This window comes from Pholis gunnellus, assembly GCF_910591455.1.
Source record: "Pholis gunnellus genome assembly, chromosome: 12".
NCBI lineage: Eukaryota > Metazoa > Chordata > Actinopteri > Perciformes > Pholidae > Pholis > Pholis gunnellus.
In genome coordinates, this window is record NC_136539.1 from 17608366 (window position 1) to 17669313 (window position 60948).

At 41.9% G+C, this 60948-nt stretch overlaps 5 protein-coding genes across 5 annotated transcripts; 1 reads left to right on the plus strand and 4 right to left on the minus strand.

Annotated features, from left to right (window-relative positions):
- Positions 1-5102: 5102 nt before the first annotated feature.
- Positions 5103-13298, minus strand: gmppaa (GDP-mannose pyrophosphorylase Aa). The gene is made up of 12 exons (XM_079169986.1): positions 13176-13298; positions 12515-12612; positions 12242-12345; positions 11773-11965; positions 11564-11623; positions 11337-11467; positions 8881-9015; positions 8551-8648; positions 8421-8467; positions 8229-8321; positions 6956-7124; positions 5103-6583 (listed from the first exon to the last, which is right to left on the minus strand). The coding sequence occupies exons 1-12, from the start codon at positions 13213-13215 to the stop codon at positions 6483-6485; spliced, it is 1269 nt and encodes a 422-aa protein (XP_079026112.1). The 5' UTR covers positions 13216-13298; the 3' UTR covers positions 5103-6482.
- Positions 13299-15226: 1928 nt separating this feature from the next.
- pnkd (PNKD metallo-beta-lactamase domain containing) lies at positions 15227-23119 on the minus strand (the record flags this gene model as incomplete). Its single annotated transcript, XM_079170347.1, has 9 exons — positions 15227-17114; positions 18836-18951; positions 19087-19173; positions 20610-20773; positions 20953-21045; positions 21202-21260; positions 22249-22361; positions 22551-22666; positions 22962-23119. 9 exons carry the CDS (start codon positions 23117-23119, stop codon positions 16941-16943), a joined length of 1080 nt encoding a protein of 359 aa, XP_079026473.1. The 3' UTR covers positions 15227-16940.
- A 1184-nt stretch (positions 23120-24303) lies between these two features.
- On the plus strand, positions 24304-27064 carry LOC306704386 (protein lifeguard 3-like; the record flags this gene model as incomplete). The annotated part of the gene is made up of 11 exons (XM_079170706.1): positions 24304-24577; positions 24674-24741; positions 24887-24951; positions 25060-25113; positions 25270-25320; positions 25460-25499; positions 25698-25735; positions 25863-25950; positions 26299-26394; positions 26530-26583; positions 26915-27064. The coding sequence occupies 11 exons, from the start codon at positions 24304-24306 to the stop codon at positions 27062-27064; spliced, it is 978 nt and encodes a 325-aa protein (XP_079026832.1).
- Positions 27065-27560: 496 nt separating this feature from the next.
- On the minus strand, positions 27561-53503 carry dars1 (aspartyl-tRNA synthetase 1). The gene is made up of 18 exons (XM_079170605.1): positions 53364-53503; positions 50339-50444; positions 47783-47812; positions 47377-47434; positions 45634-45726; positions 44322-44424; positions 40149-40251; positions 39561-39641; positions 37134-37193; positions 34156-34267; positions 32461-32595; positions 30878-31025; positions 30014-30160; positions 29678-29720; positions 29067-29147; positions 28499-28610; positions 28253-28324; positions 27561-28129 (listed from the first exon to the last, which is right to left on the minus strand). Exons 1-18 carry the CDS (start codon positions 53384-53386, stop codon positions 28038-28040), a joined length of 1599 nt encoding a protein of 532 aa, XP_079026731.1. The 5' UTR covers positions 53387-53503; the 3' UTR covers positions 27561-28037.
- Positions 53504-56722: 3219 nt separating this feature from the next.
- On the minus strand, positions 56723-58755 carry cxcr4b (chemokine (C-X-C motif), receptor 4b). The gene is made up of 2 exons (XM_079169738.1): positions 58690-58755; positions 56723-58386 (listed from the first exon to the last, which is right to left on the minus strand). Exons 1-2 carry the CDS (start codon positions 58693-58695, stop codon positions 57244-57246), a joined length of 1149 nt encoding a protein of 382 aa, XP_079025864.1. The 5' UTR covers positions 58696-58755; the 3' UTR covers positions 56723-57243.
- Positions 58756-60948: the final 2193 nt, after the last annotated feature.

A 60948-nucleotide genomic window follows, 5' to 3' on the forward strand; every position in this document is an offset into this window, starting at 1 on the left:
GCTGCCGTTTTAAAACATACATATTTCTGTAAATATACACGTTTGTCTGCTCTTTCCTGCAGCATCTGATCAGTAACTAACTGAAATACTTGTGTGGTGATTCTAGTCAAACCAGTCTTCTGAGGCCTCATCAACACATTCATCAAATTCAGAAGCCAGAGTCTGTGGAGGTGAGTGCTCTTTCCTTTTCACTTTGCCCCTTGCTGATTGCTTTGTTGTGGTGTTCTTCTCCTTTGCTGTTGTTGTTGGGCTCTCTACGTTGTTGAGGTGAGAGGTCAAAGGGAAATCAACATGCTCAGTTTTTCATTATGAATGCATGTACATCTCAGCTAGCATGACATTACCAATGGCTTGATTATGTTGACTAGTTTCACATGACAACATGCATTATCATACATCTTTAGCTTTAAGACTGAGCCCGCTAAAGCCGCTTTAAGACAGAACGTCAGCTCCTTTTCAGGTTCCAGAGTTAGGAAATGGTTGATCCTGTGGATGGCATAGAGGTAGCAGAAAGTTGTGTATAAAATATGTTAAATGGTGTTGTAAGGTATTTGTATAAGTAAAAGAAAAAAGAAAAAACATTGTTTTTGTCAGTCACAAAGACAGATACATAATGTTTGCCCAAACTTAAAGCCTAAAAAACACATTACTAGAAGTTGTGAAAGTTTTCTCATATTCTATGAAAATAATGGTATTCTTCAGGGCATTGTGGGAAACAGCCTGACAGAGAAGTGTTGTTTGCAAAGGATCTGATGCCATCCAGTTGAAAACCCTTGAGCTGGAGAATATCTTGCCGGAATCTCACCATAGATGTGTCCTTGAACAGCCAAGATGCCAAATCAGGCCCAACCCCCTACATCCATCGCCCCTTGCTTAAACCACTATTTTGGTTAAACCAGTAACGATGTGACACAGTAACACAGTGGCCACCTGTGAACAATCTTGCTGCTATCTGCAAGAAATGGCAAATTGTCAGTGCACTGTTTTTTTGTGCAGGATATATGCCTTTTATATTCTTTTTTCAAACTCAACGATCTCTCCAACGTAGGAGGTTGATGTCAAGCCTAAGTTGGGTTTTGACTTAAACATCATTTAAATGTCTAACTACAATTCAACGTCTGTCCAACACTGGAGGTTCATTTGTCATGTGAATCTGAATCTTCACTGTTAGATTATACTTTGCTTTATATTATTTAGTTTACTGTAAATTCTTTTGGTGGAAGGGAGTATCAAACCCTAGATATGTCTGTTTATGAGTCCCTGCATGAGATTTCTAGGAGCCCTCAACAGCAGTTTCAAAAGGAGCAGAGTTGACAAACAACAGCGTATTGTGCATTACACTACACGTTTATCACAGTCTTTTTTGCAATTAAAATGTTTTAAAAGTTCACACAATTTCACGTTTGTGCAGTCGTACTGCTCCACATTTAATGATTTCTCTCATTGTTTGTGTTAAATCCTGTGCTGAGACGCATTTGACTAGCGAGAGAGCAGTTGAGTTTATGAAAGTTCATTCTGCTGAGAAGTGGAACTAAGACTGTTTTCAATGTGGGGATTCCAACTTGGCTTAGCTCCTCGGTATTAAACTTACCAAAGCATATAGTGAAAAGGCACAAAGACACAAATGGATGTACAAAACATGAAAACTGGGTTTTAATCAAACTGCATGGCAACTTCATGTCTTTGTGTTTCAATAGCTGTAACTAATGCTCCATTCAAAGTCAGAGCGAGATTCAGTGTAATCACTACAATACCACACCGACTTAAAAAAGCTGGCATTTAGTGCTATGATTGACAGCGGGTTTAGTCAGACTATCAATATTTGGGCAACAATTTGCTGTCTTCATCTTGCTAAACCTCGATACCGAACATCCTGCAGTGAAATGAGCAGATGGGGCTAATATACATAATCTTGTAAACAAAGAATATGATACTATTCTTTGACAAATTCAGACTTATTTAAGTTATTTGTGTTGCTCTTTGTTATAATAACACAATGTGTTTAGCTATACACTTCACTAGCTTCCTCTTACCTCTTACTCATCAAACACTTTCAGACAGAACATAGAACTGACACCTCGATGATGAAGAATAGACACAGACGCACAAATAGTGAAGGCTACCTTGTATTTTATGGATTATTTAAGTTCAAATACATATTTCTGCACAGTGTTGACAGAATGCGCTGTCATAAATGCAACTTCAAATCTTCTGTGTTGAGACAAGTTTGGCATTTCGTTGGTTTTCTGTTTCAGGGGGCATTACACCGCATTTATCAAAGTCAGAAGTCGAAAAGTCTGACTTAACATTTCTGGAACACAGCACATCTGCTGAGTGAGGAACAAAAAACGACAGCTTTACACCTCTTAGAGAAACAGGGGAACTGGCACTCTTTGATGTTTCAGAGCACAGTTTAGCACAACATTAGTATTCCCTGGTGATGCATGACAGCCAAACGCTATTTTCCTTTACCGTATGAATTTGTGCAGCGTGAGATGTCAGTTTCTATTTGACAGGTCATTTGTCAGTCCTTCTGCTAGACATCATCCTCTCAGTGCGCAGACATGCAAACCCTCCACCTGTCCGCTCACGTGGAAACATCCCTGGACCGTTGCCCGTAGTCAGCCTGGCCAACACACACACACACACACACACACATACACTGCAGCTGGGAGGAAAACAATGACCTGTTTTTATTTTGTTCATTTTGTAAACATGTGCAGACATTGGTTTGTCCACAGAGGTTTTTAACCTTTCAATTGGTTCCTTTGCTTTTCATAAACCAAACTTATAATCTGTATGTTCACGGTCACATGTGTGCAAAATGCATCATTATAGCAAGCTACCGAGGCAGGACAAATATGTACACATGATGCCGTCTGTTTGTTGGAATTTAAGAGTACTCCACTGATTTAATATTGACCTCCTATAATATCGTCGGATAGTGATATCATCTTTTTTATTCCACGCATCATTCTTTCTCGGGAATGCAGTCCTATACCATTTTTGCCCCATATATATACTAGTAGATTTTTAGTGCTTTTGAAAGCTTGCAATTTAGTCGCAGCATTTGTTTTCCTATCTTGTAGGACAACTATAATGGTGTTTGATCTCATTCTCCTTGTCTCCTTTCCTTCATATGTGAGAAAAGACTTGACAGAGCAATTCAAGGGGCGCAGCGGAGGAACGAGGCGTGTATCGTTTATAGATAGATAGTTTATATACAGCAAAGTGGACTTTTGTTTTCTGTGGCCATGTCAAGGATTGCTTGAGAGAAACAAAAGGAGCCTCTCCTCACACTCTTAAGAAGTCTCACAAAAAGAATAATGATTTTGATAATGCAGTTTAAAAAAAAAGCTTTAAGGCTTTCTAAGATCACCTCCCTCTGGACAGTGGAGAACACATGGACTGGAGCTGTCTGACAACCCATATTAAACAAGCATCCAGAGCAATGACAGTTACTAATGTCTGCATGCATCTTCGCTGAGACTTTCTGAAGCCTTTGAGTTTAGCAGTAACCTCAATATTTTCAGTGGTTGGAGAATGCTGAAGCTCGAGAAAGGTTTATGTTGATATGATATGAAAGTCATACTGTACATCCAGTCCTTTTTTTGGAAACAATGTGTCACAAACTTCAAAGGAACTTCAGCCTCTAAGACTCAGCGACCAGCATCTTTCACCGGTAGCACAAGCTGGATCCACAAGACCCAAGAATTTGAGTTCCACAAATATCTTTTTACAGTTAGTCAAGTCAAATTACACTTACAGATACTACAGATGCACTGTTGTATATTCTACAACATGTGGGATGCTGTTTTTTTTAGATGAAAGGCCACACGGAGGAGTTTGCTCTTGTAACGCACGAGTACCTCCTCGACATGTTCATCTTCTATTTTCAATGAAAATAAAAAACCTCTTTGATATACAGTAGAATACATTCAGCAATTAGAATTGGAACGTTAATCTGAGTGCACATCTTTTTCAAATGTAATCTGGGATGATTATACCGATTTATTTTTTGTAATCTGATTAGTAAAAGATAACATGTTATTGGGATTATGTAAACAACCCTGATTATATATTCGGGCAAGACAATTTTGCCCATATGACAGGAAATTAGCATATGTGTAGTGAGGGAGCACCTGGTATGTGTGCATGCTTTGACTTATCCCACGTTGATGTGTATGTTTGACTACACCCCGACATCTCCCACAGCTCTAGTTTACTTAATTGGCACTAGTATTACAATTTACAAGCACCGTGGCTAGTTGTGTGCCCTCGTTACCCTTTCTAATTACAAGAACTCCTCATAACTCGAACAATGTGTCCTCACCAGAGATTCCCGTTAAAAACAGGATCTGGAGACGTTCCAGAGGCTAATAAAGACACTTTGGCTTCCCTCACGCTTCATTTACAAACGACCTGTTGTAATGTACTGACTGCCCCCGTGTTAAACACACTCCTGGCACAAGGACATGTCAGATTATGGTAGTTGTTAACACCATCAATATATATCAGTTGGATCCTGCTGACCTTTACCAAATGCTTTTCAACAGATTGTGTGTGTAATGTTGTAGTCCTGAGGACTCAAATAGACCTAACTGCTTCATCATGTGTTTGCCAGTCCTCCCTGATTTTCCTGGTTAAAGACACAAACTATTCATTTTGTACTATCAGTGAGCGAAGAAAACGTTCTCCAACACTTGGATATTGCCTTGATGTTGACTATTTCTGTCCAGTTTTACCCCCTAGAGTACAGTGTGCAAGTGACCCCAGTTTGTAAATCACAGGCAAGAGATGATTGAGTTGTAGAAGTATCCCTACAATTTGCATCTGTTTTTCAATTTTCTTTGAACTTCGTCTCAGAAGCATTTTACTGAGTTGATTGTGTGTCCTGTGCAGATGCTTAGCAACGCACAGGACGCACAGCCAGTTTACACAAAAATAAAGTGTGGTAGAAAAACAGAAATAAAGATAAATACAGCACAAATGGGGCTTTGAACTTGTATTGTGTGGTCTACTCTGGTTGTAAGCTATTCTTTGCCGTCCTGCACAAAAACTAAAAAGGAAGGTAGTTTTGAAAAGGAAAAATTCACCCAACATCATATTACACTGTTTATTGTAATAAACACTATATACTAGACAGGTATGACATTTTCCCTCAGCTGGTGACTATTGTAAATGTGTCTTTATACTCACTATAAGACAGGTGTCACATGTACTATTATTTTTAATGAGCAACATTTTACTTCTCCATCAGGTCTCTTTTATTGCAACTTGTCGAGGCACCACTGTGCATTATGTCACAGTGAAGAGACTAATAATCAAGAAATCAATGAAAACAGGAAAAACTAAAAGGAGCAGAGCAGTGGGAAGCCTATTTCATCTAATGCATTTTAAAATTGCCTTCCATGTAAAGAGCACGGGGGGGGGTTTTAGCCCAATGTATGATCATCCTACCAAGAGGATGAAAACAGTGTAATGAGGGACCCCAGTAAGGCATCTGACTCACCAACAGGAAGCACAGGCACCTACATATAAAACCTGAAATAAACAATATTTGAAAAAAAATATACATCAACTTGTTTTTCTTTACCCCATTCACTGGAGGCTATTTTTTTTTTTTTTTTTTTAAGAGACTTGATTATAATATATTATGCTGCGGTTCCTGTATCGCAATTTACATCGCTCCTTAATAGACACTCTCTTTGCAATAATTGGAACAAAAGTGCTGAAGTGATCATGAGTGCTCGAGGGCTTAATAAGTAAATGTTAATGCGCTGTATCCATAAATTGGAACAGTTCCTCCAGTGATTGCGGATGCACAATTTAAGTATCTGCGGTTGCCGTTTGTATGGCAGAGTCTCAAGCCCCCCTGCTAAGTTCACATCTTAGAAGGCAACAGTACTTGATTGCAATGTAAATCTCAAGCCCGCTGATTTATGTTAGTGGTAGTCAATTTTTGAGACTAACAATGAAGATGCTAAACATTTTTAATCAGAGCGCCACACAAATAATCACCTCTAAAAATTAACCACAGCCAGTAGATTTTCTAATAATTCCTCTTCTCACGCTGAAGTAACAAGTTTCTCAAGGATGCCCTTGAGAAAACAGAGCGGTTGTCTATAAACTTCTTCTTTTTTTTTTACATCATATTACATCCAACCAAATATATTACACTAGTGTCTGCAGTAATTTTACAGTTCGGTAAAGTTAATAAAAAAAAAACAATATAAACCTCCGGCTTGACAGCACTTTTCAAGGTGAATCAACATGCGTGATTAGCCTCTCGCTAATGTTGCTGACACCCAATGATGCATACAGGCTAGAGGACAAATATATAAAAAATCTATCTTTCAAAAATATTTAATGAATGCGCCGTGTCTTCATTTTTGACATCTTATATACAGTAACTCAGAGGCGGTGCCGGCGCGCGTCCTTCATCGGTGACAGTAAGTGGACGGCAGAGTGAGGAAGATTAACTAGAGAATGATTTGGTTTTTGAAGCTACGGTTGAGGTCTTTGTGCGGGAGGACGATGGAGTTGAGTATAATCACCTCTGAAGGGATGGTCACGTTACAACCTGGGGAGAAAAGGCAAGGCTGTACTTAAGTCTGTGCAGCACAGAGCACATAAGACATTGCATTTCGGTTGTAACCGTAGGATGTGATGCATGTTTGGAATGAAGAAAAAGATACCCCCAATAAGGTACCTAATAGTTTTAGCCACAGTGGAAATAGCTGTTTGGGCTAAGAAGAGCATCCTTTAATTAAATCTAATATTATCAGACAATATTAGACAAAGATCCTCTAGTATTGTATCTACTGTATACATGCTTTAAACAACTGATAGAAAAACCTTTAAAAAGTGCGATGAGAAAAGTACAATTATGATGAATATTTAAAAAATGCATCTGAGGGAATGCAAGTCTCGTTTAAGGTCAGAGCGCGCTTACCGAGAATAGTGATTGAGGGTGTGAGTTTTCCTTCTCTGAAGAGGGTCTCGCTGTCAATCTTTGCGAAGGGATCATTGGGGTTTGGGTCACTTGGGGTCCCTTCTACTCTTGCCCACTTTCCAATAGTGCTGTCCCATCCCACAATGCTGTTCAAAACACAGCAGTGATCCTACAGGAAAAACAACATGACGGATTAAGAGTGTTTCAAAGTCATTCATTCAACTGTAATTATGCATTTCAGGTATCCGTATGTGCAGTGTGGAACAGTCGCATCAGCTCATCAGCCTGCAGCACATCTCCCCGGGTTCTTCAACTATTCCTCACCAGGTTGTCGTTTCAAACTCAGCGGTAGCTGCACTTGAAGGCCGACTCAAAGATTTATATTCCCAGCCATTTTACTTCTTCGTGTTTCGCATCACTAACCCGTTTCTCCTATGTCTCAGTATCATCACCCGCCGGTCCGTCTGCCTCCCAGCCTGCCAGAGATCTGCTAGCTGTCAGGCTAACCCTGCTTGCCACACTTCTGCCTCATTCCCCGGTCACGCCGGTCCCAGTCTCCATCATTTCTATTCCTCCCCGCTGGCACCGGATTCCCATTCTCATTCATCAGCCTTTCATCCTGATCCTCCGTTACAATAAAACTCTCTTCTCACCACCACCTGCATTTAGATTCCACCTGTGTTCACAACAGTGCTAGATACTATTCCTACAAGTGAAAAAACTCCAAATCAAAGTACTTATAACTTCAGATTGAAAACAAGTAGTTTATTTTGAAGTACTGTATCTTTCAACTGACGAATTGTCCTTGTAGGCAGTATGCAATGAAAGCTAATAAGTCACCCACAGTCTACATTCACTTTTAGAGGCACCCAGTGATCACTGGAGACACGGGATTAAATTATGCCAGGCCCCAAATCGTTAAAAATGACATCTTTGTGAGCGGCACAGGCAGATCATATTTCTGGTGTGACAGAAGAGCTTAAAGATAAATTCTAGGCACTGTCACTGTTGAAGTGTGGATAATGTTTCTAATAAAATGTTAGGATGTCACCCGACAGTGAATGGGCAGACACATTTGCATTTCAGCTTCCTCAGTTCCAGTTCAGTTCCAAACTTGAAGGTTATTCTGTGAGAGAGACACACTTGATGTTTTCAGCAATGGCTGCTTGTATTTAACAAAACCTTCACCGCAACAGTTAGCGCACCTATTTATGAGGCAATAGGTTAAAAATAGGTTTTTTAAATCATTTCTGTGTTGCAACGGGGGGCTCACCTGTAGAGTTACACCATGAAGGATGACGGATTCTCGAACTCTGACCCCAGCACCAATAGTCACTCCAGTGCCAATGGAGACATTGGGACCCAACTGGAGCAATACAGGAAACAGAAAAGTAATATGCAGTAAACCTGTTCAATTCTATGGATTCATGGTGTAAAGCACAACACAATAGGGAGGGGTGCTTACCATAGCGGTGGGGTCAATGTTGGCTGTAGGATGAATGTAGACATTACCTAGGGAGAGGAGATACAAGATGAAAAGATTTGTCTCCAATATTAGAAAGGGAACAAAGCTACACAAGTTGAATAAATCTTACCACTTATTTTGGGGCCTCCCTCCTTGTTTGAGGCCAGTCTTTCAGGATGAGTTGTGTGATACTGGTTGAGGTACAACCGACTGGCATAAATTGCAGATCTAGGAAAAGATGACACATAAAAACTACGGTATCATTATCACACAGTCTTTTTTGGATCAGAGCAGTATTGTAAGGTTTTGGTGTTCCAAGCGTAATGTTTTAAATGGTAATGGCCTATATGTATGTCCCATGTCTCTCTCCTCCTCCAAACGTTGTACAGGCTACAAGGTGGACACAGAGACAAATGTGTGTCCCGTTCAAAGTGACAGTATTTACGACATGTGCCCTCACCCTGCAGATTTTATCTGGCTCCAGAAGCTCAGGGTTTTATACACGTAGAGTTTGCCCTGTCCGGCAAGGGCAGTGAAAATGTCCTGCTCCAGCCTGATGGCCTCTGCTCGGTGCCAGCCGTTGGTTGGCTCCTCTCTGCAGGAGACAGACCGTCAGTTTAATGGCACGGAGTGATAAACCGGGGCCTCGTTTATTTAAAAAACATGCAATCTTGTGCACAAAGTTAGAGGTTAGAATGAAAGCCAAGACAAAGTCGGGTTGTAAATATAAACTGAGAACATTCATTCTGTTCACTGCAACATCATACTAAACCCAGCCACTATCAGGGCAGGGCTGTGATTAAATCAATATTTTCTCACTACATATTTATGAAAAACAAATCAAGTTAAACATTATTTTCTAAAAAACATGCCCCCTGATTCCCCTAAAATTGATAACCTGAATACTAAGCAGACGATGAGCCACTGCAGGCAAGGCTTCCCAAACAACAACCCATTTCATGTCTTTTGTGACCAACTTCACCGTTCTCCCCGACTACCAAATGAACAATTTAAATAAACAGAAATGTGTTGTACCATCATTTCCTTGTACCAAACATTGTTTTTGCTCTCTCTTTACCCCACTTGTACTCAAATAGCCTTTGATATTTCTATCCGACCCACCCAGTGGCCCCATAAACTCTAAAGTTTTCTTTAAAGCCAAAGAAAAAAACATGAATTTATTGCCCTGCAATCCAGCCCCTAGAATTAAATCAGAGGAGTGAGTTAAAATGCATTAATGATGCTAACTTTGATGGTGTCAGTGCCGGGTTGAAACCAAAGCTGATTACCTAGTAGTGATCCAAAACATAAGTAGAGGAGTCTGTGTGTTCCATATTAATCAGGGTCTCTGGCATCGTGTATTGTGAGAGTCCCAAGATGAAACAGCGTGTTAAATATTGATGAAAAGAATATTTTAAAGGATTGCATCGAAGTTTTACCAAAAAGGAGGAGATGTGGTTAGAGGCAAAAGTGCTCCCCTCGAGACGTCGCAGTAGAACCCATCTCATTTCTATCAAGTATCTCTGATGTGTTCAATCATTTTGCTGAGTCAGGGCCCAGCTTGAGTTAAGGGCTGTTGATGTGAGCAGGTGGATTATGCACAGTGTGGTTTGACCTTTTCTAACGCATTTCAGGTGTCCTCGTGGTGCCCAATGGTAGGTCTACTACACCACAGTGAACATTTGAAAACAAAGTAAAGAAATAAAATTTAAAAAATGTGTCAAATCTTCCAAAATGTGATAAAATAAAAATCCATTTATTGATCCCATTTGTAACTATGTCTGTGAGTGACTCTGTCTACATGCATAACCAGGCTGTGATCACACAGGAAGCTCTGTCTAATGTTGGGAGTGTAGCAACTAACAAATAAAGCAAAGATTCACAACAAAACATGCAACTGTGTAACAGAAGGTTTCACCAAATGCAAGCTTGCTAATGAGTCTTTGCTAGCTACCCTACAGAGACAACAGAGACAACACCAACAATCAAACCTAATACCAGACAACGGGTGTTTTTCACCTAAAGATATGGTTCAAAATCCAAGTGAGTTCCGTCTGTACTCGAGGACTTCAGACATTTTGGGAAAATTGTATTCATTTTCTGACAGAGTTAGATTAGAAGACTGATAACTCACTCATCACTGTCCATTAAATATGAAGCTACAGTTAGTTTAACGTAGTACAAAGACTGGACACAGCTTGTCTGGCTCTGTCCAAAAGTAACAAAATCCCCCTACGAGCACCTCTAAAGTGGTTTGATCCAAACAAAAACTGTCGGCATTAAAGTCACCGTTCTTACACTTTGGTGTGGGGTCAATTAGTGTTCTATAAAAGGGTCCTGGTAGGTGGATTTTGTTACCTTTGCACAGAGGAAAGCTAGCTATTTCCCCATCCTCGTGCTAAGCTAACCACCGAGGCTTTATATTTACAAAACAGATATGAGAGAGACTTCAATTGTCTCATCCAACTCTGCAATACAAAGTCAAATCGCTGACAGGCAAAGACCGTGTAGTGCCTGTTGCAAGGACAAAATGTGCCAAAAGGCACAATTAATTAATTAATTAATCCATGAATTAAAACAAGCTGCTGGCACAACGGGAGGTTCATCACTTGGCAAAGACAGTGCACAGAAAAAAGGGCACAGGCAACATTCACAAAGCAGCCTGTGCGGTCTCAAACTTCTCACGGGTCGTCTTTCTACAGCTCACACACCAAGTGCTCTACAGCTACACCGTGCCGCCTAAATGCACCGACTTACCCGTCGTATGGATATCTGATGATTGTGTGAGCAAACAGAAATCATGGCAGGGAGGAGAAGGGAAGGAAAAAAGGACAAATGAAGAGAGACAAAGAAATGGAATAAATGGAATTCACATGCATCCCCACACACACACACACACACAGAGATTCGACTCACAACAACATGTCCTGCTGGTTCTTCTGAAAGACGGCGCCGATATGCTGGAAGATGTCTGGCTTAAAGAGGTATATGCCGCAGTTTATTATATCGCTCACAAACGTGCTTGGCTTTTCCACATAATGCATGACCTGAATAAAAAAAAAAAAAAGAGGAGTCGTTGTTATTTCAAGGGGAAATAGTGATTTGTGGCAATTCAGGGAAATGCAATAGGAAGTGTTAAATACCTCGTGTGTTTGCTCGTTTTCAACAATACAGCCGTAGTTCATGGACTGCTTTCTGTTTGCCTGATAAGAGAAGAACGGCAGTATAGATCAGAACTTCTCATTATATTCAGCATGCCAAAAAGCTAAATCCAATAAGTAACAGAAAGAAAAACTTTTTGGGGAGTTTTACTTTTTAAAGAAAGTCAGAACTGTCAATAATGAAATCTCACCGTCGTCCCGAGAATCACAAGGCTGTTGGGTTCTCCGTGTTCCTTCTGGAAGCTGAGCATCTCTGCGAGCGGAAACGCTGCGCAAACATCAGCATTCAGGACAAAGAACGCCTCTGGACTGCCGGAGACAATCTGATCCCTGAAGTGATAGATTCCCCCTCCGGTGCCCAGCGCTGCATACTCCTGCAAATACCTGCGGTGGAGAGTCAGGCAGAACAGCGAAACCTGCAGTCATTCAGCAGTGGCAGTGCAGGAAAGGTAGCACCACTTAAACAGTTACTTAAAAAGAAGAATACATATATGAATGTATACTTCTGTACAAGTGGTGTCTATTCTTTCCTGAACCACCCCCCCCCCCCCCCCCCCCCCCATAGAAGTATATATATATATATATATATATATATGCTATAAATGATCTGTATACACGTCCCTAGTAAGTCTGCACTTGTTACATGACTCTGATGTTTACCTGATGGAAATCTTGAACTCCTGCTGAGCATTAACCAGGAATCTGCTCAGTTCTTCATTTGGCTGATAGAAGCCGATGAGCAAAATCTCCTTCATATTCGGCACCTTGTAACACAAAACATGTGCATTATTGGACTCATTGCATTAAGGGCAACCGTCTGAATCACAAAGCAAGGGATGATGCACTAAACGTAAATGTCATTTATATTTGGTTTAATTCAAATGGAACACTGATAACTGACAACAATGACTTTAGCATTGCAGTGACTCTCACCTTGGCACATGCTTCAATGTGATGCTGCAGCATGGGCACACCGGCCACTGGGAACAAGGGTTTGGGCACTTCGAAGGACAGCGGCCTGAACCGTGTGCCTGCAAAGCAATGCTGGTGATTACTTGCAAATCAGATGTGTACTTCTAGTGAGCCAACAACAACAGCTGTAAAGAACCCCTAAGTACATTAGAAGTGATGTCATGTCCTCTCTTGTGAATAAAAAGAAAATTTCATATTTTAAATGTCCATCTTTATAGACAAGCAGATGTCCAACAAAGCTTTTTATTTATGAACTGTACGGAATACAATGTGTGTCCTAACACCACGATTAATCGTGTTACTTAACGTATTCCTACTGTAAATGCACAACAATCTTTAAACAGCTCCTTTTTTTAAACAGAAGAACGTTCACTTGATACGAGGGATAATGGGACTTTAGCTAAATGAGACAATGGTGTTAATAATAAGTGTTGCAGTCTTACAAATATACAGTTATAGTCTTAAATGTTCTTGTTTTATGTGTGCATATATCCCCTCATTATGCCACGTCAGTGATAAACAAGCTCAGCTGGGTGTCTTGTTAGCATTAGCCACCTAGCTTCGCTTTAACCAAAGTACTGCCGACTCTGAAAACAAGACAAGTGATTAGATGTATTCTCACCTTTCTGGGGGCCTCCGATAAGAATAACCGCCTTCAACATCTTGACAGAAACGCTGTGGTTTGTGAGAGACAAGTCCAGCCTGGAGACGACCTGCAGCTCGGTGTGTGTGTTGTATTTCCGGATCCACTTCCTGCTTTGTGACGTTTACGGTGTCCGAATAAAAACACGGAGCGGAGTCCGTTAATGAAACGGAGTGGAGGGGATTATAAAGACGAGGCTCTGGCGTGACATTTGGTTTATGGCGGACGATTAGAAAGCAGCAGATAATAACACTCATTAAAGCATAGTTAAGTGATATGCATATTATTAATGATTGGTCTAATAAGGAGACAGGATTATCATTAAAAATATCCAGGTGAATTTGTTAATTATTATAAAATAAAAAGCTGAATGAGATGCTGAATCTATAAGTTAAATTAATACTTGCTTTCCCTCTTTTTTGAGCAACAATCAGACAACAGTGTATACATAGTATAAATGGTTACTGTCTGTTGTGCACTTGACAAATTCTACAAAAATGCCAATGTTCAAAAATGTTTTGTTTACTAAAGACAATGGTCTTGTTTGTTTGCTATAGATCCTGAATGTACAAATCATTCAAAGTGCATTGTATGTGAAATAACCAGACAGATTAAGCAGTTGTATTCTATAATGCTTTTTTTAAATCTAAGATTACAACAAAACATAAAGCAATCCCTTGTGTTACTGGAATGACCACTTTGAGTTATCTTGTCACGTGATGTGTTTGTCCTTTCCATACAGTGTTAGCACATACAATAATTTAACTTGGTGATTGGTGTATAACAATAAACACTGTACAATAGTAACAATACATACTTTTAAATACACGTGAGAATTTACAATAAAACATAAAAATCAAACAAATGTATAAAGAATACAATGAAATATGTGTTATTAAAGTATAAAGCTGTGCAGGGATGTGTAAATTAATGTAAATTAATTCAAGGATGGACGTAAGCGTTGAGTCAGGGAGGGCTTTGTTGGTCATGATCAGGTTTGATTTACATTAAAATCCTCTGTAATCGGGTTTTTCATAGCAGACATTTTGATGTTGATGATAATTACTCCAAAACAAAGCAGCTCAGTGGGATTCAGCCTTCATTCATTTCATTATGTACACCTGTTCTTTTACTAATCAACATCAAAATGTCTTTGGTGAAAACTAAATAAAAGGTGGAATAGTAATAACATAAAGTGGGAATAGTAATACTGTTGACTTAGAACACATAGTAAATTGTACTTTGATTGCACATAGCTTCTTGATAGATTGAGTTTGTGTGAGTCAGGGCAGCGGTTTCTGGTTTTTAATGATGTATTTCTGAAAGTATTGAGAGATTGTGAGCCAATGCAAGTCAGCATCTGACTGCATTTAGTGCATCACAGGTTAAAGGGCATTATAATGTTGGTAAGAACAAACTCAAAGTATTATCATAGAAATAAATTGATTCTACTTTCATCTGTGTCCCTCGGATTTATACAGAAAACTTAAACTCTAGCACCTGAGATGGACCCAAGACCCATTGGCTTGTAATCCTACCGCTTGTTGCTCTGCTTTATCGACAGAAAGTTCAGTTCACCTTTTTATTTTCCAGAGTATCTTTTGCATAAAGTAGGTTATTCTCTCGTTTGAGTTTAGGGAAGTTACAGCAGTGGGGGAAAATAACCCAGCTGTCACTTTTGAACACTGATAAAGACAACAAATAACACACACGCAGCTCTAATGAAGGAGTTTACTTTCATTTGCCCTCATTAAAACGTAACCTGAAGTAAAACAGTCTCTCCCATGTGGTGGTATTCATAACTCAAACATATGCAAATAAGATGGGAATCTGCATCAAACAAACAGAATAACATTTTAGTCAACAATCACCAGGGGACGAGGTGCTTTTGATACGCGGCGCACTACTGCCGGAGCAACGGAGGAGTCAGAGTGTTCAGCTCCTTACAAGTTTAAAGGTTTATTCCTTTGCATTCTGGTCCATCTCCACCTAAACACAGTTTCCATTACAAAACAACAACATAAATCATAAAGTGTGTGGGAAGAAGATTGTTTATTATACTGAAATAATTTGCATCCATTGTATCGTCACAGTATAATAAATCCTTCAATATATTAAAAAAAGATATATATGTACAATTTTCCAAAGTTTTCAAATTGGCTATAAAGCATTCCTTCTGAGTACCACAGTCTTTGTCACATTGTATTCTCATATTAGAAAGACAATCAAAGATCTTTGCATCACCATCTTACTCTTAAATATTACACATTTGAAACAAAAGTGGAGAGTGATTTTCAAAACATAGTTTTTGCCGACAGATTGCTTGATTCAACATCACCCTGTACGTTTAATTATCTCTATTACGGGCTAACACAAGAAATTCAGTCTTATTCCATACATTACAATGCTCTACCTGTCACATCTTTCACACGTGGTTCATGTTCTAGCAGTGCTACTGAAACAGTGTAATTCTAAATAAGAAACGATTTGTTAAAAAGGCAGAATGAGTAGGATTTTACAAAAAACTAAAACAATGTACAGACTCCAAAACAATCCCTCTAGAAAATCACTTATGACCCCCTAGAGGTGTGAAGTAGTGTCTGTATCTGCAGAGACGTATTTTCTCATTTCTGAATTTTTCTGAGCGTCAACCTCTATAACAAAGTAGCGACCGGGAGCCACATCGTTGGCACGCATCCAAGAAGAAGCTACGAAAACGCAGAAAGAAGGGCAGATATTTAACTGGGTGAAACATCGAGCGGACAAAGCTTGTTCCAAACCGAGAGTAAATCTGGGATTGGCTTTGCACCCACTTGCAAAAAGCCTAAACCTAAACCCTGGCCAGGGGGCGCAGGCTTCTAGAGGAGGGGTCAACTTTGAATGTTGTGTTTACAGAACCCAACCTGCCGATCCTATTCATTCTGCCTGCAGAAAATAATGTGCTGAGAGGTACAATCAAGGGAATTTAAAATGATTAAGTTACAAAATGAAACTAGTAGCCCAATCAGAAGCACTGTAAAGAACTAATGTCAGCAACATCTCTTTACAAAAGGAAACTTGGATTCAGCAAAGGTTCACATGACAGGCTAGTGTACATTGTGCGAGTACCGACAGCAGTGAGTGTCTGTGATTGGTTAATTAACCGTACCATCATTGTTGAAAACAATACAAGACAATAAAATATTCACAATTAAATACTCAAGTCCAAAAATCACAACTTCCACAGAGAACTTAAATCACTCTTCAGCAACACTGTGAATGTGAAACCAGCTTATTGACGATTTCAGTAAACATACAGTACCTAACATGTTAAAGTCACCTGTGTAGTACGCAGACCTGCTGTCCTTCTGTCTCACTCACCAGAATCAGAAATCTGCTTTTAAAATGATAACAAAAAAAAATCTACTCATGCAAATAAATGTCTCTGTTAAAGAGGAATAATTCAGTTCTGTCTATAAACACAAAATCAACTCATTATACATGTGTAGAGGTAAAAGGCTTATTGATTAGTATCATGTAAAAATGTAGTGGTGACTTTGTTCCTAGTGGTCTCTGATACACGTTGATAAAGGTAAAAAATGACGTAATGCCCTTTTGAATTTACAAAACTGGTTTCCATGAACACACTTTCATTCAGCACCTCGTAGCTCCGCTCATTGTTACTTTACATCGTACCACTTTCCAGAACCGATGAGCCCCTTCCTCTGTTAGCCATTATTTAGCTGGCCATTTTTTATTCAAATACTATCTCCTGTTGAAGAGGTCTTTGCGTTTACGCAGCGCCTCCAGCACCCGAGCTCTGAACTGGGTCCAGTCTTCATCCTGGAACTGCTGGACGCCCAGGGCCAGGTGGAGCTCCGCAGAGTGGCTGCGCAGGAAAGGGTTGTACTGCCGCTCCTCTCCGATGGTGGAGGGACTCTGAAAATGAAGAGCACGTCAAAAACAAGCAGCCCTCCACAAAGTTTATGTGCACAGTCTCTCTATAGCAGCCACACTAATTCACACGACAATCGTTCATTTGAGGAACACAACCGCGGGAGACAAGTGATCGCTGCCGACTTAAACCAGCACGGCTTTGCATTTCTGCCCCCAATGCTGCCAGACGTCTCCTCGTGAACAATAAATCACCTTTTATCTTTCCATTTCATGCATTTAATCTAACTATAAAGCAAAGAATCTCCGTCTGTGGGTATGTCCTTTGCTTACATCAGCTGTTCATCAGCTTTACTCTCCACTAGGCCGATGTACTGCCGAGGACCCAAGGATGTGGTGGTCTGATGGTGGTGCTATAACAACTGTAATGTCTGAACCATTACTCTCAGAAATATATTACAGTAGACTTAATTAACGACATCCATATAATATTAGTGGTGTCTTGATAGCCATTTAGAATTGTGCCCTAATCTGTTGTTTCACTGCTTATCCTACACATTTGGAGCAACTGTCACCAGATTTGGCACAAAAACATCTCTGGACCAAGTCGTAAAACGTTTCCTTGTCAGATTCATGCAGTTCAGATGGCCTTCAGTGTTTGCTGCATTTCTGTGGGCGGGGCTTGTATTAAAAAGAAAATCTCACATTTTCTGATTTGGTGCCATTTGGCCACTAGGCGGCGCTGTAGCAGCATCATCTAACAGTAAAGCAAGGAATCTCTGTATGGCTGTACATGTGTGTGTGTGTGTGTGTGTGTGCGCTCAAGTGTGTTCTACAGTGTGTCACAAATCTCAGAAACAGTTCACCCGATCTATTTCATACTTGACGGGTGTTTGCTATGGACCCAAAGACGAGCAGTGTTGAAGGGGGGGGGGGGGAAGAGACACACACACACACACGCGTTCCAAACGTAGTACTAGTTGAGCATAATCCACAGAAATAGCCAATCCAGATGATGAAACCCTGGATCGCACAAGTTCAAAGCGGCTCAAACAAAGAGTTCAAGTGTTAATGAGAATCTCTGCGACCGTACTGTTTTAACGTGAAGCTCTCCTTCCCCGCCTCAAAACGAATAGCAGCTAATAGATATCCAGTAAAAGCAGCAGTGCCGAGGCTGAGGTAGCATCACGGCAAGCCAGACGCACCACTAGAGTTTCTAATTTGTTGTTGCATGTCACTGTGGGGGAAAGCACGAGGGCAACCACTAAAATTAATGACGGCTGACTTCCGCTAAGCTGCTTCAGTTTCGGGGTCCTGGTACTGTGCACGCTGGCTCGCTGCCTGTCAGGCTATCACAGCTTACTGGGACACTTGAAGCCATCGTTAATGTTATCAGCAACACCTGTGCTTTTCCTGCTGACAAGCAAAAGGTCTGTTGTAAAAAAAAAAAAAAGAAGAAAAAAAAGAAGGCCTATCATTACAAGCGTGTGAAACTGCCTCCAGCGCCATGCTGTATAGATGGCAGATAAAAAGTCATCTAAATTGTGGATAGCCACTTCACTCCACAGTAAACCTTTGCTCTGCTACAGACTGCATCACAGAGGAGGCTCCACTGAGAGCCTGGAGGAGGAGCGCTCCGGCGCTGACAACACATACATACACTGTAGGCGGGTGATAAACCCTTTCCTCCCAGGTGCAGGACTGCATGAATCCTCTCTGGGACGGCGTGGTGCAGAGGCATAACAATGGCAGTATATCATTCTCACCGTGCACAGCTTCTGGCCACGCCGCTGCAGCACCCACTGAGATTTGTTTTCTCTGGCAGCATTACGAGGCTCAACTTCAGCCGCAAACAGTAGGTTGTCCTCCGCATACTCATGACCTGAGAGAGTGGAAGTCAAAGTACGGAAATCAAGCCACAGCGACACATTCACAACACCACCGCCACCACATCTACATCACTCAAACACTGACACACACATGTTGGAGTCTGTGACAACTGAGAAGATGTTCCTACCGGGCCATAATAGAGTTTCATCACTTAGGGAGGCCACGGTGTCCAGAGATGACAGCATTGTTGTGGCACTGCCTTCAAACATCCTCCCTGAAAACAACAACAACACATTTGACTTAAGGAAACGGGGTATCTGCACATTTTAAATTACTTAAATTGGTCAACTGCTAAGAGTTACATCTCATTTCGGATTCATCACCGGTCATGGGGGTTATTAAACCGTACTCTAAATGGGGAGTAAAAGATAAGGCACATTTTAAAGGGACATTAGGCTGTGTTTATTAAAGCTAGTTGCATGCTACTGTACTACTAACTCTGCAGTACACCATAGAGCACAAATGTTATTGGTAATGTATAATGTAGAAAACAAGACCTCCAATGACTATATTCAAGACATATTTCATAACAATTTAAATAATTTTGTACTTTTAATGATGTCTTAAGAGACCTGTACGTTTGCTGTAATTAAATTCCTTATAGCCTCTAGGGAAGAAGTTAGTAAAAACGATAACAAAAGGAGTAGCAATGAGATTAAAATAACAAGCAAACATGGGAAGTATTCAACATTAGCCACGCTATAAGGACATTTACATTGCCTTGCAATGTTTTAGAACAAACACTACATTAGATTCTGATTGGCAAAGCAAACATAATATGCTTTCTTGTTGGAAATAGGTACAATTTGCACATTGTAGTGGTGTTCAGTTAAGATGACAGTGGCATGCATTACTGTTTAGTGGACATGCTGCTCTTGAGTGCATGTGGAGGGTCTAGGTGCTCTGTGTGTGCGTGTGCGTGTGTGTGTGTGTGTGTGTGTGTAAGCAGCAAACGTAAAGGAGAGCCTGAGAATGTGATTGTAAGCTGTGCGATAAACAAGTCGGGACTACAGATGGAAACACCACAAATCTCCGCTTCAAGCTTAAAACTCACGATCCAAAAGAACAAGTCTGCCACTGACTGCTACCACGGTGAGCAACCAACCCTCAGTCATTGGGGGCTTTTGGAAAACGGTCTTAAGACTGTGCAAGGGCAGTTTCTCCCAGTTATTTGATCTCAGCATGTTCTTGTGTAAAGTAGTGCTTACTGCCTATACAGTGTGGCCACGTTGTGGCCACTTGTGGGTACTGCAGCATACAGTATGTGTCTCCAGTCCATAAATACCCTTTTCTATGCGTGTCTTTCTCTTCAGCTTTGTGTTGGACAATAACGTGTTTTATTGTTTTTCTTAAAGCAAAATCGTCAGTTGAGGAATTCCATTATCGTCCAAACGTTACGGATTTCTTTTCACCGACCGTATCGAGCAGATGGCGCTTATTTAAACTGCCAATTCATTGCCCCCTTACAGTCCTTCAGTGGCCCACGTTGTGTGTAGCATGACTTCAAATCGAACAGTAAAGCATCACAGAGGCCTCAGTTGTGTTTTTTTTATGTCTCTTCATTGTTTTACATCAAAGCACGGGTTGCTGTGAAGCACAACGTCAGATCTTTATGCTTATTTCTATGGATCCCGTTGTGTCGTAACTCACCACATCCTGAGAGGAACACCAGGTCACCAGAAAAGAGGCTGGAGGGTGCACCCACCACCTGGCCATCCAGCAGGTAGATCATGTGGCCCACGGTGTGTCCGGGAGTGAAGAGGGCCTTAAAGTGCATACGGCCAACTGTCACCGAGTCCTTGTGTGACAGAGGGCTGGGAACAGGAAGATAAAAAAAAGTGCTATAAAAGGAAAATGTAAGATGCAATGCATAAGAGAACACTTTCTCATACTATGATAATGCACCGTGCAGTCAGCTGCTACTAGTGCTGACAGAAGGAACGAGACGAGACTCAGTACGGTCACGCTAATTCTGTGTGAAGCAGGGACTTACTGCGTGAGGCCAGGAATGTTGTCAGCTGCGTTTCCATACACTCTGCACGAGCTGTGAATCCTTTTCAACCCTTTGTTTCCCCCACTGTGATCCCTGTAGGTAAAACACAAAGCAGATGCTCGCCAGTAGTGTGGACACATTACAACATTTGTTTAAACATGTTTACCTTTATTCACTTGACACAGTTTTTATAATCTGTCATTATGTGGTACATTAAGCCCCGTCATGTATAACATCTATAAAACTTACCAATGCTTGTGTGTACAGAGTATTGCTTCTAAAGTCACTCCCTCTTCCTTAAGAACTGCCTGAAAAAGAATTCAAAATCTGTCACAACTTTCAATCACACAAACAACAACTTCAGCAGCAATTTGAAAAGACCAGCGAGCTGCAAAATATGTCCGACTATTGACACAGTATGTCTTTAGTGATTCTACTTCTGTGCTTGTAATGGAGGCTGCCGAGAATGCACACACATGTTCATTCACCACAGCTGTTGACAGTCAATAGCTGGGAGTACAGTTCACATAATTGTAAGGCAACAAAAAAGGAAGTGCACTGAAATCAGAGGAGTCGTTTTACGATACCTGGCTTAATAAAAGAAAGGCATAACTGTCACAGATTCACTTTGGGTTTGTGAGCTTCATAAAAAGAGGTTTGTGGTCAAGAACTACAATCACACTCATAACGCCAATCTTCCAGTTCCCATTGTATCCATCTACTGTGTTATGATCCTTTTCATCAATCATGTTTTTTTTTATATAACCAAACTGTTAAAGCACCCATGGGACCACGCACACATCTGTCCACGTGACATCTATCGCACTTCTGTCCATCCTGGGAGAGGGATCCCTCCTCTGTTGCTCTCCAACAGGTCTCTCCCTCTTTTCTCCCTGTTAAAAGGGTTTTTTTGGGGGAGTTTTTCCTGTTCCGATGTGAGGGTTCTGGGACAAGAGGATGTCGCATGTGTACAGATTGTAAAGCCCTCTGAGGCAAATTTGTAATCTGTGATTTTGGGCGATACAAAAATAAATAGAATTGAATGCTATATCTCATCCTATATTGTCCCATGTAACCCTCATAATGATATTCGTTTATATTTGCCAAAAGCAACCATTTATTTTAGCCCTGATGTTGTTGCAATGAGATCTGGCGAATATCTGGCGTGTCAGTGAGGCAATGTGTTGTTCAGCAAGTCAAGCTATCCCCTCTTCTGACAAAGACGGCTACAGTTAATGCACAGAAACATGTCTTTATCTGCATAGTAACATTGATCTGATATCTAGAGGCGTTCACCTGAACTGTTTGAGGGTCCGCAGGGTCTACAACAACTGCCACACTGGAGGCTGTGTCGATTACCAGATAGCTGTAGTTGTCTGACAGTATCGGGATAGGAAGTATTTTGATACCTGTGGGCACACAGAGAAATATAAATTAAGTATTCAGGACAATATTTCACTTTTTTTCCCCCATTCAGAATAATAGAAGCAGATATGTAGTATTACAATGTACATATAATGCTCCTAGTTTGTCTTGACATGTCTTGACACCTTTGCATTGGTGGTAATAAAATGTATATACTCCAGACTGCTGCATACCATTCATCTCCACGGGCTGAGCTGTGGAGTGTCCAGCAGGGTAATGCTCTCTGGCTTTCCTCATTTGTCTCTTGTAGTACATGTAGCCCAGTCTGGTCTTAGTGTAGAGTGTGTACCTAGGAAACATATAAGAGAGCTAGGAGACACGGTGCGTGGTTGCAGCTGGTTGATAATGCAAAACCCCACCACGTCACGCCTCCTCGAGTGAAACATATGCAATTATAGCGTGGACACAGTGACATGGGTAACATGAGTAGGTTAGTCGACTGGCAAAGCAACTTAAAATTGCAACATATTTGAATACAGTTTTGGTGGGTCGGCCTTAATAAGAATGGCTACATGTTGTTCCGCTGCGCTTATGAGAATCACCGCGGTGTATTGTTTTATCAAGGAAGGTCACGTCATACTCACGCAATTCGGAACAGCGGCTTCTCCGTGCGGGCCATTATTATGCTCAGCGATTTTCTCCAGAGGACTTGTCCTTTGCGTCTGTAGCGAACACATAAATATAAGAAACAGCAAAAGGATGCAGTGGCGAACAGCGTTCCGGTCCAATCAGGAAGCGCCATAGCTTCTGAGCGTGACGTAATGACGTGCCGCGACGTACATACGCCAACCCCGGAAGTGAAGATATAAAAAAAGTAAAAGAAAAAGAAAATAGTCCAACACAAGAAAATAGCGTTAATTTCAAAAACAGTTTGAATAAAAAAACTCTTTATTTTTGTGCTTAAAGAGTGACATAATTACCTTTTATTCTAATTCAAAGTTAATTATATTGCCGTAAAAAACACATTCTTAGGCCTACTCAAAGTAATACTTTTAAGGCTTAAGCCCAGCATTTACTATCTGTTTTACCAGTATGACTTAATTCCACTTGAATGAATTGTATATATATATCAATACAGAATCGAGCCAAGTTTTGGTCAACTTCTAAATAATTCAGCGATGCCTAATGTTCTGAGACAGCTATAGTTGGCTGTTTAGTAATATGCCAGACATTTGGGTTTACTTAGAGGGGAAATAATATTAGGTCTTTGGAAAAACTATTCTCAGGATGACCACTTAAAAAGAAATCAACTCAATGTTGGGAGTAGTGTTACATACTCTACCCAACATACAAAATGTTTGTAGGGCACAACAGTCTGTGGGGTTTGCTTATTTATTTGTGTTTTTTTAATTATTTTGAATAGGAGCTTGAGCAACCGGAGTCGCCATGCTTTCTGAGACACATCAGTAACAGTGTAAGTTTCAGGGAACATATCCTATTACAAAGATGACATCCACCTGTGGTGTTAACCTGCAAACCTCCAAGGAGAGAAAGGACAGAACGGGACAGTGATCCCATTTCAGACTAAAACCGCCAGGTGAGTAATATGTTTTTCTTTCTTCCCTTTTATTGGTTTAAGTTCTCATTTGTGTCTCTGCTCCTATAGACTTTTCTAGTATGTTATTTGATATGTATCTATTTGTGCACAGACATATCTTTTTGCAGCAGATATTACATACATTTGGACTGTTCCTTTTTTTTTTTTTACAAGGTGGATTAATCGTGTTGTAGCTTTTGCAGATAATAATCATATAATAATCAGATTTAATCGTAGTAATTGTGACGATGATAAGTACATAGTAATTAATTGGACAGCTGTGTATAACAAACTGACCAGACTTTAGTGGTGAGTTGGAAGTTATGGGTATTCTTACCTTGTCAATATGTGTCGTGCCAGCTCACTTACCCTGCCTTTAAGGAAAGATCATGACGTCTAAAAGTGATAATCCTCCACCCTACGAGGATGCACTACACCATCCTAAGTATGGAAACTACCCCCACCAGCCACAGCGTGGCTCCCCTCTTCCACCACCTCCATCTTACAGCCCCAGTCCGGGCATGTACCCCGGCCCGCCTGGCTACTGGGGTCAGGAGGGCGTCTACCCGCAAGCGGGTATGTGGGCAGCCCCTGGCTTCTCTCCGTCTGGGAGGCCTACCACAATACCGACTCTGTCTGCTGGAGTGTCTCCATCCAACCAAGGTTCTGAAGAGATGATACTCAAGTCTTGCATTACATTAAATCAGCTTCTCGCCGTAAGTAGTATAAATTACCACTTTGCTGTTCCCAATTCTGCAGGAGACATGGAGGATTTTCTGAGCACCCAGTGGGAGAGCACATCTATTCGGCATGCCTTCATTAGAAAGGTAATGATGTCCATCATTGGTCATGTCACACACAGGCTTTTACTGCGTGTCTTACTGTTGTTCAGAGTGCCCAATGACAACCGTGTGCACTGAAATGTTCTCCTGTGTGCTCAACAGAACTGCTTGGTTTTGTGTTTGTGGGCAGGTTTACTTAATTTTAACAGCACAGCTTGCCGTCACCTTTTCAGTTGTCGCTGTCTTTACGTTTGTGTAAGTGTCCCTGTTCATCACAGTCTGATATTCCAGAGTTTAATGTATCTGATGGAGGGTGAGGAACATTTTTCCCCGGAGTGATCCCTCATGTCTTTGCTTTCGTAGTGACCCAGTGAGGCTATTCGTCATCAGATACCCCGGCATCTACTGGGCATCTATGTGAGTTACACTCCCAAGAACAAAACAACAACATACATTCAGTGCAATTAAACACAGACAGAGCAACTCCCCTGAACCAACCATATACTCACTGCTATTTTTCTCATGACATGCTGTTATATACAGTAACAATAATGGTGCTTTATCTCTCCATAGTGTGGTTTATTTTGTCGTTTACTGCATTCTCGTCTGCTGCAAAGAGCCGAGGTAAGCATGGCCCTGGCCTTTTTAATAATTTAGAAATACTTTTTCTACTGATAATGTATATCTTAAATTAATATTCATAACCCATAATCACTCTTGAGCGTGTAAACATTTTTAAATATTCCTCACATCTTGTGTTCAGGAGGCGTTTCCCATGGAATCTTGTGCTGCTGGGAATATTTGTAAGTATTCTTTGTTACAGATGTTGGGTCAGAAGGCAATATTGGGTCTGATCCACCAGATCAATGTGGCCAAACTGAGAACATATCATGAGGAGTGACTGGAATAATAAAGCAAAACAGAACAAAGAGAGGGGGGGGGGGGGGGGGAACCTGAAAAAGATTTCAACCCACTCATTGTTTTCATGTTTTATCTTGCAGACTCTCGCCTTGTCTTACATGTCTGGAACAATTTCGAGGTTCGTTGTTGGCTCAAACTCAGGCAATACACCACAATACACAAATGCTGTACATCTTGATGATGATGCATTAGACCCAGTGATATTCTTAGTTTTAGTTTTAATCATTATTATGTATCTTTTACAGCTATTATGAAACAAAGGCAGTGTTTCTCGCCATGGGAATAACCGCATTAGTGTGCATCGCTGTCACAATCTTCTGCTTCCAAACCAAGGTAGATGCAGATGTAGACTGTGTCTCTCTGGAGCTCAGTAGGCCGTGGCTTGTCAGAGGATGTCTTTGTTTTCAGTGTGACAGAACGCCTTTGTCTCGCATTACAATGGGGCACTGAGTTCCTTTAAATATTTATCAACATTTTGGGATAAGATGTGCATCCAACTTCTCTGTCTGATGCAACTCGAGAAGACGAATAAGTAACATATTCTGCTGGTGCATTACACATCCACGTTTACTTTTTCCTTCACCTAATTCTGATCCTTAAATGATAAAGACTGCTCTTTCATGCTGCTTCAAGCATATTAGCTTCACTTTCACCCCGTTAATGACTTGTTTCTCACTACAGGTGGACTTCACCTCCTGCGGGGGACTTCTCTGCATTGCTTCCGTTGTGCTCATGATCATCGGGATTGTTACGGCTATCGTCCTCTCCTTCCACTATGTGAGGACTCTTTTGTTGAATTCTTTAATGTTATTCTCTCTACTCGTGTTTCTCGGTGTGAGAAGTAGAAGCTCAGTAGAGTGCATCTCTGCGTCTGATTTCACATTCAGAGGCCTTTCTTATGTCACTCCACAGGTCCCTTGGCTGCATATGCTCTACGCCGCGATTGGAGCTATCGTTTACACTCTGGTGAGTCTACGCTCACATGAATTTAAGGAGAGCATGTGGAGCCTTGTATTTATTATAAGGTTATTGTTAAATAGCAAGAGGCTTAATGGTCCCAACACCTGAAATACATAAATGTTTGCTAGACCTAAGCATGCTGATAATTTGATATTTCTAGAGCCTTAGATCATATAAGCGCTTAGCTCAAAACACGGCTGTGCTTAATGCTTGTGACTATGTTTGAGGTCAACAAGAAAATAAGTACAAGTATGCAAATGTGTGCATCTCCTCCCTAGCTTGCACTTATGTATATTCCTTCCTTTTATGTTTGTCCCATCTCTTCTTTCTCCGTTAGTTTTTAGTATACAACACCCAGCTTCTTATTGGGAATCGGGAGTTGGCCATCAGCCCAGAGGAGTACATCTACGGAGCCCTCTCTCTCTATATTGACATTGTTCACATCTTTCTCTTCATCCTTCAGGTCAGTGGCTCTGCTACTGAATAAGCCCATATGGTTGGAGCTTGTAGTCTGCAAGTTTCTACTTGCAGGAAATTGATTGACATTAACCATAATGCTCTCCGTAAACAAGTGTCACTAAGGATGTTTCTATACCAGCTATCACTGTTAAAATTCCAAGCTATTTAACTATATACATGTTTATTTTTTTAATGTCTAACACTTAAGCACTTTTATTCTCGCACTGTGTGAATCAGTCTTTCACCTCCCCAACTGTGAATGAGGAGAGAAACTAAAGCATATGTATGGGTGTGGTTTCATATTTTGTCTTGCCTTTTTGTTTCAGCAAGTGTTATTTCAGTAGATCATGCGTGCGTGTAGCTCAAGAGATATTACATTGAGCATACACTGGAATGGACATAAATGTGCACGTTTATAAAATGCATTACTCTGTAAACTATTACTTTTATCAGATGTCACCTGTGTTGAATTCAGAGGCAGTTCACACGAAAAGCATACAAAAAAAATAGCAAAAAGTAATTGATGGTTTCAGAAGTTTTTATTTTTTGTGTTTAGTCCTCTAATGACGTACAGACCACCTGTAGTCACAGGCATAGTGCTGGAGACCACAATCATTAGTACTTAGTGCTGGTAGTAGGAGGGACTCAGATCTGTAGTATGTTAGTTTTTTTTTTTTTTTCTAAACATCTCCATAGAAAAGAACGTAGACAAACGCTGACTCGATTAAAAGAAGGTTTACGTGTGAGCAGCTTTACATTTACAGGGACTTCAGTGATACCCTTGCTAACTCCCTTTTCTCTGTTATTTGCTGTTGATAGACAATCAATAAAGTACACCCTACTGTTGCAGATGCGTCATTCTCTCATCTTAATGGTTAATCATAGTGGCACGTTAGAGTCATAGGGTGGCACCAGCTCCTATATTCTCCCCCTCCCTGGATTGTGGATTAGTATGGTTTTCCCGTCACCAGCATCTGCTTCGTCTAAGGTTGTTTTAAGGTTCAAGGCGTCAGGCGCTTCGGATCACGTGGGAACATGGAGGTTTGGCGGATGTTGTGGAGACCCAGGTACAGCATGCAGACCCTCTCCAGTCCTGGAAGACATAATACATAATAGACATAATAGTATATTATTTGAATGCAGGTGTTCAATGAAACAGAAAAAAAAAAACATTCTGTCTCCTGTGTGTGTTCCACAAAAAACTGATATTCCTCACCAATGCCTCCACCGCCATGAGGTGGAGCTCCATACCGGAAGGAGTCGATGTATGCCTTGATCTTCTCCAGATCTGTAGCATCACAAAAACAAAGAGGTTGTTAAAGAAACTTGTTGTTAAAGACCACTGATCCAACACATTTCCTGTTGTTGTAATTCACACTGGTCACCAATAGAGGGAGACAGAAATGATATGTAAATCACTTAATGCACCTCTATCGGAGCCATCGCTACACACTACTCTTACCAATCTGGTGATGGACGGCCCTGTCAGTCAGCAACTGAGCATCGTGGACTCTCTGAGCTCCAGACAGGATCTCCTCGCCCCTCATGAACATGTCATATGAGTTGGAGTATTTCTGGCCAAAAACAAAAAGGAAATGTCACATATAAGGGTCAAGAGAAACAGACAATACACGAAGACTTTGAAAGTTAAAAGAAGGACTGCAAGTTGACAGTGCTACAGTCTGGATCAGCACGAGACCACAGTGGTACAGAACGCCAGAAATATTTAAAAAAATGTCTATTAGTACTTGAGTTAAATTCTTCATGACTACACTGCAGTGTCTTTTACTTCTGCAGTAAAATTGTGTATTGTTTGTCAGTCATTGCATTCAGATGGCTGGACAGGCTGCGGAGGAGTCTTTGGCTAGTCTAAAGCTGCTCTCTGGCAGGAATGCAAGTTTAACCGCAGGTCCACCGAAAAATATTCTTAGTCACAAAAATGTACATAACATTTGTCACGGCACATTTCCTACCGTGTAGCCAAGAACTGTGTGTGTGTGTGTGTGTGTATGAGTAGGTGAGAGACTTACAGGGTTGTTTGGATCAGGCATCGTGTAGAAGGGTCTAACAGCCAGTGGGTACTTATCCAGCACATAGAAGTCAGTATCATACTAACGGGGGGGAAAAACAGTAAAAATTGGTTTTAAAAGCCTCATTTTGGATTAAACAGATTCCTGTGGATCAACCGTGACAATGATCTCCCCTTTTATTTCTTTATAATGTGAAATTGTATAATGGATTACTTGAAATGAGTCTTCCTGTTTATGATAGTTGCTACTGTTCTGCACTATAGCTGATGAAATAACTTAGTCAACACTGCTCAGTTCTTTTTGCCATGTGCAGCGATAATGAAGACCATATCAAGTCTTTCTGTATTATTTTGTTTAACTCAATCAAGAGAAACTCCAAGTGGATGATTCCTAAAAAGCTCACTGTAGCTCAGGTGTTATGACTCGGTAATGACATCACCTTGTTTTTTCGGAGCACTCTGATGAAGGCAGCTAATAAGTGCCGACTGTGATGCAGCAACTCATCGAATGACGGCTTTTTATTACTTTAAATCCTCCCACACAGATCCTAATCAGGAGTTGTGACAGACGTTTCTACCTTTAGTGTCCAATCACCAAACGTTTGAGCATACCTTTTCCTTGACAAGACGTCCAAGCAGCTTTTCATTGGGCGTACTAGAGAACAACCAAAAAGACAAAACTGGTAACTTGATCTTATTGTGTCACATTGTTTTGCCGCAACATGCCTGAAAGTGAACAATTTAAAAATACTTAATTATCTTGTAGCGGTTTTACACCAATAGCATAACAAGGAAGTGTTAAACAGAGAAAGGTCAAGAACTATTGCTGAGTTATTGGTCTGTTTTACTTCCTCACTTCAAACTCGTGTCTATTTCCGCTTTTATCAAATGAAATCATCTGACAAAATGAGTGGGATGTGGGACACAGGGCGTGAGACGTATTCTGACCTGAGGTCCTCCTCGTCACCCATCTCCACCCCGGCCTCGTGCAGCATGGCCAAGCCCTCGGTGTACTCCAGCCTCAGAGTGGGCTCCAGGAATTTGAAAGGCTCACTGGGGTACTGCTTGTTCACCGTCTGGATCTCTGTCTGGTAGCTGATGAAGACAGACACGCACACATCAAACCCCCCCTTCTTCTTCTTCTTCTTCGCTCAATAAATGTTCCAGCACATCAGACACATTTCCCTCAATGTTTGTCTTCCAATCATGCCAACTGCCTTGCGGGACAAAAAATCCAACAAGTAAAGCTACAGAAAATTAAATGGGTAACGATAAACTGGCACTAAAATGCAGAATAAGCCATCAGCCTGTGTGGCAGCTCAGAAGCCTCTTCTTTGCTCGGTGCCATATCCAGTCAATGCTGTTCTTCAGCAGCGCTGCAGTGATGGTGGGATGAAAAACAAACAATCAACGTGCATGCCAGAAGAGCTTTAACCACCAGTTTATATTTATCCATGTCTTCAGCTTTAACAGCTCTCTACACATGCTGCACTGATTCACACCACTAGGAGGCAATAACGCCACATCAGCTGATATACACCAACAGCAGTGGGTGACCACACTTCATATGGATTCAACAGCTTTTGTCATCCTCTCCAGGAATTTATCCATTCAAAATTCACCTCTTGTGTCGAGTATGAAAACAAAACTTGAGCCTCTATTCTATGTCATTTGCATCCATTTCTGGCGCAGTTGGCCCCTCACCTCAGCTGACACAAAAGGTTTCAGTAAAGCAAATAGCACAGGGGAAGTAACAAAACATTACAGCCCTATTAGTCTGAGAGCTTTACTGTATGAATCCTAAAATCGTACTTGTCTCTCAGGCCTTTGAAGATCTGCACCATGGTGTCAGTGATGGAGTCAATCACTTCGTGGTAATGGTAGCTGAAGGCCATCTCGATATCCAGACCCACAAACTCAGTCAAGTGACGGTGGGTGTTGGAGTCCTCAGCCCTGAAAACTGATATGAGGCAGATTCAATGTAAATGGAAGTGGAGGAGAAGTGGTAGGTCGCAACACATTTTGCAGTGAAACGGCATTTTATTCAGCGTCGTCACGAAATTAGCAGAGTGTGCCAATTCATGTTCTGTGCTTCATCGAAGCACGATTCACTATTTTGTTTCAGGGGCAAGCGGAGAGGGAGAAGAAGAAAAAAAAAAAAAGAATGACTTTGTTAATTGTGCGATGAGCGCTAGAAACTAAACACTGATTGCAGGTACGATGAATTGATGACATCATGAGAACTACATATAATTAGCCAGAGTTGTGCACGATGGTTGTACAGAGTCAATGTTGGAGGAGCTTACTAATGAGACATTGAGCTCGTCTGTTCTTTTAAATTACAGGTCTTTAGACAGGTGGAGCAGTCTGCACACGTGCGCATGCAAGCAGTTGATTTAACGCTGCGTCTACATCCCACATAAGGCCGAACGGTGTGGAAATCAGGTATGTGCACACGCATACAATGTCACAATGATCGAGAGCTATAAAACACAGCCATGCATATGTAAGGCTTTATACATACCTACTTCTGCTTTTGCATACAGAGTTTTTATCTAGAACCGGCACAGTTTAATGACTCCAGCATACATTAACAGAAAAGAATAAAAACTCCAGACATAACTAACATGACATCCAGTCTTGTGTTTACGTCTGTTTGTTCCGTGACAGACCTCTTCAGCCGATCTCAGATAGTGGCGCCACAGATGTGAACATTTAAACAAACACAGTACTTCTGGCCGAGGAGAGCTGATCCCAATTATCCTTCCTCGCCGAATTGGTGCGACTGTAACTAAGGCAACAGTGGGCAAGCTCATTGTTGCTGCTTTGAAGCAGCGATGACCTTAAGCCCTTTGATTTCTCCGGTGGAGCTCACCGCGAAGCAAACAAAAGACCTCGGTCCGGTATGTAGAATACGGAATGAGCGAGCACCCTTCTCTCAAATGTTTTATTGATCTCGGTGGAACACACAATTGTTCCACCTTAAAATCAGATGCCAGCAGCAAATTCAAATAGAAAGGCTGTGTACAGCATGTTTTTGTATTCATGCAGGCTGTTTTGTTGCATGATGTATATATCCAATCAGATGGTGGCAGTGTTTGCTTACCTAAAAGAACTCGGGGTCTCTTAAAACTCAGTACAGCACCATAAAGTCTTTTTTTTACGACTCCCATTGTGTCACTAACACACTAAGCTCCAGAGCGGCTCTGACCACAGTGAAAGCAACAGAGGGAGGTCTGTTAAAGTTTAACAATCCAAAAGCATTTGCAGCCATTTTCAGACTGTCATCTCAGTTAATAGGGTCTACGCTTTTTCACGACACTCTTGCCGCTCGTGAAGCCGTTTGCCATAAGTGAAGGAAAACGTGTGAGTGGACAGTCGGGAGGCATTCTCACCTGGGCCCACACAGAAGACCTTGTCAAAGTCAGCACAGATGCACATCTGCTTGTACAGCTGGGGAGACTGGGCCAGGTAGGCGCTGGTTTTGAAGTAGGACACGGTGAAGACATTTGCTCCACCTTCACTGGCAGCTAGAAGTGGACAAAGACAACCGTTAGATATGGGATGGGAAAAATAGTTTTTGACAAATGCAGGAAACTGAGTTTTCTCATTTCAAACACCCATACACCCATACACCCCCCCCACACACACACACCTCATGATGATAAACTGTTGCCTGTTCAGCAGATGTGTCAGTTGGGACACTAATTAGCCAGCTGACAGTCATTTTTTTCCTTTTCTTTTTCGGAAAATTAGAATATTCATATGATAGCGGTGTGCCACAGACTTTTTGACTGCAAATTACTGGATGCTGAAAAGTCAATAAAAGTAATAGATTGTTTTCGTTCATCTCAGAAAGTTGCCAAAACAAACAAGGCCAGACTTACATAACGCATCTGCGGTTCTCTATTTGACAAAACACACGTCAGAGCGTTATCTGATCTTCTCATGTTGTCAATAGTAGGGTGGGGGTCCGCACAGCACAAACGGTTCACTGTACGCACTTTGGGTGTTGGCAGACAGGAAGATGCGGTTTTTGCAAAAGCACGCAGTGTTGATTCACAGGTGCCGCCAAAATGAAAAAGCGGCAGTTTTGAATTTAGTAGCGGCAGGCTAAGACGATATCATTGGCTCTTTTAAGAAAAGAAGAAGTGAGAGTGTCAGAAGTTTCATCACAGTTCATTTCAAAAGTGAGAAGCGTGTGGGAGGCCGAGGACTGGAGATCAGTGTACTATGTACTCTGTTGTAAGAATACAAAGTATCCATTTGGACTGCCACTTGCTGTACATTGATTTTTAGAACAAAGCCGGTACCTGATCACCCATGTGCAGCTTTCATTATAAAATTAGATACACATAACGGAGCGTTTTCTCTCAGCTTTAAACAATGAATTCATTTCAGCTAAAGAGTGGAAAGCTTCTTCCCAAGGTAAACTTTATACACGTAGAATACCAAGTCAGCTCTCAACCCCTCATGTTGAGAAAAAGATCCCAGGATAAGAGAGACACTGTGCAAGGAAACGCACAAAATAACTCTCTCTTATGAATGTCTGGAAGGTTTCAGTTTGAATCTTAAGTAGTTTTTTTTCCCCCCAGCCTTCCCTTCTTTCAGTGAAGTGGAGTCTTTTGGGAGCAAGCTTAAGGAAGGCCTCCCCTGTCGAATCAGAGAGGCATTGTGTGGAAATGTAAGCGGAGAAGAGCTGATATGAGGGCTTGGGTCGATGCATCAACATTCCAAGTCTAAAACAATAAAACTCTTTCTCATACGTCTGCTGATTGCGTGAACATAGATGTGCATGACTCACATCGATGTGCATGACTGTGTTTGGGTGCATAAACTAACTGAAACCGTTTTTTGAGCTTCAACTGAACTTCAAACTGAATTGCAGGTCTAGAAAAAATAAATAAAAAATGGACAGCGCTTACAGGAAGTCAACTGTGCAACTGTCACACGATGACTCACAGGACACCTGTGGGTGTTGATATGGAAACAAGCGCACCGCTACTGAAACATCTAATCTAAAATGTTTCAGTGCGCGTTAGTCTTACCCATGGGGCAGGATCAACGTGACAGAGGGTGTGTGTTTGTACCTGATATGATTTTAGGGGTCTGGATCTCCACAAATCCCTTCTTGGTGAGAGTGTCTCTGAAGAGCAGGCACACTCCCGACTGCAGGCGGAAGATGGCCTGGCTGGTGGTCGTCTTTTGGAGGGAACACACACACGGAGAGGCATTACCACACTTAGCGTGATTCATTGAATTTATTACACAATCGTAAAACAGATGTGCGAAAACAAGATTTCTGTCCATGCAACGCCTCCTGACATGACGGGTGAAACACTTATCTGCTGGCAAGGGCAAGCCGTGCGTTAGACAGCGAGAGCCCCAGGTGCTTCCAAACCATCATTATAAATGTAAATGCTGAAACTAAGGCGGGGAGAAAAATTGCTCAAACTAAACCAAGAGATTACTGTAGAAACTTAAGCCCCAAATCCCCCTAAACTGCAACAGTTAGGCGACAGAGCATGTCCAAAAAAAGAACACTAATCGACTTACTCATCTCAAATGACCACAAGATTTCTACAATCGGGCTTTACAGGCTTTTCTACTCCACTTATTATACTCTTTCATGAAGACAGACCCGGGTGCTTCCCATTCAGAATGCACAAGGGCTGCGTTAATTAAAAAAAGGTCTCATTTCTCCCTCTCTTCCATTACTAGTGGCTATCCAGTGCTGCGTAGGTCACGTCTGACTAACAGTTTGCAGAATGGAAAGGTGATAATGTCCATATAGTAGCAAGCTCATTAATCTGCAGACAGTGCTTCAGGGATGTCTGGCTGTAACTTTTTGTAAAGAAGAAGAAGAAGAAGTGGAGACAAAACACTTTTCCCCAACCTTTGAAAAGCAGAGAACCAAATGAACCATGTTCACCTCGACTCCTATGACTAATTTCTGTATTACGTTTTGGGCAGTGGCCCATGTCAAACCTGGGAAACCCAACTTTAAACCAGTCAGTGAATAACCACATTATGAACACATCTGTAGAGAGAAGGTGTCGAGGTGGGTGGGGTCACATGGTGGGTAGCAGTTAGTGTCCTAAAGCGAGGGGCCTCTTGAAATAGACCTGAATGCCTCATGCCTCTCAGTGGCACACGAGACAGAATGAAACCTACTTGTGGTGACGATCCACCGCAGGAAGGATTCAAAGCACGAAAAAAAAAACGTTTATATTATCGGGCTTGGGTTCACACCCTGGCTCACCCACATTCTTCTTTTCAGTAATAGAGCCAAACAACAGATGGATTCTCCGTCACAGACATGTTGTGTACTGAAGTTTGAGTGCAATGCATCAAGCCTCTCTCGCTTGTCTATTGTGCTACAAGTCAGAAGAACGACTTCACTCCAGTATGTGACAAGCACAACAAATCAAACTAAAGCTGAAACGATGAATTGATTTACAAGAAAAGGAATCAGCTATTTCCATAATACTGGTTTCAGCTTCTCAAATGTGAAGATTTGTTCTTTTTCTAGTTGTGATAGTAAACTGACTATAGATTTTGGACCAGTCACTCGAAGAAAACATCCCCTGCGGCTTTAGAGAATCGTGCTTTTTTTCACAATTCTCTGACGTTTTATAGCCCAAACAACTGCATGATAAATCAAGACAATAATTGGCAGATAAATCAATAAAAATGATTGTTAGTTGCCGCTTTTAAATGAACAGATGGTGTACTTAAGATTGGACTGATGCTTGTATGCAATTACAGTATTCCTTACATGCCCGTTAGAGGATTCAGCACCGACTAACTAGTCAGGTTGACTGTCCAAAAAAACACTTGTGAGTCCAGCTGTGTTATGCCAACTAAATTAAAATGAATACAAGCCATATGTGTCACTGTACGACACAGTGGGAAATACGGCTCCTTATGGTTAAGGATGGTCAAGTTACAAGGGGAGCTTTTGTCGGAACTAAATTATTATCGGGGGAGGTTTACGGTTCCCTTTTGGAGTGTCTGTCTGCCAGTGTGGGAACCGCTTTATAGCTTCACTGGGCTCTAAAGTGAAAAACTGATGACAGACCTTCTAGTCCACGAGCTCAAAAGAGCTCAGCGTTACAGAAACAGGTGTTGCTGCGAGGCTCATGAGCTACGCGGCTGGTTGCTGTGGTGTTAGTGCCTTCCTGTCTGCTGCATCGTACACGTGGGAGGCACAGATCAAAACAATGAGGCGCTCTGCGGCTCGGTCTCCACTGCTGCTGGCATAGGTGTAGCACATCGACCACACTGCAAAAAGATTTCTCCCACTAAATCACAGACTGGCTCGTTTTCACTTTAGAGGTTCACCTCAACGATAAAAAATGCCTAACATTTCTCCGCTTATTGTTTTAACGTTGTAGTAAGTAAGATTTATTTATAAAGCGCTTTTCACAGACAGTCACAAAGTGCTTAACAGCAGCAGATTTGGCAGGGCCAACAATTTACATTTAAGAAGGCACAAGAAAAAGTAATAAATTAAAAACATGGCATAAGCGCAAGCCTAGGGCATGAGCTTGAAACAAACGCCAGTCTAAACAGGTGCGTCTTGAGCTGATTTTTGAACGAGTTCACAGAAACAGCAAACCGTAAAGATGCAGGCAGAGCGTTCCACAACCTCGGTGCTACTGCCTCAAAAGCTCGGTCACCACGGGTCGTAAGGCGAGTGTGTGGGACGGACAATAGTTTAACACGTTTGACCCGAGAGCGCGGGCGGGTGGTATAAGGGTGAAGTAGTTCAGCCACATATGTAGGAGTCTGACCGCGTAGTGCTCTGTCAGCGAGAGTGGATCCTAAGATGCCCTTTATTACTCGATACTTTGTCGCATTTGTAAATTTAAGGAGGATTATTAAAACAATTTATTATGATGGAAATAATGAAACTTAAAACAGGAGTGGCCTCGTGTATCTAAAGTAACAGCGTTTTTCATCTCACCAGACGAGCACTCAAGCTTTAAATGTGAACATGTCGCTTGCAAGATTAGATGCATTAAGATAGATACTCCGTGTTTTCTCAGCTCTGGTAGCAACTTACCCTGAGATCAATCACCCGGTTGTCCAGCTTGGTGTCCTGGTTGACTGTGGCTCTGCCTTCCTGAGGGCAAAAGAACCCCAAAAAAAACATCTCATCACAAAAAAACCCTCAGACAATGAAATATTAAACAACTGTTCAGCTCCTGTTCTGTTCTTTGTGTTTGTGGCCAGTGATGTGTAAAATGCTTTTTTCCCCCCTCAGAAGAAAGACAATACCAGGAAACATGCAATATAATATAAGTCATTCTCTGCATAAGATAAATAAATAAAAGCTATTGGCAGATTATAAGCATGCATAAACAACAACTCTCGTGCTATTTATTCCTAATGAAACACGACCAGGCTTATACAGCTTATACCAACAAATTGCAGCAATCATTACAGGGTCAACTGTAAAAAAGAAAAAGAAAATACAAAGTGGGACATCAGGGCAATAAAAGAGAAAAGAAAAACAAAATGAAAGAATAAATGTCTCATCACAGGAGGAACCACAGCTTCCAGGGTCGTGGATGTCGGGCGCTTCCTCCGGCCCCGCTGGGGTTTGAGCTAATAGCCTGTGTCGCCACATCCTGCTCCAAACAGCCCCACGCAGAGGGACAAAAGGTTAGACAGGCGTACAGTCGGATAGGCAGGGCTGCTCAGGCCCGTGTCTCTCGGGAAGGCAGGTGCTGCTGCAAGTGTGTGACTGACATGCTGAAAGCACCTGGGATGCTGCTGCAGCTGCACAGATTGGCTTACTGGATGAACACGGATCAGCTCTCAGCTGTCTCTGGTATGGTGAGAGCCATATATTGATTTGCTCATGATGCATATATTAAAGTAAAGTGATATATCTTTTTGAATGGGATGGATCCACAGCTACAGAAAACCGATAGCGATCTTTCTTCTTCTGCATCCGTTACTAATGATGTTGACGCAACAGTTTCAATCTGTTAATAGAGACGTTTGCGTCAAACAGTAACACTTTGAGTTGAGCAAATGGAGCTTCTTTAGAAAAATATATAATTTCCCAAAAATGCAGGTCAATATCTCTGTCATTGGGTCTTTTTGTTCACAAAGTAACTACATCAAACCTCACTTTACAGACGCTGCATCTTTACAAACAAGCACGTCAGACATTTCAGTTTCCCAAATAAAGATGGACAGCTTGATGAGACGTCTGCTGTACGGGAACTTCATACCGCTGCACTCAAGTCATGCAGGAACACCACTAAAGGATCCAATCACCTGTCTAAAGGTAAACAACCTGTCCACTGGCTGCAGCTAGTTCTGCTAACCTGCCAACTGTTAGTCGTCAATTTGTTTGACAAGACACAGAGCCTACTGCAGGAGCGACCTGCACAGGGCTACACCTACTGAATGATTTTTGATAAGACATGCTGGTTCAAAATTCACAAAACAAAAACATCTTTCTTGAATCGAATCCCCAAGCCCACCACACCAGCGTCAAACTGACTTGCCGTTTGTCACGTCTGCGATTCACACTCCAAAACAAGCAGCCTCAAAGTTTAATGACCATTAATAACCAACTCAACTGTGGGCCGGAAATATAATGACTTCTTAAATGGATCACGAATTCAGAAGGCACCCTAAACCCTGGCTGTTGGCTCTTATAAACACTACGTGATGAAATCACAGTTTGCATGGAGAAGGGGGTGAGTCAGACGAGGTGGCGTTACTCAGCGAATGTCTGGTTAATCAGTACGAGTCATTTTGCTCTTAATGTTGTTTATTTGAACCAGGTTTGATTACCCAATCCTCGGGTTTTTCCGAGAACATATATTTTGATTCTCCTTACTGACGTCTGAGAAAGGACGAAGTCAGTTCACTCACGGATACGCTGCAATTTTGCTTTTAATATTAAGTATACAGATACATTTAGGTTTAGATGTTCATTATTTTGTTGTCACTGTATTGTCAGATCTATGGATGCGTGTCATGAGACTCAGACAGTGGATTCTCACACAGTCACTTCCTGTTTCTCACAATGAAAAGTTGAAGTCTTCTTGAGTTGAAGCAGAGTCTGGAGTCAACAGATCTTTTTTTTATTTTGTCTGGCTGACACTGAGCTGTCTCTTATTGGCCGATTCTTTTCACCCGACAAAGTTGAAAAGTTGAAAGTTCCTCCTTGAGAATGTACCAGATTTGCTATTCCAAGTCTCCTTCACTGTTGGTGGGTGGATTCTCTCTTATCCAGCCAAACCACAACACATAGTGGATCCTTAAGAGGCATTAATCACCCACCTACTGTCATACAATGAGTGTGAGCTGCAGTGCATTGCTTCATTGAAAGGAATGAGTGAGATTCGCTTTGGGTGTCTGCCAATATGTCGAATTAGTGGGCACAGTGCAGAAAATGGCATTAGAGGGTAAATGGTGAGAAGCACGCCTTCCATACCCTCTCATCCATCCATCCATCCATCCTCACCTCTTCCCCTTCTCCATCAGGCCTGACGGCATCCTCCAACTGCAGGGGGAGACGAGGCTCTGCCTGGCTGATGACAAAAATCTGAGAGGGGAAAGAAAGAAAGGCCATTACAATACAGAAGGGTGATAAACCACCAACGTTTCTGTAAGATGTTCTTACACCGGAAAGTACCCGGAGTCCACATAGCACAGCAAGTAAAAGTGAAAAGCACCAACAGCCAAACCTGTTAAAACCTCATCTATGTGTGACTGACTAGGCCGGATGCCACGCTCGTGACGATCATGTGCAGCTCAATACTGAACCGATTTATATTTATGTTTATGTTTTGTTTTTGTTTTTTAGACAGCGTCAGAGTTTGGAGTGTTTGGAGTGTGTGCCTGATATTTTGCCCCCTATCCCTCAAATGTAATGTGTTCACTTCAGTGCCACTAGTATAGTGTATTCATTAAAACAAACACACATGATGTTTCGGAGATCATGAACTGTGTTGAGTGTATGCGCATTATGAACTCTGTGTGTGTGTGTGTGTGTGAGTGTGAGTGTGTGTGTGAGTGTGTGTGTGTTTTCGATGTAACAAGGTGTGCCCACCCTCTCGATGTGCAGCTCCACGTCCTGCTGGGAACAGCTCTCGATCTTCTGCTCCACCTTCCTCACAAACGCCTCCACGTCTATGATGCTCTCCTTGGTGATGCTGGTGGAGACAGTTGGGAGGGCGGAGTGTAAACAACAGATAGCACTTAGAAAACAAACTCATCTGTGTGGGAGGCTAACAGGCTGAGAACATTACACTGGGACTGATGCATGCATGCATACAGACAAGCGGTTTCATGTTTCTTCATGGTGCCATGTGCAAAGGCGTCGTGTGGCATATGGTTGTGTGATTTTGAGTTGGGGTTACAACAAGAAGCAGTTTTTCCCCCAAAATCACCACAAATTGATAAAAATACAGCTGCCACGTGATATTAGCTAACAGGGGGGAAGATGAAAGTTGAGATACCGCAAGCTTGTGGATTTCAAAATAAAACCACTATCCTTCTTCCTCTGCGTCTACTGATGTTAGGCTCAAAATGTTTCACTGTTTCAACACGTCTCTATTAGACCGATTTGGCCGTCTGTTACGGAATAGCTCACAAAATACACCATGACGCCACAATTTTAGAAACTTCAAAATAAATTCAGGACCCTGAAAGGACTCCCATCACACTATTAGTATTTTTCCCCAAAAAGGAGTCCTGTTTTTGCTTTAAAAGAAAACTCTTTGCATCACTTTGAGGGGGTATAAGGCCCTACTTGCCCTAACTGTCCATCAAATGGGGCGTGAGCCATCAAACCAGCTCATTTCGAGGCAGATGGCAGCGAGGACACATTATAGTAATGTGCATAATCACATAGTTCAATAGCCTTTGATTCATTTTGATATCAGTTAAAAAGGAGAAGTAAATAAATCGAAGCCGGAGAGTAAGAGAGGGATTGTTGACCTTTGAGAAAACATGTTGCAGCTTACATCATTTTACGGCTGCTGGAAAGTACCTCGCACAACTACAACAACGCATTGACCCCGACGGGTAGGAATTCCCCAATTGTACAGTTCATAAAGTAAACCGCAGCATGTGAAGAGAACCCGTTTACATTGTTTTTGTTACTATGGGTTTTCAAAACAATGCGGCATCCCACACAGCTTTCTCACTGAAACCCAGAGTATCGTCACAGATAAGAGCGACTGTCTTGCAGCGCAAGGCCAGATGGGAAACCTGCTGTAATCCTTCACTCCTCCTCATTAAAATGCAGTAATGAGGGACTGAACACTGGGGTGCTGCCGTCCCTTCAGCCCCACGACAGCTGCCGCCGTAGTCCTTCCCCTCTAGTAGGAAATCAGTTGGATAAATAAATCCCCACATTAAATAACCACTGTTGCGTGGCCCAGAGGCTGGGCGACTGAGGGGAAACCGACTGATTAACTCACGACAGAGTTGACAGTATCACATGGAGATGAGAAATACGAGTAAAGGGCAGAGCGACTGCTTTCAGACTGAATCAGTGTCCCGGGAACACAACACTGTGGCCATGGAAGACGCATGTGGCGTTTCCTTCAGCTGCTAATGCAGCACTAAATAACCTGACTGAAGAGCAGAGCTCAGCAGACTGACTTTACAACTCCAAAAAGGTGGAAGACGCTACGCATAGTGGATGTTTTTCCAATCCTGTTGTTTTCAGTCCTCGTGCCAGACGTTACCCCTCAGGACCCGAGATCTATCTCAAACTCTCATTATCCTGCGAGACTTTTGACCGCTTTATCGCTGAGGCAAACAAAAAGACGGACAGAGATTAAAGATTCAGCAGACATCAGGGCTGCAAAAAAACAAAACAGGCCTTTTGCAGACCAACATGATGGTTTCCCAAACTGATGCAGGACACCTGCTACATTCAGAGTAAGAGACGTTGCAATGAGTCTTTTAAATGAAATGTCATTCACCTCCATTGCGTTGAAGTGGAACCAGAACAAAACCCAAAGAATCTGATCGGCTACGTACCTGTAGAGGTAAGTGAGAATGTTTTTAAAATATGGGTGAACTGACCCTTGAAACTACTTAAGAGAACTTTTGATGGAGGGCTGCTGCTCTCATTGACTAGTGAGGGTCTCATACAGGGCATGCTCGGACTGACTCAGCCAATTCAGGATTGAATCAAACCTCAGTGCACACAACAACCAGCCACAGTTCCCTTCTGCTCTACAGTGGGCACTCGAGAGGTACTCGAGTGGTGTTAAGTTAGCAAAGCCTGAAGATCACTTAATTAAATAGTGCGAGTGAGAGGAAAATGACTTGGACACACAATATGTGAAAGGAGACCACCCCTGCAATGCCATAACGGCCCTCGGCGTGATTATGAGAGGATTTACTTGTGATCCAGGGGTTTTACCGAGCTCGTCAATCATCGCACCAAAGTGTGTGAAACTAGACGTGGGCCAGAAAGCCACAGGAACCGATAGGACCAGCTGTTAAAGACTTAAATATAAAGCTCGCATATAGTTTTGATCCTACCAGCAACGCTAAAAAAAAAACGCTCTTGGTAAATTGTTACATTGTAGCGTAACTTTGCAATTTCTTTGTTTTGTTGCAAGACCATGTTGTCTTGGCAATCGTGTAACCACGACATTACAGAATCAGATTGAGAAACTGCTACAAATAAAGCAAATCATCCGGCAGTTACAAAACACAATATCCTGCGAACATGATGCAAACTTTCCTACAACGCTAAACACAATGCAGTTTGAAATCACTGCTCCGTTCTACGTGTTCGGCGCTGAAGCTACAAAGCAACTTTTACTCAGACGGCTGGGAAGCAGGTCGGCTGAGTGCGCGACACGGTCAGGCGATTCTGACACTTCTAACAAAGTGGGGTCAGTGTGTTCAGGCTGCGGAGGTCAAGACTCGGGTGTGAGCAGCAGTGACGTCGCCCTCATTAGAAAAAAAATGTTCTTGGGTTTAGTTTCCTGTAAACCTCAACATACGGCAAGACATGGTATCAGGAATGTGTGTAAAATGGTAATTTATGCACATTCTCATCAGTCATTTAGTAGCTCTGATTTGTTTGGATTTAACTCAGTGCGTATATAAACTCCGTCATTAATCAGTTACTCATTCCATGAAGTCTTTCGTGTGTTAAAATAAATCTGGCTGTATGCAGGTCGATGTTTCTCACCGTAGTACAAGAAATGCTATTTTATATACCTTTTAAAAGTCTTTTGTAGGACTGCTTTGCAGCTACTACGCTGTGGAGAGACACTGGTCCTCTGGTCAACCCACAGTGGCCTCAGCGCTGTGTATGAGGTGATCGTCTGCAACAACAAGGTGGCTCCCGCATCTCAATGATGTTGGAAACTGCTCAGCCAGTGATGTGCTTTTAATAGCTTTAATCAAACGGATTCCTTTAAACTTTTTTGGAAGATTTACTGGGAAACCGCAGACGTGGCTGTAATGCTACGGTAGCTGCTGCTGCTGCTCAATAGGAGGCTCGTTTTAAATACAGCTGCAATCTCTGCATTGCTCAAGTTCTTTATTATCCAACGTCTTAACTGCCATTTCGGTGTGTTGGATTACAGTTGTGGGTGTTGCCCTTCGCTTGATTAAGCAACATCTGAAGAGGTGCCATTTAAGAAATACATGATAACTATGTGCTTCCCCATTTACAAATATGTTCAATTCATCAAACAATGGAATGGAAAGCAGTGGAGAAACGGATGAATTTGCACATCTGTTTAAAAGTGCTGCATGTTTCATGTACATTAATGTGTGATATTTTAAAAAGCATTTCATAAAGGACTCCCCTAGTGAACATACGTCAGCCTAAAGCAGCATTACTCAGCCCCCACCCCCCCTCCACCCTTCCGCCTTTTTTAATAAAGTGCATATCCGCTGATAGCTGCATTCATTCATTGACGACCAGTAATGGGCTACACTTTGGCTGCTAACATGAATAATGATGCTTGGCTCTGAAGTATTTCTTCCTCCGCTGATCCGAGCTGCTGTATCTGCCATCTCGACAGGAACTGCTCCATTAAAACACCGCTGTATGCCGCCTTGTTAACAGCCAGCTTTTGTTGTTGAGTGAAAAATGATGGATTCCCCCAAACGTCGCCCCCCCTCGCCCCCGCCTTTTTACTCAGAATGTGTGAAAATGGATCGGTGGGCGATTAGGGACCAGGTTTTTCCCACCATTGTTTTTGCCCTCTCCGACAGGAAAAGCAGTCTCGGTACTCACTTTGCGGCAAACTTGACCATCTGCTTGCTGGCACGATCTCCCACAGCGACCAGTGCCTGCACGTTGAACTGCTGTTGGCGCAGGACCAAGAAGCATTGCTTCCCTGAAAACAAAAACAACAACAACAACAGATAGCGCCGTGGCTGTTAAGATCTCTTTTTACGCAAGCTTAACAGGCTTGTCACAATAAAAGCTTGGGCCCTCTCTCTGAGGCAACAGTGCCTTCGTTCAGTCGAAGGCGCCAGCTGCAAGGACCTTCCTCTCGACAGGTAAAGTGTCAAACATATGGGACCAGAGTCCTCTCTTTGAAGAGCACTGTGTGGAGAAAGGTTGATTACTACCTTCCTAACAAACACACACACCTAGGAGGAGTGTAAACAAGTTAGCCAACAGAAACCTCGGGCAGTAGACAGTCAGACCACCCAGGTACTTTGATGTTTGTTGCCCGTGAGAAAGGGGGGGGGGGGGGGGTGATGGAGATAATAGCAATGCCAAAATCCCACCAACAGACGCACCTCATCCCAGACCAAATCAGGATGTTATTCCGCTCACACGGACATCCTTACAGCGAGCAGAGAGAATGAAGACATGAGTGGAGGGGAAGTGACTCTTGACTCTGGAAGTTATTGTGAAAGGAAATGGCCAAAAAGATAATCATTGAGACCCTAGTTCATTTGTAATTGCAGGTTTAGCAGAGCAGCAGAAAAGGGCTGACTCAGAGAAGTAATAACCCAGCAGGGCTGAGTAGCTTCATTGTATTCAAATAGAGCGGCTCCATGGCCGCCAGTAGCAGGAACCCGGCAAATAGAGGTTATCCGAGTTTGCAGTCGGCAGCGACATGCTAGTCAAGACAATGATATCAAAAACACCCTCAGGTTGTCAAACTCTGCCCGCCGTGAAAGGAATGAAAAAAACAAAACAAAAGAACTGCTCTGCAAGTCTGCGCACAATCGCACAAAAGGAATATAAAGTAGAGAACGGGTGAAAGTCGCTTAAAATTGATATTTCATACTGGGTTACAGTTTGGATTGGATTTTTCGCAGTCAAAGCTTCCTGTCTCTGAGTCTCCATGCTGATCAGCCTGCAGAGAGTGTTATCAGTCATCTTGGTCATGAAAATATAAAAGCAAGTCAGAGGCAACCGGTTTGGTCTTGAAAAGAAAGGGAGTGACGTAGAGAGCTGGCCCAAGGGCAGAACTTTTAAACAATTGACTATAGCGCACCGAGGATTAGCACGGGGGTCATCTAATCTTGCCTGTTTGTGTCTCTAAGCTAAAAGAAAAGAAGTGAACAAAGATGAGGTGTGATCTCACCTTTGGCTCTGCTGGTGTGGACTCGGGCACGCAGCCAGATCAGCTGGTCAGCTTTCTCAGGAGAAAGGTCTTGGACGCGCACCAACACCCTGTCTGGCTCACACACACACACATAAAGGACTTATTACTTCAAAGGACATTTCTGCCTCGATTTCACCACCTCTGTGTAAAGAATCTAACACCCCTCCTAATCCCCCCCCATGCACACTCCCAAAGGCAGAAAGAAATCTGAATAAGCATGCATGTGCATGTGCAGACATACGCACAATAAAATGCTCAAATTACAGAGGTGCCTAATAAATAAGACACACTAGGAGGGCTGCTGAAAAAGCTGTCTAACTCGCCCATTCTCTGTGGGCTATATGACAAATTGACTCTAGTTTCACCTGTGTCACTCAGAGGCATGCTTTCTCCTTATTATCAGCGAGCAGGAGAAGCAGACACCGAGGCTACACCAGAGAAAACAGAGCCGCCCGTTTGGCTGAGAACTCTCCGTCAACCCACATGAAAGCCCCACCGCCCCCCACACACACACACACACACACACCGTCCCAATGGCTCGGCATGCAGGTGAAGGAGGCCCTAGTTTGTTTGCTGCCACTGGAGCTGAAAGAGCATCCAGACAGATGGACGACCTCGACAGGTCCGCCTGCTGCCTCTTTCATCCGGGAGCGATCGCACACTATTAGTTACTGCAATTATCGCCGCTGCAATCGCGTTGAGAGAAGAGACCAGAAGCATTTTTCCTGATGTCTATCAGCTCTAATCGTGTTATCTGTAACTCCTGACAGACAGATTAAGGTAATCTGAGAAGTTCTGGATCAGGACGTCGTCTTGTATCACAAAACATAAGAATTTGAGAGTTGCGGCACATTCTTTATTTCAGGATGCCTCCTCACCACAAGAGTGGATGTTAAGATGAAATATGCCGTTTAAAACCTTTGCACCAAAGCATCTATGTTCAACCTGCGCATGTGTGACTTTAATGAGTGACTTGCAAGAAGAAGGAACTTTGCTACACTTTGTCTAGTTTATAATTGCACCAGTTTAAGACATTAACCCAATTAAAAAAAAAAACATAAAACACATTTTCAAGCACATTTTTAAATGAACTACTATCCTTGGTAAGGCCAAAGCCAAACACGGTAAAATAAAAAGACACAGCAGCTTGTAATGATGTGTGTTTTTAAGAGACTTCCACTTCTTAAGTGCCAGATGATTGACAGGAAATTGAGAATAATGCAGCACACAGATAAGAGGAAAAAAAGCACCCAACACTAATAAATAATATGAAAACAGACATCTGGTCGAATGAGAGGAAGTCTTTTTGTTTACTCTGGATAATCCTATTCTGAGAATTTATTTGCGATAAAGCGTGAATATATTTTTCATGCACTCCGCTGATATTGTGCAGACACGCGTTTGGAAACGAGAGCGGCAACAGGGACAGCTGTCACATCATGAAATATACTAGAAACTATCTGAAGAGAGTCGTTCCGTCAAATGGGATGAATGGAGGCAGAGGCAGAGCAAAACGTTACTTCTACCAAGAGAAACCACATTCAACCCTTCTTAAAACATCAAATATCACCGCCTGCGACAGAGAAACATGAAGTCACATTAAGGAGAAGCAAAATGTTTTTGTGATTAGTACTTTTGTGATTAGTACCATTGCAAATCTTGTGTTTTCAGCAATGAGAGGACGTTTGGTTGTTGAGTGAAGGAAGTAACTTTCTTACTAACCCAGTTTCTGTTGGGACTGGACCATCGCCGCCACGCCATATCTGTCCTTGGCGAAGTCCTGAAAGAAAGAAAGCGTGACATCTCCGCCCATTTCATCCAACGGCTAAATAAAACATTGCGCCACTTTGAGCGTGTGCTCATCAACTCTATTATTCTCATAACCAAACTCCACCGCCATGATTTCATAAGCGACGGTCTGTCTACCACATGTGAGATAACAGACAAATAATGACTCTTATCACAATCTCAGGAGGAAATTGCCAAATGGGTAAAAACAGAGACACAGAGTTCAGTGTGCAGGCATTTGCATACAAACTGTTGCAAAAAAGGTGTGACGGCAGAGGTAGAGTGAGGCTGGGGATTGATCTGAGAGGATGAGCACTGTGGTCCCGTGGGGGATACTTACATCTTCCTCGGTGCTTTGCTGTTCGGCAGACTGAAACACAAGGAGGACACCGGGATTTAAAGGGCATTGCAAATAGCCAGGAAATAACAACAAGAGGACAATCTATTAAATTCTAACGTTTAAACGTTTTGCTACAGCAGTCACGTGAATTGTGTTTTCATCTTGCGCTATCAGGGGTTTGAATAAAATGTATAAATCATCGCTCCGTCCTGGAGCCGAGCCTTGAATCCCTGGAATGCACTGCTCTCCTACATGTTGCCCGAACACATCATAGACAATGAGTAATGGCAGGAGGAGATATTGCTTTGTAATAGAAAGAGCGTAAGTGGACAGATTCTTTATCTCTGCATTGACTTCTAGGCAAATGACTCCCAGAGTGCGATGAGGTTGTGTCTTGGCAAAGTTACAATTCCATTTCCTATGCAAATTGATATTGGTGTACGGAAATGGCTGGTGGCGGCGGAGTGAATTGGAATCGGCCAACCTCGATATGATGATCCAGTCACATGATGGATGATATTGCAGCTCACGATCAAATGGATATAGACCGGCTACAGCCGTGAAGCGACCCGACTCTCACGTGGGCCACTAAAGTGACAAGTGTCAGCACAAAAAAAAAAAAAAAGTGCACGACGGCAAATAACCGAGCTAACACTGCACTCGATGAACATTCAAACTCAACTTCCAGGTCCTCCCCGAGGCAATGCTTCCTATGCCACACCGATATAGGCAGCAACAGCCAAGATATAAAGCAGTGACAACACCTGCTACTTCCGTGAAACATGCCGACAGGGCGAATTCAGCTGGAGGACAGGATACTTTGCTGCTTCCCCCTATAAAAGGGCTGTTGGATCATGACACACTGAGGCAGAGGGAGTCTAATTAGTCTCGGATAAGCCAGTGTCAAGCTAGCTGACACATTTTAAACAACGGATACAGACTAATCATTTATATCCTGCAGATTTTTGCTTCGACGGACTGCCTGAGGAAAATGATACCGACCTCGTTGCGCTAATTGGATATCAGTCAAACTTAACCGACCAACCCACAGTAAATACTGAGCTAATTCTGATACTGTAATCTACTTCTGTGACTCATCACATCCAGCATGGGCTTCACAAAAAAAATACATTTAATGCGAAAGCAGCGGAAGGCCGTTACTGTGAAACCAGATGTTCGCCGATGTTGATTCAGTCAATGTGGTTCTAGGAGTACATTAATGTCTGGAGTAAAACTGTCTACAGTCAATGTGCTTAATTGTGGCCACATTGTTAAAGGGACAGTCGGCTGTGGTGTGACAGGATTTCCTGGATATTAAATGTTCGTCTGTAGCGGTCCTGGTAATATTTGTTTATTGTGTACTAAAGTATGACATCATATGATTAAACTAGGTTGAAGTCAAATAACTGCGGATGTATTTATTGTTGCTTTGTTAAAAAGACATAAGTTAGGCTTCATCCTATGGGAATTAAGAACGTGCCCACATTCTCAAATGTTGGTGGTGAGGAGCAGCAGTGTGTATTTATGGACAGTCTGAAGATTACACTGTACATCAACTACCACATGACAACTTTACTGCTAATTCCACTTCTGCTCTGATCCCCAACGCCTGTCCGCGTCCACCCTAACTCTCACACACTAACATTACGCGGTGAACTTCACTGCTCTTGTAAAGGCTCCCTCTCAATCTCTCAAATGAGTCTTTCTGGGACAAGGTTCGCAGGTCAAGTAAGAAACGAGTTGTGCAGCAACAGCCGCGTACGTAATGAGGAAGTGAATCAGCAAAATCGATCACGGGGGCAAAGACGTCATCAGTGGAAACATTGTAGCAAAAGAGCCGAAGCCGGTGTGGAAGCTCTGACTCAACGTGTAACATGAACGACAACACTAACTTTAAGCAATGGTGGAACTTCATCCCCTTGAGTTTGGGTTCAGGCATCAGTGTCAAATCAACTCGTTGCATCTCCAAAGCTCCTACAAATCCAAAACCAGTGACATCTGTGGCAATGAAACGCAGATGATTGCACCGATTGCTGTCACTTCATATATGCTCGTGAGATACAAAAAACAAATGTGGCACTCCAAGTACTTTGACCCTGGCTACTGATCCACATGCTTTGTTGCATATACAGAAACACGGTACTCAGTTTGCACAGCATGAAAGGACAAAAAAAAATCCTGTGCAATCCTGATTTATTTTACTAGACTTTACCAGATAAAAAGGTTGTAAAGTGAGTGTTTGACAGTGTGTGGGATTTCAAGTGAGTTACTGTGTAGAACGTTTAAGGACCTCTCAACGTGCACACGAGTTAAGAAGCGCTAGCATGTCGTGAACTCAGTGTAGAAAATAGCACTTTGTTTGGCTAGACATAAACAAATCCAAAATGACAGGAATACTTAAACAATGGATACTCTTGCCCCCCTGCGGCTAACCGACCCTCCTGGACCCACAATGCCCTGCAGAACCGCACGTCACAGCCTTGCCAGCTGTAAGAGGGGGAGGCGGATGTGAAACAACAAACCAGGAAAAAAAAGAAAAAAAACAACAACACTGACCAGCTTGGCCTGTTTCTCAGCCTTCTTTGCAGCTTTCTCCGCTTCCTTCTGCTGTTTCTTGAGGCCCTTCTTTGACTGAGCCTGCTGCTCCTCCTCCTCCGTCCCCCTGAAACAGGAAGAGGTACACGGCACAAACATTTAAGTCAACTTCCACCTTCTATTTCTCCTGCGGCCCCGCGAGGAAGTTGTTGACCGCCTGGGAAAATGCATTGTGAGCCATCGCCGCCACCCCCCCCCCGGCTTCTGAGTCCGAGCAGTACCTTTAATCCCATTGTTGTTTCAAACCAAACAGCTGTAGCCTGAGTGAATGGAGAGATGAAGAGCTGGCTAAAAGCGGAGACGTCAGAAAGTACGATTAGCTCGATAAACACTAGAAGAAAGTAGTCCCAGCGGCACTTTCTAATCCATTAAATTGTTTATGTAGAGTTTACGGTTTCATCCGATTAGGATAACATTTAGTTTTATCTGAAAGTAAAGGTGTCTTTATTTGCTAAATGCCACACTACACGGCACAACACAATGGCAGTGCTGATAAGCATGCGCCTACCAAGTAAAGGTTGTTTTATAGCAGCAACAGGACAGTAGACTAAATACAACACGACACTCTTATCAACACAACATGCAAAAATCGCCATAAATCAAATGTTCAGCTTAAGTTTTTAGTTAATTAAAAAACTGCCTTTCAAACTGAAAATAAAAGAGAAGTGCAATGATTTATGCCGGCCTACACTGCTTCATTAGGGCGGTACCTGTGGCTGACTGAGGAAGAGATAAGACAATACGTTAGGTCAAAGGATAAAAAGGCCGTCAAAGAAACAGCTGCAATAAACCAGGTGGACACAGACTTGGTATCACAAATGTTCTGAACTTTGCACTTTTCCCCCCAAAATCAGACTTGTGTGTGCTAAGACTGCAGATCAATGAGTGAGTGCAGTTTCCCCAATCGCCAGGTGTGTAGTGCTTGAGGAAGCCTGGGAGAAAAATGGGAGCTGCTCCTATTTAGTCACAGGAAACAACAAAGACCAAAGGGCGACTATACATAGCAATAAAGCCCAAACAAGAAACAAAAGTCACACAAGAGCACGTCCTCGTCTTCCAAGGGAGGACTGCAGACCATGTTTTAGACTTCCTCAAATGTAAAACTAGCACTGTTCCAACGACCTGTCGACAAATCCTTTTTGATTTCCCATGAGAACTTTTTATGTCATACGAAAATAGCTGCACTGCACTAAGATCCCATATCACCGTCACTCCTGAAGATACATTTGTCGTACAATTGATTTAAAAATGTACTGTTTTGAATTAGCATAGCAGATATTAAGCAAACAACAAAACGTACATATGAGTAGCCTAATGCTACCTTGAGTTGTGGACGTGTTATGAATCTGGACTAAAGATTAAAGGATTTTTTTACCCGCAAAAACAATCACTTGTTGCACTTTGGCAGAAACAGTTCTCACACGGACGAGTAGCGCACCTGTGCAAGCATGAAGCATTTTAAATAGCAAAAAGGCATGTGTTTGGGAAGTAGTGGGCGTACGACTGGATAAATAACACCTGGATTAAACCACACGAGTTTTGTGAGAATTCGTAAACTGATGATTTGATGGAGTTCCCCATTTACCTCAATTCAACAACCACTTTAGCCATTTTTGGATTCTTCGTTCGGCCGTAGAGGCATTCGGGACAAACTAAGTTTCCTTCATGAAAGTGTGAGTATAAAGTAGATTATGGGGGTGAGGTGTTCCTGTACTCTACCGTAGTCACGGTTCATAGCACGGCCAACACAAGGTAGCATTAGAATACTCATATGTATGTTTACAACAGGGATACGTATTCCTGTTTAGATAAAGAACGATTAAGACGCACACGGGCTGGTGTTTATATGTTCCTCCAACCAGTTGGATTTGTTAAACTGGATTTGTTAACCACCGCCCCACCCCGAGGCAAGTGAGGCGAGTCTGAATCAACTACAAACTGCTGTCATAATAACACTAAAAACATAAACTTTGGGGTTGTCCATTCTTCAAACTGTAAAATGAACAGAAACATGATTATATGTTTCACAGTTAAACATAAACAGAGAATCCCATTTGGCAACTACCGACAATCAGTGAACTGCCTTAACTGAACAACAGATATTGACAGTTGAGTGAACACGTAACATAAAAACAATAAATGGATGAAACAGTAGCACAAAATCCCCGCATGAGGCTTCGTCATCCAAGATCTTTACTTTAAAAAAGCAAGCTAAGCGGTCCTACAACTAGCCAGCCAAACATTTTGAGTGTTTATTTGTTTCTGGTCACTCAGTGCATTTTATATAAGAAGTTAAAGTAACTTGAGGTGGACTTCCTTCCTGTCTAGAACTCAAACTTTAAAACAGAACTTGGCTCATGACCAGAGGAGACACTGACAGGGGCACAGCGGTGGAATGTGACAGGTTGGGATGTGCAGAGTGCAGACTAACATCTTGGAATATGACTCAAGATGTTATCTGGGTGATAAAGGAGTCAGTTATCAACTATGGATCTTTGCACTATTTGACATAATTACTTCATTCCCCTTCAAGCTTTGAGTCTGCAACAAAGTGGACTTGATATAAAGGCTGACATTGTTTTTAATATTAAGCTATTAGATGACGAAATCACAAGACACCTAAGGGACTTTGTAACATCTTGGCACCTGAATCTATCAAAAGGCAAATCGCTTATTGAGCCAGGCTATCATAAACTGTGCGACTCTTTCATGTTAATCGTTGTTTAAAGAGAACAAATCCCTACAGCGGATACTTAATCCGTACGGGCTAATCTTCTGTTAATCTTTATATTGCTGCTATTCAAACCTTTTGTTCACGTGAGAACAAACTTCATGATGGCTTGACTTAAACTGTCAGATGATGCAATCTGCTGCACGTTCAGGTAATGCTAGCTAGTTGCTACCCGTAGTACTGCTAGCACCCGCTCGTGAAAGCGCCTCTGCGAGACGTTGGTTATGACACACACAACTCCCCCACTATTCTTACCCCTGAGCTTCCTCTTTAGTCATGTCGAGCTAGATTCTTGGAGAACGAGGACAAAATGTTTTCACGGCTGTTTGGCAGAGAGAAGCACCACATCAGCTGTTCGGAGCATGGACGTGCACCGGAAGGAAGGACTTGTTTTGACGGAGCACCAAATGCCGGATGCTTTGGGTTCCGGCTAGAAACGAGTGTCTTTAATGTGTAGTTCCGACTAACTTATTTGGTCATGCCTCATCATAGCGTAGACAAAATAATGGAAGCACCTGATGGACAATGGCTTTAACCGTATCTCAGGGTCAATTAGATCATAGTTATACATGCTGCTGCGAAATGGGATCATATTATGCCAATTAGAAATAAGGAGGCTCGTCTGATAAGTGAAATATCTGAATAACATGACAAATTGGACATAGCCTTCATTAAAAACATTTTTCTCTCTCTCTTGCACTTACATATAAATATAAATAACAGCTAGAAACAAGGACAACAACGCTGGACAAATAAAGTTAAAGCATTGACAGGACGGGTATGTACACAGGTGGCAGAAAAAAATAGGTGTACATATATATAAAATGCACCAATGATCAACAAAACAACTAAAATAAAATGTTTATTTACAGATCAAGTGTTCTGTAAGTTGTAAAAAAAGCAATACAAATAAAATAAAGAATAAATACTGGATGGATATGCATGGACTGGATGATTATGTACAATATGTACAGGTAAAGATATATATTGTTTATACAGCATGGTATGCACATATGAAAAACATTAAGTTATTGACAATGTATGATTCATTTAATTATTTGTGTCTACAGGCCTACATGCCAAAAATAATAGGAATAGCTAAACGACCACCATGAGAAAATCGTACTCTGTAGTCTAAAGTATTTTAAAATTTTAAATATCTGAAGTAACTAAATCAACATTCACACCTGCAACAACATGCACTCAAACACCACCATGTCTTGTCATAGTTTTTATCTACCCACTTGAACACTAAAAGTGACACTCTCCATGAAAAGAACTTCCATGCCTTTGGTCGAGTGCACAAAGTGCATCCAGGTATCCAGTGACCTTTGCGGGAATGGCCGAGCATAGCAAGTGGTGGTGGTTTGAATACAGTAGGGGGTCATCAAAGCTTTTCTCAGGCTGTTGGCCACAGGAGCTCCTGATGCAGGAAACAGCCTTCCTGCTGCTCACTTTCCAACCAAAACAATGTAATCATTAGTGGAGCAGGTCATTGCCCAAAAGGAACCTGTGGTATTTATTTTCCTTCCATCCTTAGCAATAGGCCTTTGAAACAATCTCTGCACTTACCGGTATTTATACTGTCACTCGTAAGTTTAATACATCTTAACAACAAAACTTAAATGAGGCCCTACAGATTCTGGACAATGGTCTCAAGTTACAGCTAGAAACCTAGATGCACACTGGTAATGAATCACCAGCAGAAAGCAGTTCCTTCCCATTTCAATAGCTTTGCCCTTTAACCCACAAAACAAACAAGAAACTCTTCACTTCTTCAACATACACACATTAGTTTGTTTTAACTAATATATTAGATGGCAGAAAGGTTGAAATTTTGCAACAAATGTGCACAGGAAGTTGATATTGCAAGTGATGGCTACAGTATCATGAGAATATTATCTTGATAAAAAAAGTCTGAAATAAACTGGTTAGTCTGGAGGAGGCAATATATGTTGTGGACAGTGAATATGTTCTCATCACACGGAGCAAAAGCTTTAATTATGAATGTAAGGACACCATCTTGCAACCGAGGATTTATTCCCAAAGGGGCCCTGAGTTTGTGCTGTTTGTGCACTCAAGTGGGTACTTTGGACATTTTGGATGAAAGTAATATCTTTTGTTATGGTGATAATTGTTAAGTATTTAGAAAATAGAATACAGCCACAGAAGCAAAATAATCAGTACAATTCGTAAAAGCAAATCATTTTAAAATGTGGTGAACTCAAAGGAAATTACTTCATATTGTTGTGTATTTGTGAACCATGTCCTCCCTGTGGTCTTTACAGTGCCTCTGTTTAGAGCAAATTATATCAAAGTGTTTCAAATCATGGTTAAGATAAGATGAAATAAAGCTTTTATATCTCGAGAGGAATTGCTAAGAAGGGTTTAGAGTTTAATCTATATCTTTTCCAAAACCTTTTGTTTTATTGGAGTTTGCAACAGTTATTATTTTGTAGAAATTCTTAATATCTGTAGATTTCAACCATTAGTATTCTAGGTCCATATTATCCCCACTTATTATCGGTTCACTATGTAACTCTGCATATACAGTATTTGATCATGAAGCCTCCAACAACCCCTTCCTGATGACGGGCATTCATCTGAACACTTGAAGTGTTAATCACAGATCTGTTCCTGCGGACGGAGGCAGCGCAGCTCTTATGCTAATTCTGAATCATCTGAGATCATTTCCAACTGAAAAAGGCACCCTTTGTTTTATCCTGTTGCACTGTGAGAGACCAGAGACCCTAAATGCCCATTAACCTTGTGGCCTGATGGTGGCACTTCACACCTGTTTTACATGTAAAGCAATGGAAATGTGCCTCCATTGGAGTTTTTGAATGGATGCCAGCATTACATTGCTCTGCGGCCATTTGCCGGCTCCGTATTGTTGCCAGCTTCCTTTGGTCTCCAACTTGACCATCACCCTGTCACCAGTCCACCCAGATTAAATCTCCAGCATGTAGTGAAGATAGAAGAGCCCACAAAAAGATTGATGTCAGCATCTGTGTTTGAAACATGTCAACTTTATGTCTTATCTTTTTATGTGTAATTACAGCGGATTTATTGCCAATGATATATTGCATGAGTGCTAAACAAAGACTATGACTGCCTATTTGCATCATCAGAATATATAACCTGTCTCCTGAATACTATTGTGTGTTGTCTTGGGAGCAGGGAAATTGCTAAATTGACTCACTGACCCACTCTGTGAAGTGAATGAGGGTAATACTTGTTTACAAGCCGATCATAATAGAGGCTGTATATCTTGCTAACTGAAAAGAAATAAAACTGGAAATGAAAGGAGAACTTAACATGCTATTTCCTTTGTTATGGAGCCATATGGGCTAATTATAACCAAAGACTTTAGCTTTTGTGTCATGGCTTAAGATGTAAAAGTGCACAGATGTTCTTGAAATTACAGGGCCTGTCTGCTCAGTCCTTCCTCCTTCTGCTTTCTAGCCAGATCAGGTGGAGACATTTGGGTTGACCCTCCCCCTCTCCCCCCACATCCCCTCCTTCCAACACACACACACACACACACCTCATCCCCCACCCCCTGAGGGAAGGAGAAGTTGGTTTTAGGTCAAAATGCACACCACTCATTATGAAAAGCACAACAATTTTTTTATTTATTCACATTAAAAAAAAAAGCAGCATGCAGGCATGCAGTTCCATTTTTTTTACAAAACGTCCAGTGGGAATGACAGCAATAAATAATAGCTTTCAGATAATCACACGGCTTAAGTGCGAACACACACACATTCTACAAACTATGTACAGGTTTCTAAGAGCAGCTACCATCCATGAAAACAGAGTAGGGCATGTCTGAGCTTTGATACAGCAGAACAGATTGTAAAGATGAAAACAGGGAAAATGGATCTTGATTGTAAAGTTGAGTGAATGGAATTGAGGCACTGCCTGCGGACACAATCTGCTTTGAGGAACATCAAACTTGCACAAATTGCAATAAGAACACAATTGCAGTAAACAAGGCGAACAAATCAAAAAAGTATAAAAACTTTTTTCTTTTCTTTTTTTTTACATCTGTACAAAATGTAGTAAGTTCTTTGAAATTGAAGCTTAGTTTTTTTGTTCACTCCTGAGAGTATCAAGGCAGTTTGACTGTTTGTTAACTTGACAAAACACTTGAGGACTCGGACTCAGTCGACACAGATGAAATTGGCCCTCGCTTTTTTGTCATGAGAGTTACTTTCTGACTTGATCTGCTGGCTGTCAGTGCACTCCTGGCGGATTTCTTGAACTTAACTCCCAGGAAAGCGTAGAGGATGGGGTTTAGGCAGCAGTGAAAATAGGCCAGCGCCTCTGTGATAGAAATCCACTTCTCCACCGCTTGTTGCAGCACACAAGGGGAAGAGATCACGTTCAGCATCATCAGATTGTCCAAAAAGATACCAACACAGTAGGGCAGCCAGCAGGAGAAAAAACAAAGGATGAGGATGATCGTGGTCTTCAGCGCCTTCCTCTTCAGAGCCTGGCCCTTGGTGCCTTGCGACAGCTTGTTGATGATGATGCAGTAGCAGATGAGGATGATCACACCGGGCAGTATGAAGCCCACTAGGATGTGCTGGAAGCGGAAAACAACTGTCCATATGGGACTGGTTTCTTGCGGGTAGATGCGCTGGCAGATGATCCTGGAGTCTGCCGTCTCCATGCTTTCGTCTGAAAAGAGGAAGTTTGAAGACCAGTTTGAAGACCCTCTGTTTTGCACCCTGGCAAACACCAGGTCAGGTACAGTCAGCACAGCTGCAGGCAGCCACACACCCACATAGATCACTTTGCTTGCAAGCAGCTTCCTCGTGGCTTGGCTGTTGGTGGCCCGCACAACTGCCAAGTATCTGTCTACACTGATGAAGGCAAGAATCAAAACGCTGCTGTACAGGTTCACTGTGTAGATCATGTGCACAGACACACAGAGGAATTCCCCAAAGTACCAGGTTTTGACTGCATCCACGGCCCAGAAGGGCAGCGTGAGGACGAACAGGAGGTCCGCCACGGAGAGATGGAGCCGGTACTTGTCCGTCATTGTTTTGACCTTTTTCTGATAGCCCATGACAACAACGACTAATCCATTGCCAATGATTCCCAGAATAAATATAATTCCGTAAACCGTTGGTAGGAAGATCTTGTTGAAGTTGTTGCTGAGAGCTGTGCCACATGGCTCCTGGTAGTCTATGCCAAAGTCTCCAGACTCCTCTGAGAAGTTGTCAGAACTGTTGAAAAAGTACTCATATGACCGGTCGATCTCGTCAATCTGAAAGAAAAAAGAATTGAAAAGTTAGAAATTGTTTTTTACATTACTTCACACAATTGCTCTTTAAAAAAAAATGCATTCTACTAACTTTAGAGTTGGCTAAAAGTTGAAATTCAACTTTTTTCAAAGTCATTTTTAGCATTGAATATACACGCATTTAATGATAAAATAAATATAGTCAATTATATACCACTGTAAACACGGGTGGAAAATGATTTAAAAACATCTACAGTAATTACAATTAACAGCTTGAAGCACAGTCCTAACTGCCACATGTTAGAGAAAAGCAATAAAGAAACTCACGTCCATGTTTACCACTCGTTGATAACGTAACTTCAGGACTAGTTGGTGCGTGCAGCAGGGTGATGAGTTGCTTGTCCGTGAGCAAACAACTCCTATAGGCCTATATATATAGGTCTACCGTCCGTGCGCCTCCCCCTCCCCCTCCCCCAGGAGGAGGAGCTGCTCGATACCCTCGTCTCCAAAAACGGGTCGACTATAAAGACGGACGACTCTGCGTGTTGGGAGGGCGTCAGTTTGTGAAACTTTTTGTCAAAAAAACAAACGTGCAAGTTGTTTCGTCACCTTTGAAAACAACAACAACAACCTTGAGTCTCTGGACATGTTAAAGGACTGTTGTTTGAGAGTGTGACATTATTATTTGGCCACTGTGACGTTTATTTAATGACACAAGACTTAGATTCATCTTCAATGGATATCTGCAGATTTCTGCTCTCCATTCTGTATCAGACTCACTGTAAGCGGAGTGGTTCAATGCAATAGGAAGTACAGACCTCTGCAAACAAAAACTATGCTGATATTTTGGGGAAGAATATAGCCTGATAAACATGATGACATTTACGTCATTATGGGAGTATTATAGTGAGGGGAGTCAGAAACACCATATTAGGATCACAGATACACTATCTCACAACACTGGAGTATAACAAGAAATATAATTCATATTAATGTGATAATATCATAAATAAACTATTGTCAAGTGCACTGAAAACCCATAAAATAGAATGTTGCAATGTTACCACAGCAGATACAAAATGTTCTTAAGTTCAATAAGGTCACTAGTAATTGATACTATGTTTCAGGTGTCTGTCCAGAGCTTGGAAAATTAGAGCAATTTTGGGATTACACATGCTTTTCCGGTGATATATCATCAGCTCAGCAGCAGCCTCATAAATCGCACCTCCCGCCTCATTCTGCATGAGGCAAGGACTGACATTTAGATTGGTCGTTCAGGGACTTCTCCCAGCCTCGTATTTCTCTCTACAAATCACTTTATAACTGTGTCTGATGACAGTTTTCATCAGCGGAGGTTTGAATCCGTCCTCACCTTTACACGCACCCTGTCTCTTCTCAAGTGCTGTTATGTCTGCGCTTTCAAGTGCTAAATGACCCCCAGTGGATTTGAAAAGAACCACACACCCTGTAATGTGGGATTTCTATCAAACGGCTATCGAGCCTCAGAGTGTCGAACATCCATTTTCTCACTGCTTTACCCAAACCGCTCTGATTTCAGTTTAGGTATGATGACAGGGCCGGGCCACGCGAAACCGCCCAACCTCCCCTCAGACGAACCTCCCCTCAGACGGTTGTCTGAAACCGAATCTCCTCCATGTGGCATGCAAATACTATTTCTATGTCTTTGATATATGAGAGCGGTGATAGATTCAATGAGTCAATCTGCATCATTGATTCCATTGATGTCTCCTCCTCGTGTTAAAGAGGGATTTTTAGAGCCGCGTGACAACATAATATTTTGAAAACATCAGGACATCAGCACATTTCCATAAAACGAAAAAATGTATTTTTTCTTCTCTAAATTGCATTTATATTCATCTACAGTGTTGTATTAGCAGATTATGCTTTTTTCCTCTAATTTATCAGATTTATCATATTGTGCATATCAGCAACTGAAAAGATTTCTCAAATGGCTTTTCCTACATCAGTGGTTAGCTAAGGCATGATGAAGATGTAGCTACTGTAAACTGTAAACCAGTGTGTTAAAGGTAGGCTGCAGCACATTTCAAAACCCCATTGCCTAAAATCCCCCAAAACGCACCACAATTCACAGTTGGGTTTCAAAACATCAGCTGTGAGCTGTGATGATAATTTATACAATAGGGGGCTTATACAAATTAGGAAGTTGAGAAAAAGATTAGTCATGGCTGAAACATAAAAAACCCTTCTATTATTAAACGATGGGATAAAAACCACAGACATTTGTGTTGTGACTGTGCTGAGTATCGCTGGAAATTACTGACTAATATTATGTACGCCTAAAATACCATCTCTAATGCAGATTATCAAATGAAAATAACATTTTTTGACACCACTTAATGAAAGATTTGCTGTTCTTCCTTATTTCGTATGACTAAATTCCCCCAGTGTGAAGGAAACAATGTATTTTTTCTTTTTTAGAAGAAGGGTAGTAGAAAAGGAAACACACAGTTTGATTTACACTCAATCTGTTGAAAATGCAGTGTTGAAACACCACACGGATGTGAGCACTGAGTAGGAGAAATACAGATACAAAAAAAACATTTC

What these genes read in the sequence shown, in the direction of transcription:
- gmppaa (XM_079169986.1), bottom strand. Translation starts at nt 13,215, where the DNA reads ATGTTGAAGGCGGTTATTCTTATCGGAGGCCCCCAGAAAG. An exon ending in TTGTGATTCTCGGGACGACG is followed by an intron (nt 11,624 to 11,772) that starts GTGAGATTTCAT and finishes TTCTCTTATCAG; the next exon opens with GCAAACAGAAAGCAGTCCAT. An exon ending in GGGAGGCCCCAAAATAAGTG is followed by an intron (nt 8,468 to 8,550) that starts GTAAGATTTATT and finishes TCCTCTCCCTAG; the next exon opens with GTAATGTCTACATTCATCCT.
- dars1 (XM_079170605.1), bottom strand. Translation starts at nt 53,386, where the DNA reads ATGACTAAAGAGGAAGCTCAGGG. An exon ending in ACTAAAGAGGAAGCTCAGGG is followed by an intron (nt 50,445 to 53,363) that starts GTAAGAATAGTG and finishes TTCCTGTTTCAG; the next exon opens with GGGGACGGAGGAGGAGGAGC. An exon ending in CTGATGGAGAAGGGGAAGAG is followed by an intron (nt 37,194 to 39,560) that starts GTGAGGATGGAT and finishes TTTTGCCCTCAG; the next exon opens with GAAGGCAGAGCCACAGTCAA.